Here is a 72,089-nt window from a genome sequence, read left to right as displayed (position 1 = left end):
AAAGAAAACTGAAGCTGAGGAATGCATAAACAAGATAATAATATATTGTCTTTCAGGATTTTTTGAGAATTAAAGATAATGTAAACAAGTACCAAGCACTGGATCCTGAACATATCAGCAACTCAGTAACTGGTGATCCTTACAATTATTGATCAGTGGTTAAGTGCCAGGGCTTATTACTGTCTCCTAACAATTTCGTCAGTGATGGTCCAGATACACCACAGCTGCTCACAGTTTAAAATTAATGGCTCATCTTTTTTTCTTGAGACAATTACTTCCTGTCTTCAGCACTCAGCCTTACCCTTGGTGCTATCCCTTAGTTCCCACAAGGTTCACATCTTTAATTTCTAGAGATCATTTCACAAAATGAGACACAGATCCTCTCCTCTTGGGACTTCCTGACCCCACTTTGGGGAATACATTCTTACATTTTCCCAGCATTGTAAAAGAATTTCCTTCCTGGCTTTAAAAAAACAGAATGCTGCCCATTTGTTGTCATTTTTAGAGATGATGAGTTGCAGCCTTGCCTAAGCACGGTGAAGCTAGGGCAGCTATGGAGGACTGCACGAGAACCAGCTGGCTCTACTCAGATGAACCAGGCAAGACTCCCTCAAACTTCAGTTTCACTTTCCAGACCCTCTCAACTGGCACCTGGAAATGCTCATACTCTCGAGTGTTAATGCAATGCCATAAAGTATTTACTTTTCACTGTGGAGTGTGGGGTTGGCACTGCCCAACACAAATGAGCAGTCCCTTCTAGGATGCCAGTCCCAACTGTGCTCCAACCCAGACTGCATGCTCCCCTTCCCAGCATTTATGTGATTCCCCAGGGATTTTAGTGAGAAGGGAGAGGAAGAAAGGAAAAGAGTGGGAAGAGAGGAAAAGAGAGGGGGTCCCAGATAAGTTCACACTCACTCAGAAAAGATGACCTAAATTTGAAGATCCTAGTGTTAGTGACAAATAGAGTAAGAATGGACCTTAAAGACAATTAATCTCATAATGAGTAAGTTTCTTAGCATGTGGACCAATTCAGGAAAAAGGAAAATGTTTACAGGCTTGGCAGGAATGGATCTTTGCAATTTAACAGACACATTTTATTCCACATTTCCTCATAATCTCACAACCCTTCTCTTTTCTCAGGTGGCAGGTAGAATATGAGATATGCATTGCCTCAAAGATAAGATGGCCCTAGCTGTTTGGCTCAGTGGATAGAGCATTGGCCTGCAGACTGAAGAGTCCTGGGTTCGATTCCGGTCAAGGGCACATGCCTGGGTTTCAGGCTTGATCCTTAGTAGGGGGCATGCAGGAGGCAGACGATCAATGATTCTCATCATTGATGTTTCTATCTCTCTCTCCCTCTCCCTTCCTCTCTAAAATCAATAAAAATGTATTTAAAAAATAGATAAGATGACAGCAGGCTGCAAATGATACTTCTCAGCTTATGAATTCACAAGCCTAGACCTAGGCTTAAAATTGCATCAAGCTAAGCATTTTACATGTATTTTCTTGTTTAATTTCCACAATAACCCTATTATGTGGTGTGATAATAATCTCTGAAGCATGTGAATGTTACCTTACATGGCAAAAGAAATGTTGCAGGTGTGATTAAGGGTCTGCAGATGGGAAAATTAGCCTAGGGACTAGGCTATCCATGTGGGTTCAATGTAACCACACAGGTTTTTTATGAGAGGGAGGCAGAAGAGTCAGAGAAGATGTGAGAATGGAAGCAGAGGTGAGGAAGAGGCGAGGGTAAGGTGGGGAAGGGAGGAAAAAGGTGGGGAAAGGGATGGGAAGAGGAAGAGGAGTTCAAGCAGTCACTCATATTAACCAGCATCAGTGAATGTTTGATTATTTTTGTGACCTGGACAAGGTTCATATTTTGTTCTGACATAAGTATGGAGTGGTCTTATTTTTTGCCTTGATCCATCCCAGTTGCAGAGTGCCCTTGTCTAGTGTTGCTATTTTATGAAATTGTTTATGTTCAACAGGGAACAGTAGGCCTAGCCAATGGTTCCAGGCCAGCTCTCTGATGTCGGGGCTGCTTTTATCTTTCTCATTTTTTTATGTAGTTTGTATAATCACCCATTGATGTTTCATTCTTTATTTAACTATTCTCTTTCTATTAAACATATAGGTTGTTTCCAGATTTTAAATATTACAAATAAGCCTGTAATTTTGGGCCTCAAAGTGCCTTAAACACTAAAGGAGATTTACTGGCTCCTGTAACTCACATGTCAAGGAAATGAAAAGACCAGTCATAGGCTGGAGAAAATATTTCCATATTAAATATCTGATGAAGTCCTTTTTTCTTCTTCTTTTTTTAAAATACATAAAGGACTCTCAAAACTTAGTAATAAGAAAACAGGAACATTTGAGATCTTACTCCGCAGCATATGTCATCAGTTTGGCTCAAATAAACTCTTAAAAAATGAGAAAGAAAACAACCTAATTTTTAAAAATGAAAAAAAGATTTAAACAAACTTTATAAAAGAAGATATACATTTGGCATAAAAACACATGAAAATATGCTCAGCATCATCAGTCATTAAGGAAATGCCCAGTGATACTACGATACACCTATTAGAATGGCTAAAATGAGAAAGAGTAATTATACCAAGTACCGGTGAGGATGTAGAGCAACTGGAACTCTCATAACTGCTGGTGTAAAATGTTCAACCACTTTGGAAAACAGTTTGGTAGCTTTTTAAAAGGTTAAGTATATACCTACCTTGCTACCCAGCCATTCTACTCTTAGGTATTTATCCAAGAAAAAGGGGATATATGCTCATGCAAAGACTTGGATACAAATGATCATAGCAGTTTTATTTGGAATAGCCCCAAACTAGAAACAACCCAAATGTTCATCAACGAAATGGAAAAGGAAAAAACAAACCTCCAACCTCTCCATACAATGGCATACTACTCAACAATAAAAAGGAATAAGCTCTTGATATACACACCAAGAATAGATTTTAAAAATAACTATGCTCATTGAAAGAAGCCTGACCAAGAAAAGTACATTTGTATGATTCTGTTTACATAAAATTCAGAAAACGCAACTAAACTACAGTGAAAAAAACCACCTCAGATATTGCCTGGGGTTGAGAAGGGGCAGGAGGAACCTTAGTGGTGATGACTTTAATGGGATATACATATGTCAATACTCATCCAATTATACACTTCAAATATTTATGACGTATGGTATATCATTATACCTCAATAAAGCTGTCTTAAAAAGGCGGGGGGGGGGGGGGGGGCGGGGCGTGAGGTAGACGGGGATGGGCTTCAATGAAGCCAGTGACTGTCATCAGAGATGCGATTTCTTTCCCTTTCTCCATTGTGCCTCCTGGTCTGGAAGACAGAGAGCATCCCCCTCATTGACAGGGGATTTCCAAGCAATAAACCTGAGACCTGAAATTCATCCTGATGGCATATGCTTAAGTCATGTGGCTACTTTTGAAACAATCACTATGACCAGGGGAACATAATACAGTGAAGGATGGGTGTGGGGGGCACCTCTAGAGATGAAGTCATAAATCTTTGTAACTCTGATTATTGTAAGAGTCTTAGAGGTAGAATTACTTCGAAAAGAAAAAGTTCCAAATATTTTTAAGGCTTAATGTCCTGGGGGGCAGGTGCGGGGGAGGGGGAGAAAAGCACACTTGAAAGGGTATTTGGGGAAAGTTCAAAGGAGGACTGTGATGAGAATTAAGGGCTAATGAGCCTGCTGGGTCACTAACAACAGCAGGAGGGATGGGGTGAGGGGACAGGGAACCTTTTCCATTTTCTAGATGAGAAGGGTGAATGAAGGAGCTGTTCTTGGAACCTAGTAAGAGTGAAAACTGTGAGAGAGGAGCTACTTGAGAAACCTGTGGCCTTAGGAACACAGCCCAGCAGGGAGGGACCTGGGGAAATAAAACTCCAACCTCTCTCTCCTCCTCACCTCTCCCCTGCCAGTCAACCCACCTTGCCCAGGGTCTGGAGGGCCAGGGAGTCTGGGTGATGTGGTCCAGTCAGCAGAGATCAGCCTCCCAGGGCACAGAGCGGAGTGGAGAAGGGTGGGTAGTGGATGTGGAAGGAAGAGAACATCTGGCACAATACTTCTTGCGCAATTTTCGTCCACAGAGCTACTGTTTAAAAATTTGTATTTTCCTTTCTTAAAATACTGCTGGGAGGTGATAAATGAGGGGCTGTCATGCCCTGCTAAAAAACAGCCTCCTGTCCTCACCTGCCCCACAACTGTTTGCCAAATATGTTTGATGCTGTCCAACCACAACTGCAGTTCTTTGAAAGGCAGGGCAACTGGGCATCCGGCAGCACAAATGGGGAATGGCTTTCTAAAGGAGTGTCTTGCCAGATCCAAAGGCTCAAACCACCTTAAGTCCAAAGAAAGTCCAGATGACCTCTTTCCTACGTTTCTTGTCTCTCCCAGAATTTATAAGCAGGACGGTTCTAATTGGATAAAAATGTAAAACAGCACCCCTGTAAATTGGTCATTAATATGTAAACATTTGGGAGGTGCCACTGAATGAAAAAGAAGTGATAAGCCGCATTAGGAAATAGGAAAGCAACTGAGAAAACAGTGACTTCCTTTCTATTATAAAACAGAAATTTCTGCCTTTAGTTTCCAAGGTTTGGTAATATTATAAAGTTATGTTTTTGTTTTTTAATTGGAGAACCAGGGAGCACAGTCTAAGCAGTGGCTCCTTTTGCTGATCAGACTTGTCTGGGTGAGTCTGCAAATCACTTGGGCCAATCCTATGAAATGAGGGCCCTGGAGGCAGGATTTCTCAAACCTCAATGTGCACAGGGATCATCTTTCTAAAAATGTGGATTCTGATTCAGTAGGTCTGGGATGGGGCCTGAGAACCACCTTTCTAACCAGTTCTCCTGTGGTGCTGATGCAGCTGGTTCCCGGAGCACGTATTGAATAGCCAGGCTATAAAACCAGACTGCCAACTCAGAGTCAAGCTGTACCAGATGTGTGACGTGGGATGTAGGAGAAGAGAACCAGGATCACTGGTGTCCAAGCGCAGGAGAAGATGGATGTCCCAGCTCAAGCAGAGAATGCAAATTCACCCTTCTCCCACTTTTTTGTTCTACTCATTCCTTGTTCCATGGATTGAATCATGCCCACCAAATTTGGTGAGGATGATCTTTACTCATTCTACTGATTCAAATGCTAATCTTTTCTGGAAACACCTTCACAGACATACCAGAAATAATGTTTTACCAGCTATCTGGCCATCCCTTAGCTCAGTCAAGTTGACACATAAAATTAACCATCACACTATGTTTGATAAAAGGAAAACCTACTTTACTACCTGCCTAGCAGGATTATTGGACAATTACAATAAAAACACTTCTGCGAAAAAAGCACAATCCCTGTCCGGTTCATGCTAGGCATAGTTTTCTTTCTTCTTTTTCATACTATTTGCTTCCCTGCTAAATGCCCCTGTGTACAAAAAAACCTCTTTTTGTCACTCATAAGAAGTTGTTTTTAATCATTCTCTCTTTTCTTTCCTGCTTTTGCAATTTGTTCCAAGCAGACCTCAACTAATTTTTTGCCAAAGCAATGTTTTTTAATCCTCACCTGAGGATATGTTTATTGATTTTAAAGAGAGAGGGAAGCATTGATGTGAGAAACATCAATGGGTTGCTCTTCCCTCCCACCCCCCTAACTCATGCACTCTGAGCAGGAATCAAACCCACAACCCTTTGGTGTACGGGAGGACACTTCAACCCACTGAGCCACCCAGCCAGGGCATGTGCTGAAGTAATTAGATATCACATTTGCTTCAACCTATGAAATGTCACTAAGCGTCTGCTCTTGTGACTCTCTGACACTTACTTATGGAACACCCATAAGACCCCACTCAGCACTGATAGGTGCCACCTGGAAGGGTACTGGGAGTTGACCAGTGGGGAACAGTATTTAGCAATGGATAAATACTTGCTGCTGCTTTTAAACCCAGGTGGAAAGTTCTATAACATTTCAAAGCATCCTCAGAAGATATCATGAGCCAATCACCCATAGCATCACCAAGCACTTAACACATCCTTATCATGGCTTCTTCTCCTTCCTACCTTGTATGCCTGCTCCCTGGAGTCATACTGTTTAATAAATGTTACTGGCCTAAGGAGAACCCAGACAAAGACACCATTTTATACGTCTTGGCTTAGCAAATGTTATTTTCCCATAAGTTAATGTACAGAATATTTTAAGAGTTATTATTGCATCAGTGTTGGGACTAAGCTGTTATGGCAGAGTCTGGGATCCTGGGTTCCAACAGAATACCACTGCTTTTCAGATGCCTTAAGTAGAACGGTTAGTCTCTGTTAATGTCCTTTACCAGACCGCCTAACCTCACAGTAAAAAAGAGCAACTTTAAAATGATAACTACAAAATGGCATGGAAGAGGGAAGTGGGCATATCTCAAGAACACATCTATACTCATAAAAGCTTAAGTGGCCCTCGCGCATGATGTCATCACAAGATGGCCACCACAAGATGGCTGCCATAAAGATGGCCACCACGAAGATGGCCGCATGCACAGTGGAGACAGGGCCCAGCAGCTGCTCCATGCAGTGAGGCCTGGGGGTCCTGCGGCTCCGTGTGGCATAGAGGAGGCCAGTCCTGGCAGAGGAGGTGGGGCGCGGCAGGGGAGGGCAGTTGTGGACAATTGGGCTGTCAGGGGAGGGAAGTTGGGGGTGATCGGGCCGGCAGGGGAGTGGTTAGGGGACAATCAGGCTGGCAGGCAGAAGCAGTTAGGAGCCAGCGGTCCCAGATTGTGAGAGGGTGCAGGCCAGGTTGAGGGACACCTTCCCCCCCTACCACCATGCATGAATTTCATGCACCAGGCCACTAGTCCATTTCTATAACTGCCTACTCAAGATTTACCAAAAATAAATAAATAAATAAATAAATAAATAGGAAAAGAAAATTGGAATGCTAGTTGTTAGACCAATTTTTACAATGAAGTGCTCACTTTGTTCAAGCAAAATGTAAAGTTTAAGGGAAATTATTCTTCATTTTCAATATTTATGGTGACTCTCCATGCATAAACTGCAGTGGAAATATGGTGGAAAGAATGCATTGGCCAGGGGTCTTGCTACAAGGAACTATCTTGTAAAGTTAACTTACTTTGACAAGTTCCAGATGGGCTTCATCTGCCCAGAAATATTGAGATAGTGGAGCCTAGCATAGATCACAGAGTATGATTTCTTGCTATATAGAAAGGAGTGTTTATAGAATCAACTGTTTTCTACTTATATGATCTAAAAATTAGAATATATTGGTTTTTTATCTTAATATTTTTTGTAACATTGCTGTTTATTTGGGATGTTATGCTTCATTATAGCACATGTAAGAGGTACCAGTCATCCTTATTTCTGGGCCTCTGTTTTCCCTTCTCTTTTGTTTGTGGTTGTCACCCTCTGCCATTTTCTTAGCCATGTAATGGCCAAAAGAGATGGTGGCTCTACATTTTTAAAGCATATAGCTCCCCAATTTCAGGGGTGGCTAGAGCGTAAGAGATGTTCTTTAGCTCCCTATAACATATTCTGAAATCATAGTTACCTTTTGAAGGAAGACTACAGGGCATATTTTTAGACAGTGAGGGTATCACCGTGGTATCAGAACATCCAGAGGAGCTTCCAGCTTCCTAAAGAGGTGTCATAAAATTCTACAAGTAAGTTTATGATGTAACCTTTTAAAATTTGCTCCAATTGTAAAATTATTCTATCTGTTTCATGTGGTTAGTGAGAACGTTTTAGAATGTATGAGTAGCACATAAGTAGGACTTAAACCATTAGGAAAGATTAGAATTATTGTTATTGAGGAATGTCAAGGTAATTTTACTGGCTTTACCACAACCCATTCCCCCTATACAAGCATAGGAAGGAAAGACTCACTGCATCTTTGCTTTCATTTTAAAGAGGCACTGAGTATTTGCTGACTTCTCCCTCCTTATGTCAAAATTAAACACCAAAGGCAGTCCATTTATTGTCACAAAGGCGTCGGCATATGATTTGTGCCACAGTTCCTCCATCTCTGCCTTCCGTAGTTTTCCACCTGGAGAGAGTGAAGCTCTCCTGTTAAGGGGGAAAAAAACTACCATTACAAAGCACTAGTCAAAATTCTTTACTGTTATAATTAATAAAGCTACGGTATTTGTGTCCTTTCTTTCTCCTCTTAAATAGCTGATTTGTGCATGGTAGAAATTTCTTCTGCACTCCTTAATGACATTTGTTTAATTTGGATGATCATACCACAATGCAAGCTGCTTTGGTGATCCTCCAGAAGTTGGCAAACTTTTTCCATAAAGGGCCAGATAGTAAATATTGTAGACTTTCGGGCTACACATCTCTATGGCAACTACTCAACCCTGCCATTGTACAGCAAAAGCATCCATAGACAATACATAAACAAATGAGCATAGCTGTGTTACAATAAATCTTTCTTTGTGGACACTGAAATTTGGTTTTCCTGTGTCACAAAATATTATTAAAAATATTTTTCAATAATTTAAAAATGTAAAACTTATTCTTAGCTTGCCATGTATACAAAAACAGGCAGCAAGGTAGATATGACCCACGAACTAGTTCACAGTCCCCTGATGCTTCAATATCAAATTTTTGAGAGTTAAGTTTACTATTGTGTTTAAAACTTCAGAATAAATTGTGCCTGTGTCTCCATTTTAAATTCTATTTTAGTATTTGGTGGAGGGAGGGGTGGGGATTTACAACCTAATTGTAAAATTCTTCTATAAGGCAAGATTTGGTATTTAAAACCTAAAACAGAGAAGACAACTGTTCTAAATATGAAAAACCACTAGCACTACACACAAGTTACATTGCTATATTAAAGTGTATCTTGATAAACTGTCTTTAAAACAATGGGCATTTACATTTAAAAGTTTTTTAAATAAAATTTGACTAATTATCCCTAGCTGGTTTAGCTCAGTGGATAAAGCATTGGCCTGTGGACTGAAGGGTCTCAGGTTGGATTCCGGTCAAGGGCACATGCCTGGTTGTGAGCTTGACCCCTAGTAGGGGGTGTGCAGGAGGCAGCCGATCAATGATTCTCTTTCATCATTGATGTTTCTATCTCTCCTTCTCCCTTCCTCTCTGAAATCAATAAAAATGTTTTTTTTAAAATATTTGACTATTTATAATCTTACCTTGGAATTTTAAAACATACAGGAATATTCAAAGTTTCATACAATATTGATATGTCACTTTAAAAATGCACTCTCCAGCATTTTTCTTTTCCAGAAAAAGGGCACTAAGACAAAGACCCTGAACTTAAAATTTCTAGGGATTTTTCAAAGCCTTAAATCATCTTCTTTAACGATAACAAGCAATTGAAAGTCAAATCATTATGACATCATTGTAATGGATATTTTCCCATTAATGGCTGAACTGAGCTTGTCAGCCCATTTCAGAGTGGTACCAGATGCGAGCAAGTTTGTTTCTGGAGTTGAAACTTGACCCATCACAGTGCTTGCTCCTTGACCTCCCAGTCTTAATAGTATTTTACTTTATATTGGAGCCCAGTTCATGTAAAGAATATCTCAGCTTTCGTAAGTTTGTGTTTAAATTTTTTAAATATGAATTTGGTTCTATGAGTGTCTCTAAATTTTAGTAATAATAACAGGGTTTATTCCAGAGTGCTTGAAATCTGTATGTATTTGTTTGTTTGTTTTTATCTAATCCTGTGAGATTTTTATCTCTGCTACAAAACAATAACACAAAAATCAGTATCTGCTTTCCAATAAAAGAGGATATGGTTACTTATACTTTCAAAATGAATTTCAAATTTAATGTAACCTGAGCCATTTATTTACTAGTTATGTTGAATGAAACCTTAAATATATATATAGCTGAGGTCTATTGGAAAAGCTGGATTTTCACATGCAAAAAAGTGAAGTTGGATGCTTACCTAACATCAGTTATAAAAATTAACTCAAAATGGATAAAAAACCTAAACATATGAGTTAAAACTATATACTTCTCTCTCTCTCTCTCTCAACAAACTACTACATGGCACAGGCTGCTGTATTCCCTTTTGCATAGGAAAAATTGCAAATAATACATATCTGTTAAAAGAAAAACAAAGGGCAAAGTTTCACCACATGAGACTTGGAATGATTTCTTGGATTCGACACCAAAGGCACAGACCACAAAAGAAAAAATAGACAAACTGGATTTCATGAAAAGGAAAAACTTTTATGCATCAAACGACACTCTCAACAGAGTAAAAAGATAGCTATAGAATAGAAGAAAATATTTTCAAATCATATATCTGATAAGGGATCAATATCCACAATATATAGAGAACTCCTAAAACTCAACAACAAAATCTAATTAAAAAGTGGGCAAAAGACTTGAATAGACATTTCTTGAAAGAAGACATACGAATGACCAACAAGCACTTGAAAAGATGCTCAACATTAATAATCATTTAGGAAATGCAAATCAAAACTACAATGAGATACGAACTTACTCCCATTATGATGGCTTCTGTCAAAACAAACAAAAAGAAAATAACAAGTGTTGGCAAGGGTGTGAAGAAATTAAAACACTTGTGCACTGTTGGTGGGAATGTAAAATAGTACAGTTTCTGTGGAAAACTGTATAGCGATTCCTCAAAAAAGTTAAAAATAGAATTACACTATGATCTGGCACTTCCACTTCTGAGTATCTACCCCCAAAGAGCTGAAAGCAAGTTATTGAAGATATATTTGTACATGCATGTTCATAGCAGCATTATTCAAAACAGCTAAAATGTGAAAAACAACCTAAGGGCCCATGATGGATGAATGGGTAATCAAAATGTGGTATATGGCTATGCTCTCCCTCCCACAAGCATGCCCGTACCTCCCCCACCCCTCCTTTCCCCACAGGCATGCATCTCCTAAACTCTGGGGCACCCCAGGAGTCTTGCAACCAGGGCAGCAATGGGGAGTGGCAGTTCGTCCCAGGCAAACCCCTTGAACCTGTCCCCATGGCCCCCTTTTCTCGGACTTCTTAGTGAGCTAAAGCAGTCCCACCTAGGCTCAGTTTCCCACCTAGTCCTTCTCCTGTCAACCTAGGCCATTCCTTGTTTCACTATCCCAAGCTTTAATAAACGTCCTCTAAAATAAAATTTTAAAATGTGGTACATGTATACAATGAAATACAGTAGTACCCCGTTATCTGCAGTTTCAATTTCCATGGTTTCAGTTACCCTTGTTCAATAGCAGCCTGAAAATATTGAATGGAAATTCTCAGAAATAAACAAGGATATATATTTTAAAGTGGGTGCCTTTCTAGCCCTGGCCAGGTAGCTCAGCTGGTTAGAGCATCCTCCTCATATGCCAAGGTTTCAGGTTCAATCCCCAGTCTTGGCACATACAAGAATCAACCAATGAGTGCATAAATAAGTGGAACAACAAATCAATGTTTCTTTCTCACACTTTCTCCCTTCCTCCCTCTTTCTCTAAAACCAATAAATAAAAATTAATTAAGCATCTCCACAGTGTACATGCTACCTGACCATTAGTCTCTTAGTAGCTACCTACGTTATCAGATCAACTGCTGTGGTATCACAGTGCTTGTATTTAAATAACCCTTATTTTACTTAATAATGGCCCCAAAGCACAAGAGTAGTGACACTGGCAATTCAGATATGCCAGAGAGAAGCTGTAAAGTATATGTATGTACAAAACACCACATACTATTAACGTATATAGGGTTTGGTGCTATGAAGTTTTAGGGACCCACTGGGAAACTTGGAACATATCTCCCATAAATAAGGGTGACCACTGTATTATTCAGCCTCAAAAAGGAAGGAAATTCTGACTGTCCAATATAAATGAACCTTGAAGTAATTATGTAAATGAAATAAGCCAAACACTAAAAACAAATACTGTATGATTCCACTTATATGTAGTCCCTAGAGTCAAATTCATAGGAACAGAAAAAAGAATGATGGTTGCAAGGAGGTGGGAGAAGCAGGGAAGGGGAGTTATTGTTTAATAAGGGTAGAGTTTCAGTTATGCAAGATGAAAAGAGTTCTGGAGATGGATGGTGGTGACTGCTACACGACAATATGAATATACTTAATACCACTAAAACGAACACTTAAAAATGGTTAAGTTAGTTAAGGTTATATGTATTTTACCACAATAAATTTTTTTTAATGTAGCTCAGGTCTAATATAAATCAAGACCTGGACTCAAGCATTGTCAGCAATTTATCCTTTTCTAAAGCTCATTTTCCTGGTCCATAAAATAGGTCCAATAAAGAAAAGAAGGAGATAACACATATTAAGATCTTACTATGAGCCAATGCCTATGACAGTGCCCATTAAATATATCCCCTTCTCTTCCTCTCATTATCCCAATAATTCAAATATAGATAAAATTGAATTGAGAGGGAATTCTTGGAGGCTTTCCCTTATAGCACTGTTATCGAACTTTCCTAATTTCCGTTCAGGATGCTAGGAAGGGAAGGAACTCCCCTAGTTTAGTTGCTGGGATGTATGCCCTCAATGCCAGTACTATGCTCTTTTACCTATAAATGCCCATTTCCCCCACTATTCTAATGCAAGATTAGGCTCCAATATCATCTAACTACTTCACCTACAGCAGAACCCTGAGGAAAGGGGTGGGAGTTGGAACCACTTACTCCAATTCTGTCTCAACTGTCCACCACATTCTTAAAAACAAACAGGCCCATTTTTTCAAGGAGCAAAAGGCCAAAAAGAAAGTAGTGCCACCAGCTGTCAGTCTCTAGTTATGAGTCCACACCTTGTATACAGAGTGTACCTGTTCTGTTTGTTTGTCTTCTACCCCCATTGACCCAGAGCAGCATATTCTTGTGTGGGGATGTGTCTGGAGCAAAGTGCCATGTTAGTGACCCTTCTTGGACCACGACTTTGACCACAACTTTCAGGGAAAGCCAAAAAACACAGAGTCAAGTCTCAGTCCATCACCCAGATAAGCAAGATCCTGTGTCCAAGATTCAGGCTGTCCTCTCCCCAACCCCCACCCCTAATAGGGGCCCCACTGCTTACAAACGCACCCCTCTCCATAATGGCTACATCAGAAGGGATGTATTTTTCATTGGCTAATTTGTTCCTACATCCATTCTTTAGAGTCACTGGCCTAGTTATTATTGCTTCAACTGTTTTCTTTTGCAAAGGAGACCACATTTGGCAACACTAGAAACAACATTCTTGTGGTCACATCAGCAATATGAACAGGGTTGCTACTTTTGCTTTCTTGTAAATCTTTTAGTTCATAAACAAACTGGAAGCTTGCTCTCCTTTCAACATCTCTCAAAGAGAAACACAAACAAAATAGAAATGCCTTGCAGGCAGTGCAAAGCCTCATGTAGGAGTAAACACAACAATGGAAGCTTTTCCAAAGAGACATTTCAGGTTCCCTATTTCAAGTTTTCGCTCTTGCCCTCTTTCTAAACATTTATTGAATAGCTCACCCAGCTTATAGCCTCTTCCTCCTACAGTTTATTTTCTACACTCTCCTCAAAGTGATCTTAATAAAACTCAAGTTTATTTCTCTCTCTTCCCCACTTAATGCCCTTTATTAGCTCTCTATCATGCTCATTTTAGAATAGCACACAATAAGATTCATGATGAGGTCCCTGTGTACTCTCTAGCTCAATTCCTACCAATCTTTCTCTCTTTGTGCTGAAATAATACCAAACAACTTACAGCTGCCTGAACACATTTATCTGTTTCAGTCTTCATTGTATGCCCATGAGGATGCCTCTTCCCCTCTTCACCTGGTGAAGTCCTATTAATTTTTCAAAACCCAGCTTGGACTTCAATTTCCCCAGAAAAGGTTCCCTAACTCAGAGTTAACGCCCTCTTTTGTGCACTTATTCCCATTTTACTCATTCATGTATTTGACAAATTCAATAACATTCAACAAATATTAACTGACCTACTTAATATATAGCAAGTGCTATGCTAGGAAATCTCATCATCACTGTTGTCATACTGGCTAATACTCCTAGGTTCCAGAAACTGTTCTAAATGATATACATTTATTAATTAACTAGAGGCCCGGTGCATGAAAATTCATGCACTGAAGGGGGGGGTCCCTCAGCCCGGTCTGCCCCCTCTCACGGTCTGGGAGCCCTCAGGGGTGGGAGGAGACCCGGCGATCAGGGGAAGGCGACACCCGATCACACCTCTGCTGCTGCCACTGCCAGCAGTGCAAGCCTTGGCCAGCCCTGGTTACCTGAGCCTTGGGCAGCCCTCGGTGCCTGGGCAGCCACTATCCGAGGTTTGCCTGCACCTCGGGCTGGCCCTGGGTGGCTGGGGGGCTGAGGGGACTGGGGGACTCCAGAGGCAGGCACGCAAAGCGGCCAGGTCTGCCTGGGGGTGGGCCCGGCCTTGCCGCATGCCTGCCGCCCCAGTGGGGCTGAGGGGACTGGGAACCACCATCTTGTGGCTGTGGGCACCGCCATCTTTGAGGGAGTGACAGTCAATTAGCATATTCCTTCCTTATTGGCTGTGGGCACCACCACCTTTGAGGGTAGGGCAGTCAATTAGCATATTCCTTCTTTATTGGCTGTGGGCGCTGCCATATTTGAGGGAGTGGCAGCCAATTAGCATATTCCCTCCTTATTGTCTGTGGGCACCACCATCTTTGTGATGGTGTGAGGGTTAATTAGCATATTCCCTCTTTATTAGATAGGATTGACCTGAGCAACAACTTTATAAAGTCGATACTCTTATTATCGCCCTTATATAAATGAAGCAATTGAATCCAGAAAGATTAAATTGCCCATGGTTACCCTGGCAGGCCAGCTTTAAAGAGCATGTTCAATACAGACCTCATTCATATCATAGTAGAGATAACAAGTCTACTAGTAATAAGGAAGATTGACATTAACAAGCAATTATAACAAAACTAGAGGCCCGGTGCATGAAATTCATGCTGAGGGGGGTGTCCCTCAGCCCAGCCTGCACCCTCTCCAATCTGGAACCCCTCGGGTATCAGCCTAAACTGGCAGTTGGACATCCCTCTCACAATCTGTGACTGCTGGCTCCCAACCGCTTGCCTGCCTGTCTGCCTGATTGCCCCTAACTGCTTCAGCCTGCCAGCCTGATCACTCCCTAACCACTCTCCTGCCAGCCTGATCAACACCTAACTGCTCCCCTGCTGGCTCGATTGCCCCCAACTGCCCTCCCCTGCCAGCCCAGTCGCCCCCAACTGCCCTCCCCTGCCGACCTGGTTGCCCCCAACTGCCCTCCCCTGCCAGCCCAGTCGCCCCCAACTGCCCTCCCCTGCCGACCTGGTTGCCCCCAACTGCCCTCCCCTGCCGGCCATCTTGTGGTGGCCATCTTGACACCACATGGGGGCGGCCATCTTGGAACCACATGGGGACTGCCATCTTGTGTGAGGGCATGATGGTCAATTTGCATATTACCTCTTTATTATATAGGACTAGGGGAACTGTGAAAGAACTGTGGGCCACGAGGCTGTGGTGAGCACAGGGGCGAGTCTCAGCCCATCCTCCGTGCCCCTGCCCAGCCCCTCCTGCAGCGGCCCCCCAGTCCCTTGTCTGCTGGCAGCCCCACTCCCGCTGCCCCACTCCCACCGCCTCTGTTCTGACAGCGCTGTCCTGCTCTCACCCTCTGAGGAGCAGGGGGGGGTGGTGAAAAAGCCCTCAGGGGCAATCAGGGCCAGCAGCCATCGCTCGCACCTGCTGATGGTGCCAAGTGATCGGGACCGGTGCCAGATACCGGCAGCGGGTGCAAGCGCCAGGTGGGATCGTGACGCATGGGAGCAAAGAATTTTCAGTAACAACAAGAGGCTCCCCCCAATGACAGCAATCGGAGCCCCGCCTTGATCTGGTGCCCTTGCTCACCATCTCCACCATCCCGCCACAGCCAACGCCCGCCATGTTCTGTGCTCTGCCACCTGCTGCTGACGCCCGCCATGTTCCGCACGTGTCCCCTGGTGGTCAGCGCACATCATAGCGACCAGTTGTTAGGCTGTTCGGTTGTTCCGCTGTTCGGTCTATTTTCATATTAAGGTGTTATTATGTAGATGTGATAAAAGAAGGAATATAGGATGCTATGAAAGCATGCACCTGGAGGCCTTACCTATTCAACTGGTAAGGCTTCCCTGAGAAAGATGCGCTTAAACCTGGGTTGTGAAGGATGAGCATAGAAACTGTCCATTTCAACCCTTAGACTTCCAAACTACTTGACAGAGGAGTCTGCTTCTTAGTTATGTCCATAGACAGAACCTGCCCTATTGCTAAGCACACCAAGTGTGAGAAGGTATTTATTGAATGAATAAATTGACTAAAATGTTAGGAGTCTTCTCTAAGCTCTATTCAACTCAAATTTCCACAGGCCCCAAGGTCTCCATTTGCTAGCCACCTGGTTTTCCCCAGATGAGTTGTCTATAATCACTTGGCATCTAAATATAGATTTCCTGGTGCCCAACGTCGTCTGAAGCCCACTCATAAGATTGTTCCCTACAAGAAAGGAGAACAATAGGAGGACAGGAAAACCTTGGCTGCAGCACAGACCCACAATCTCACTGGCAACAACAGGTCTGTGGCTTCTCTTGCTAACCCTTAGTTAATAACTTTCCCCAATAAAGTTTATTCTTTTACCCAGACTATGTGACTCTACCACTGTAGAATTCACTCTTGGTCACCTTGGAGGACTGCACTAAATAAGTCTTTGTTGAACAAAAATTTCTGCTTTACTTAGCAATCAGGCGTAGAAAGTTTTTTGAGGGTGCTGTGTTAAGGGGTAGAGGGGTGTGAAAAGTACTGCTGGTAATTGCTTCAGGACAAGTTAGGGTTTTTTAACAGAACTGGATACACAAGACCCCAGCACAGGTAGAGAATGGCTAATGGTCCCTCTCACTCACTAACTACTTCATTAGAAAATGCACAAGCATTGGGACCTAAAGACTAGAATTGCTATTGTGTGAATATACTCTTGTGTGAATCTTTCATATACTATTGTGTGAATCTTTCAAGAAAGTTCAACTTCCAATTCAGCTGTTCAAAAAAAAAAATGCTGCCATTTATTTATCTGAATCAATTTAATTTGCCTCTGAGCCATCGTTTTTCTGAGATGGTAGGAAATGTCATTCTCTGCATCCCTATCTCTTACCTCTGAAGATGCAGGTTCCAACCATTGCTTTATATATTCATCGCCTTTTCTCTGACATAGCTGGGAACCATAGAAGGACCTAATACCACCCTGTTCTGATATTAATGGCCTAAAACCACCGCAGAGCTGTCTCATTCCTTTGAAATAAGACTACCTTCCTATTCCTACACCAATTGGTTTCTGCTTCTGTTTCTTTTAAATCTCAGTTTCCAACTCTCTCTTTCTCCTTCTTAGTAATCCTTAATTGTTTCCTTTGGAAGTAAAGAGACAACAACCTATTGAATAAACAAACTCCCTTTCCTTAAAAAATAAAATGAATGAACTAGCCTTGGCCAGTGTTGCTCAGTGTTAGAGCATTGGCCTGCAGACTGAAGGATCACGGGTTTGATTCCTGGTCAAGGGCACGTATCTGGTTTGCAGGTTCAATCTCCGCCCTGGTCAGGGTTTGAGCAGGAGGCAACCAATCCATGTGTCTCTCTCACATTGATGTTTCTCTCTCTCTTTGTTTCATTAGTATTTTTTTCTGTCATGGTCATTGCTTTAACCCCAGCCTCTAGAAACTTGCCTCATAGTCAAAGGCTTGTCAAAGTAAGAAACATTCAAGCATGTGACTAATTTTTGTGAGTTTATTTGAGCCAAAACTGTTGACAATTGCCAGGAAGCAAAATCTCAACGGATTGAGACAATGCTCTGGAGAATGGCAGTTTTGCACCTTATTTTATACATTACAATCAAAAGAGATAACACAAGTGGGTTATGTGAAATCCATTGGTGATAGATTAGGGAGAAAGCAAAGCCGGAAAGCCTCTGAGACTGGATAAAAAGTAAAATGATACTTCTTTTACTTAGATGGGTGCAGGATAGTTAACAGTCAACAATTAACTCAGTGACAATGAGGGGATTTGTGGTATCTGCAAAGTAATGCCTGTGCTTTAAGGGATCAGGAAAAATAAAAATTACTTTGACATTCCAAGTATGTTATCACTGATGCAAAAAGACAACAGACAGGCTCAGTTAAGGTAAAAACTGACCTTTGCCAGGGAATATACTGGCCTAAGACAAGACTACCTGCCATAAACTGATTTTAATTTAAAAAGTTTTCATTTCAGACCCTCTTTTGTGGTTACTTTAGGTCTCTGAGTTTGCAAGGCTGCTATGAAGGCATTCTACAGGCTAGCATGTGGTCCTTATCCGTCCACAGGCTCAATAAATGCACTGACTGAATGCCACTGGGCTGTTTTCTGCGAATACAACCATAACCAACCAGCAGTTGCACTTTTTGTGTGTCTTTTTGTTGTTGTTGTTGTTGTTGTTGTTGTTTGTTTTTTTAACGAAGTAGGGTAGTCAACAAAAAGAAGTAAAAGCAGGGAGTCAAAATGAGTCTTGTGTGACCACAATAAATTGGGATCTATTAGCACTCCAGAATATGAGATTTTTCTGCCCCTGAATTATCTTCTTCCCTGAAAATTGCGTAGGATACTTATCTTTATGGTTCACTTTTTTTATTTTTTATTAAAGGATTATTCCCGGGTTTTATTTCTGTAACCGCCTAAAGCCAGCCACTGCCTGGGGAAGTAACCCAGCCCCTTCGCGCAAGCGCCCAGGAGCAGGATCCGCGGCGCGCAGGGCTTTGCATTGCGCATGAGCAACTAGGAGCGCCGAGAAGCACCGAGGCGGGAAGTGCTGCGCAGGCGCGTCTGGCAGAGTCGCTAGGAGGTGCGCTTTGGGAGCCGGCGACCCAGGCATCTGGGGAGCCACCGAAGTCGTATTCCCTTCAACTGTGAGTTTCCAACGGTTTGCTCCATGGCGCGGGATTGTGAAGGATTTAGAAACGAGTTTCGGGTCATGACTTCAGTCCGGTCGCCGCAGCAGTACTCCCCGCCCCGCCCTGGGATCCCGCTGGCCCGCGGCGGGAAGTCGTGCGCCTGCGCACCAAGCATCCCGTGCGGCGTCGGGTCAGAGGGAGGACGGTCCTGCCCCGCTGAGCTCGCGGTCCGCGCCCCCGGAGGGATCCATTCATTCCCTTTCCCTCGCTCCTTCAGGCGCTCGTGCCCGGGGTGGTATCAGTTCTCCACCAGCTTGCTTGGGGCCTTGGCCCAGCTTCCTGGCACGCCCTTTCTGTAGTCGAACGATTTCCTCTTGTCCTCTTCGGTCCAACCGCTCCCCCCACTAGGGCCTCCCCCACGCCCTGTGCGCCGGGGTCCTGGAGCCGGGCCAGCGGGGTCCTGGCAAGCACCCTCAGCGAGCCCACCACCCCGAGGCCCTCCCGACTAGAAACGTCCCTCGGGCCCCCTGCCGATATTTCCGGAAAGGGAAAGGGAAGCAAACGGAACCTTACAAATGGCCCCCAGTTTTCTTCCTTCGGGGATGTTCACACATGATTCGTTTTTTTACATGTTTGTCCCTTTGCCATTTTTCAGTGCTTGGTTCAGTGAGTGATTTAAACTTCTGTCTTCTCTGGTGTTCCCGTTTTCACAGCTGCTTGGCTCCCTCTGTGGACATGACCCCTTAGCTGGCATTTTTCATCCCAGTTGTTCTGTGATGGAGGCGTCTTTGGGGATTCAGGTGGACGAACCCATGGCTTTTTCTCCCCTGCGTGACCGGTTACAGGTGGATGGCTCTTTAAAAAACTACGAGCAGAGTTTTAAACTATCAGGTATGTGTGCAATTTTAAAGATGGACAGGCAACCGTTCTGTGATTTCAAATATTTGAAAACACACGCACAACTTCTTGAATCTTAAAGTGAGTTATATGTATAAATAAAAACATTTTTTACAAATCAGTAAAGTTTTCTAAGATCTAGATTTAGGACTGAATTGCATTTTAGAAGGAGATTGTAGTCCACCAGTGTCATTTTACAGATGAAGTTGCTTCTAAATATTAGTGATGGTCTAAGAACATAAAGTTTGTTGATACCCAAACTAGAAGTTCTCTTCTCCTAGGCCTGTGTTCTTATGTCTACTCACCATATTATATTAAATTTGGATTTCAAAATTGACAGGGGAGGGATTTTCAGTTAAGTATTCAAAAGCAGTATTCAGTGATAAAAATAAGTGAAATGTTTGTAGCAGAAATAAAGCACTATATCTCAGTGTACATCATGAAACGTTATTTGACCCTAAGCCAGATCTTGAAGTGAGGAGAGGGGTCTAACAATTCCTGATCTTGTACAAATGTACACCTTCATTCCTGCTCTAGCACAGTGCTTGCGACATAGTAGACATTTAGTAAATGTTTGCTAAATAGAGGAGTACCAGTTGATTGTATTTTTTTCCCTAAAAGGTAGCTAAATCTTCTTTTCCATCTTTGTCTTAAGCAATTTAGTACTTGTCCAAAAGATATTAGTTTTGATTATTCATCCATGATATATACTTATACACTACAAAGTAGACTTTAACCCCATCCTAGAAAAATGTCATCACATGCTTTTTTAAAAATATATATATTTTCTTATTGATTTCAGAGAGGAAAGGTGAGGGAGCGAGAGATAGAAACATCAATGGGGGGAAAATATTAAAAAAGAAAAAGAGAGAAACATTAATGGTGAGAGAGAATCGTTGATTGGCTGCCACCTGCATGCCCCCTACTAGGGATTGAGCCCGCAACCCGGGCATGTGCCCTTGACTGGAATCGAACCTGGTCCCCCTCACTTCACAGGCTGACACCCTATTCACTGACCCAAACCAGATAGGGCCATCGCATGCTTTAAAAAACAAAACAAAATAAGAAATTTGAAATAGGGCAATTAAAAAATATTTTATTTATTGATTGATTTTGACAGAGAAATATTGATTTGTTCGTTCGGTTGTGCATTCATTGGTTGCTTCTTTTATGTGCCCTGACTAGAGATAGAACCTGCAACCTTGGCATATTGGGAGGACACTCTAATCAGCTGAGCCACCTGCCAGGGCTGACATCACATGCTGTTAATTTCTGACCGAAACTGAGCTCCCCTGTCAAAATGTGTACCCTTCCTGATGTCCCTGTTTTTGGTGATAAAAGCCACTATTATTCCATATATTGATGTTTAAAACTTCAGAGTTGTCTTCAACTTAGGCTTTATATTTGCTTCTCATATCCAGTCACCCAACTTTATTTTACTTTTTTTTGTTGTTGTTGGTGTTAATCCTCACCCGAGGATATTTTTCCATTGATTTTTAGGGAGAGTAGAAGAGAGAGGGAAAGACAGAGAAAAAAACCGATGTGAGAGAGACACATCGATTGGTTGCCTCCTGCATGTGCCCTGGCCAGGGAGGAGCCTGCAACCGAGGTACGGGCCTTTGACCGGAATCAAACCTGGGACCCTTCGGTCTGCATTCTGAAGCTCTATCTGCTGAGCAAAACTGGCTAGGGCATATTTTACTTTTTTTTAAAGATTTTTTTTTTATTTATTTCAGAGAGGAAGGGAGAGGGATAGAGAGGGAGAAACATCAATGATGAGGGAGAATCATTTGATCAGCTACCTCCTGCATGTCCCCCACTGGGAATCGAGCCCACAACCTGGGCATGTGCCCTGACCAGGAATCGAACTGTGACCTCTTGGTTCATAGGTTGATGCTCAACCACTGAGCCGCGCTGGTTGGGCTTACCTTTTTTAAGAATGTATGACATAATATATGGTATACATTAGACAGAATGGATGTAAAAAATATGAGCAGAATTTTAAACTACCAGGTTCTAGCATTATGTTCAGGTGAAAGCTACTCTTTTAATATTCTTCTGGAAATCTGGGAAATAAAGAGTAGGGCGAATTTTATTCTAAACTTTTAAAGTTTTGTGGCTTTTATGTAACAGAACATTGAACATTATAAACAGTGCCTTTGGTAATTTATAGGACATGTTGAAATGTTTTTCATATGGTTCTTTTTTTATGACCTTGAATAAAAGCTAAGGTTATATCAAATATATAACTTCAGTAAGGAAAGTAAAGCTGATGGGTTCCACGCACTTAAATGTCTCATGACTCAATGTACACCCTATATTTGGAGCTGTATGAGATATGGCCTTCAAGGAGCTCATAGTATAATTGAAGAGGCAAAATACAGAGTGCTAAACTATAAGAAAAATAATACAATAATTGCATTACTGTATTATGTGTCCAATGACACAAGGGAAAGCTGGACCATGAAAAACGTAATTGCAACAGAATGAAAAAGAAGAGGGACAGCATCCATGAAACTGGATGAAAGTGGCATTGTAAGATTATTTTAGTAGCAGTGTATTAGATGCACTGGAGGATAGAAAAGAAGTAAAAGGCAATTTAGGTAAGAAACTTTGTCATAATCCAAGAGCATTCCTGGCAGAGGAAACAGCAAACTGGAAGACCCTCAGATGGGAGTGTGCCTAGTTTTTAGGAATAGCAAGGAGGTTATTTTGACTGGAAGTGGGAGGGTGATGCAAATGAAGTATGAGAGGAGGTAGTTCTCTGGGTTTTATGTGGAGCAAGTATAGGCCAACAAGGGTGAAAGCAGGGAGCACTGTTAAGGAGGCTGTTGTTGTATTAAAGCCAACTTGGATATATTATGAGGCGGAAAAAACAGAAGCAGAGATCTTCATTATAAAATATGGACATTTAAATAACTTTTTTAAGCTTGTGGACTTTTTAGGGTCTTCCCCCAATCCTCAAATTAAATATGTAATTATATATAACAAGGTCTCTGCCTTTACTAGTATTTTCTAGCGTGAGATGAATGTTCCCTTCTGCTGCCTGCTCTCATCCCCTTCAGAATTTGAGGATTTTGCATCCACTTTGGTTGTCAGGAAGTTTTACTATTGTTTGAAAATGTCAAATTTGTTCTGTTGTGACAGGAAATCTTAATATAAACATAGAGTTTTGTAATGGTAGGTAAGTTCATAGTGAGTAGTGTGGTATGGAAGTACATTAAGCTTACATAGTCATTCACATGGCTTGTGCATTACAGTGTTTTCTTACTACATCTACTAGAGGCCTGATGCACGAAGATTCATGCAAGAATAGGCCTTCCTTCCCCTGGCTGCCGGCACTGGCTTACCTCCAGGACCTGGGCCTTCACTCTGGCCGCCACCTTCCGCCTTCACTCCGGCTGGAGTCACCTTCTGCCTTCGCTCTGGCCCTGCTACCCTCCTGTAGCTCCCCCCCCCCCGCCCCCCGCATAGCAGGCATCCCGCCCTGGCTGCTCCACGCCTGTGCGCACGCACTGTCCAGAGGCATGGAGAAGCCAGGTCAGGGTGTCCCGGCCGCCACCATCTTTGTCGCGTCAATTTGCATATTCCCTCCTTATTGGCCGTGGGCGCCGCCATCTTTGTTGCAGAGTGACGGTCAATTTACATATCCTGTCTTTATTAGATAGGATTTTCTTCCTGGTGATTTCTATCAGTTGACCAGCAACTACTTATTGCCAGCTCATGCTTATGCAAAGGGAAATTCCAAAATGAACTAATGGGAAGCCATAGACTACAATAGCTGGAAAGTAGAGTTCATCTAATCCAAAGCCTTTGTTTTACAGGTTAAGAATTGAGCACTATGTGGTTTAATGATAGGAGTTAAATCCAGATCTTTAGATTCCAGGCTTGCTTCTCTATCAGCACTGTCCAATAGGACTTTCTGTGATAACGGAAGTGTTTCTGTTTTGTCACATGTGGCTAGTATAACTGAGGAAATTAATTTTTAATTTTATTTAAATTAATTTAAATGTGTGAATAGCCACATGAAACTACCTAGTGGATAGTAGAAACTCTGTTATTTTACTACAAAGCTTTTGGTATAATTAATCATGTACACAATAACAAAACATGCACAAAAACACTTCAATACATTTAATAATAAAAATAATACAAACAAGGTTCCTAAAATATTTCATCATATCTAAACATTGTTGAGTGTAAGATTTTATGTACTACTTAAATGCTGCCATTTATACTATGACACAACACTTTCTTATAACCTAGAATATTTTCTTTTATACTAAGAGAGTTTTTTCAGACCTAATTAGACAAATAATTTTATATCTCTGGTATGTATTTAAAAAGGAAAATAAACTTTTCAGTATATTTTGATTGATATCAGAGAGGAAGGGAGAGGGAGAGAGAGAGAGAGAGAGAGAAACATTAATGCTGAGACAATCATTGATCCGTTGCCTCCTGCATGCCCCCCCTGGGGATTGAGCCCACAACCTGGGCATATGCCCTGACCGGGAATTGAGCCATGACTTCCTGGTTCATGGGTCTGTGCTCAACCACTGAGCCACACCAGTCGGGCAGGAAAATAAACTTTTCAGATCTGTCTCTTGTGAGTCACTTTTTTTTTGACATGTAATTTTTTAAAATATATTTTATTGATTTTTTACAGAGAGGAAGGGAGAGGGATAGAGAGTTAGAAACATTGATGAGAGAGAAACATCGATCAGCTGCCTCCTGCACACCCCCCACTGGGGATGTGCCCGCAACCAAGGTACATGCCCTTGACCGGAATCGAACCTGGGACCTTTCAGTCCATAGGCCGATGCTCTATCCATTGAGCCAAACCGGTTAGGGCGTGAGTCACTTTTTGTACACAGAGTTATTGAATGCCCTATTTTCCCCCTCACCATATTCTCTATATATCACTAATGTAGAATTTCTTTTTGATGAATCCTTTTTTGTGTGTTTGTTTTTTAAAAGCCATTGTTAATGGGCCCTTAAGAGGAGCCCAATTATTTGGAGCTTGCCTACATTTGCTTTCTTCTTCTTCACCTCTGCTGCTCCTCCCTGCCTCCATTTGGCACTTAAGGGTTAAATGTGAATGCTTCTCTATGGTTTCTTGGATTTTCTTCAAGTCACTGACACCTGTTTTGTTAGTTTTGATGCTAGCTGACAATTGTAGGTTGCATCCTAATTTCAAAGTTGTTAAAATAAGTCTTAGAATCACAGAAATACACTATCAAGTTGAAAGGCACATGGTGCCTTTCCTGTGACACGGATTTGAAGCTGGTTGGAATTGACACTCATCAGGAAAGATTCTAATGGACTGTGGCAAACAAGACTTACAAAGCCTGTTCTTCCCACCTGGGCCTTGTTTTTGGTTTCTAGAGTGAAGTGGTAGCTGGTGGTGAGGTAGCTGCTTCTGTCTTTGGTTTCATTCTTTTGTAACTTCTAAACTTTTTTGTTTTGTTTTGTTTTGTTTTTACAGCTACCTCTGAATGGCCCTAATGATGGTAATCATTCATTCATTGAACAACCATGCCAGGCACTGTACTAAGAGCTGAGTGTGCTGTGGTGAATTATACAGACAGGGAACTTGTATTGGTGGAACTTATATTCTAGTGGTAGGAGGCAGACAGCAAACAAATAATAAACAGGGTAATTTTACAGTAGATAAGTATTCCAAAGACAGTAAACAGGATGGTGTGAATAATGGGAGGGGTGCTAATTTACATAGATATCCGAGGAGACTGACCATTGAGCCAGCCACATGAAGTTATAAGGGAAGAGGATTTCAAGCAGAAGGAATAACATAAGAGCAAAAGCCCTAAAGAAGTAATGTTAATAACAACTACACATAAGAATTACCACTATCATTTATTCACTATGTGCCAGGCATTGTGTTAACAGCTTCTCTTACATTATGTATGCTATTTTATTTAATCCTCACAGTATCTCAGTGGCATGGGTACTGTTAGTCTCCCCTTTTTTATAGATGGGGAAACTAAGGCTCAGAGAAAGCTGTGTGCTCAAGGAAGGTCATACCAGCTGGTAAATAGTGGGGCCAGGGTTTTAACTTAGACCTCCCATCTCCAAAACTGGTGCTCTTAATTATTGCCTCTTGTATTGAACTGTGAAGCTTCTCCAGTGCACCTATGAAGTAGATGAGAAGGTGAGGGTAATTTAAGGAAGTTTTCCTGTATCCTTAAATGGGGAAAGAATACTGAACTAACCTCTTATTTATTCTCCAGCTCTTATTGTTCTTCCTCCCCTTCAAATTACTCACTTGTCAGTTTCCCCCTTAAAAACTGTATGGCTTTCATTTGCATTCTCTGCCTTTCCCTTCTTGGGCCACATTTTTTTTCCTTTTCATTTTTTTATTGATTAAGGTATTACATATGTGTCCTTATTCCCCCATTACCCCCCACTTCCCATTCATGCCCCCACCCCCTGTTGTCTGTGTCCATTGATTAGGCTTATTGCATGCATATAAGTCCTTTGGTTGATCTCTCCCCCTTACTCCCACCATCCCCTACCTTCCCTGAGGTTTGACGTTCTGATGGATGTTTCTCTGTCTCTGGATCTATTTTTGTTCATCAGTTTATGTTGTTCGTTGTATTCCACAAATGAGTGAGATCATGTGATATTTATCTTTCTCTGCCTGGCATATTTCACTTAGCATAATGGTCTCCATCTCCATCCATGTTGTTGCAAATGGTAAGAGCTCCTTTTTTAACGCAGCGTAGTATTCCATTGTGTAGATGTACCACAGTTTTTTAATCCACTCATCTGCTGATGGGCACTTAGGCTGTTTCCAAATCTTAGCTATTGTAAATTGTGCTGCTATGAACATAGGGGTGCATATATCCTTTCTGATTCGTGTTTCTAGTTTCTTGGGATATATTCCTAGAAGTGGGATCACTGGGTCAAATGGGAGTTCCATTTTTAGTTTTTTGAGGAAACTCCATACTGTTCTCCACAGTGGCTGCACCAGTATGCATTCCCACCAGCAAGCAGTGTGCGAGGGTTCCTTTTTCTCCGCATCCTGGCCAGCACTTGTCATTTGTTGATTTGTTGATGATAGCCATTCTGACAGGTGTGAGATGGTACCGCATTGTTGTTTTGATTTGCATCTCTCTGATGATTAGTGACTTTGAGCATGTTTTCATGTGTCTCTTGGCCTTCCTTCTGTTTTCTTTCGAAAAGTGTCTATTTAGATCAGTTGCCCATTTTTTGATTGGGTTGTTTATCATCTTTTTGTTAAGCTGCATGAGTTCCCTGTAAATGTTGGAGATTAAACCCTTATCGGTGATATCATTGGCAAATATGTTCTCCCATGCAGTGGGCTTTCTTGTTGTTTTATTGATGGTCTCCTTTGCTGTGCAAAAGCTTTTTATTTTGATGTAGTCCCATTTGTTTATTTTCTCTTTAGTTTCCATTGCCCTAGGAGCAGTATCAGTGAAGAAATTGCTTCGGCACATGTCAGAGATTTTTCTGCCTGTGGATTCCTCTAGTATTTTTATAGTTTCCCGTTGTATATTTAAGTCCTTAATCCATTTTGAGTTTATTTTTGTGTATGGTGTAAGTTGGTGGTCTAGTTTCTTTTTTTTTTTTTTTGCATGTATCTGTCCAATTTTCCCAGCACCATTTATTGAAGAGACTCTCTTGACTCCATTGTATGTTCTTGCCTCCTTTGTCAAATATTAATTGAGCATAGTGATTTGGGTCGATTTCTGGGTTCTCTATTCAATTCCATTTATCTATATGTCTGTTCTTGTGCCAGTACCAGGCAGTTTTGAGAACAGTGGCTTTGTAATACAGCTTGATATCTGTTATTGAGATCCCACCTACTTTGTTCTTTTTTCTCAGGATTGCTATAGCTATTCGGGGTCTTTTTTTATTCCAGATGAATTTTTGGAAAGTTCTTTCTAGGTCTGTGAAATATGCCGTTGGTATTTTAATGGGGAGTGCATTGAATTTATAGATTGCTTTGGGTAGTATGGACATTTTGATGATGTTGATTCTACCAATCCATGAATATGGTATGTTCTTCCATCTGTTTATGTCTTCCTCTATCTCTTTTTTCAGTGTTGTGTAGTTTTCCATGTATAGGTCTTTTACCTCCTTAGTTAAGTTTATTCCTAGGTATCTTAATTTTTTTGGTGGGATGGTAAATGGGATTGTTTTTTTTTGTCTCTCTTTCTGTAAGTTCATTATTGGTGTATAGAAATGCCATAGATTTCTTGGCGTTAATTTTGTATCCTGCTACCTTGCCGAATTCATTTATTAAGTCTAATAATTTTTTGATGGAGTCTTTAGGGTTTTCTATGTACAGTATCATGTCATCTGCAAATAAGGACAGTTTTACTTCTTTTCCAATTTGGATGCCTTTTATTTCTTCTTCTTGTCTGATCGCAATGGCTAGTACTTCCAGCACTATGTTGAACAGGAGTGGTGAGAGTGGGCATCCCTTTCTTGTTCCTGTTCTTAGGGGAAATGGTTTTAGTTTTTGCCCATTGAGTATGATGTTAGCTGTGGGTTTGTCACATATGGCTTTTATTATGTTGAGGTATGATCCTTCTATTTCCACCTTGCTGAGAGTTTTTGTCAAGAAAGGGTGTTGGATTTTGTCAAATGCTTTTTCTGCATCAATTGATATGACTGTGATTTTTATCTCTCAATTTGTTTATGTGATGTATCATGTTTATTGATTTCTTGGGCCACATTTAATTTAATATATCTCCCCACCCTACTCTTCCCCCCTTAATAATTTATGTCTTTTTCCTTTTCCACATCTTTGCATACAAAGTTCCTTCTTCTTAAAACACCTTCTTCCACTTTTGCTACTTTGTAAGTAATTCAAAATATAGCTTAAGCTTCCTGAAGTATTCATTTCCTTTCCCCCCTTCTACTTAGTAATATATGCATTTTTCTGTTATTATAGTTATCATCTTGTATTGAGATTGAGCTTTTAATATCTGTCTCTTCCACTAGATTACGCTCTTAGAGAACGAACTGCACCAAATTTGTTCATTTTTAAAAATATAGCCATTGCTGAGCATTTGTTAAAACACAGTGTTTGTTAAATGAATAAGTCTAGAGACTTATGAGCAATACCTCTGTGAAATGGGCATATGATTTAACTTCCCTGAATAGGATTTCTTTATCTGAAAAGTCAGGGAAGTAAATAATTCCTGTTCTGCCAATATCACAGTGCTATTGTGAAAATCTGAAAAGATAATACATGTGAAAGTGCTTTGAAATGTCTTAAACTGTTAGATTTTGTCAAGTAATATGATAACTTAAAAAGTAGCTGATGGTTAGCCTAGATATTGGAATAAAATCTGATGACTAAAGTATGTAGTTCTCTTTTGTATCCAATAGTTTATCTCATTTTGTATTATAGCTTCTCTTATTTTAACCATGTATATTTTTGTAAAGAACTTGCATTTATTAAAAAGTAACAATTTATTTGCCATAAAGGATAGAGGATACCGTTGTTAAGGGGATAATTAAAAAAATATATTTTTTAACATTCCTCAGAGCCTTAGTAGACTTTCTCTCTGAGGCAATACTGTGAATATACAATACACAAAACTTTCCCAAGTCTGTAAGATTTTGTGTCTTTGGGGGAAGGAAGTAGTTTCCAAGGAGCTTGCATTGTATCCTTGTCATGCCATCTAGTGATCATAGAAAAAATTGTTATTTTTTAAATTTAGCTTCTTCATTGTGTTGTACTGTACGCAGAGACAGTGTATCTGTTAGTATGTAGTAATTCCAGAATAGTAGAAATTCTGTGTATGTGATTTTGGGGCTTATCAATTTTGTCTGTTAGTTCAAGAGATGTATGTGAACTACAACAGCTTGATGGAGTTGTATGTGATTTACAACAACTGGATGGGGTTTTAATTATTCTTATGGTTTTTAAGGTTTATTATACCTATATACTTGTAACTTAATTCATGTTTTAGAATTTTGAGTTTTTTAACTTAAGAAAGTGTATGCCCAGTTGGTGTGACTCAATGGTTGGATGTTGACCGTGAACCAGGAGGTCACAGCTCGATTCTTGGTCAGGGCACATGCCCAGGTTGTGGGCTCAATCCCCAGTAGTGGATGTGCAGGAGGCAGCTGATTGATGATTCTCATCATTGATGTTTCTCTCTCTCTCTCCCTCTCCCGTCCTTTCTCTGAAAATAATAAAAACAAAAAAGAAAGTGTAAAATATACTCTCATTAATCTTAACTATAAATTGTTTTTTTCCTTGATAGGTGTTAAAAAAGATATTGAGAAGCTTTATGAAGCTGTACCACAGCTCCGTAATGTGTTTAAGATAAAGGACAAAATTGGAGAAGGTAATTTGGGATATACTTATCTTTTTAAGTTTTTTTCTCCTCTTCTGTTTTCCTTGTTTAATCTTGATGTTCATTATTATTTCTTATTGAAAAACATACTCCTTTAAAAAATATTAAGACCATGTTTATATTACTATGTTATTAGTAATAATATAAAGGTAGCAGCTTTTCTTTTTTTCCCTTGAAAGAATGACAGAATAAATAAGTATTTATAGTAAAATGAACAGCCCTGTTTTAATCTTTATAAAACTTTTATGCTATTAAAAATATTGCTATATTAATATGTTATTATACCGGGTGCTGTAGGCTTAAAAATATATATATATTAATTATATATATATATATATGTATATATATATATATATATATATATATATATATATACACACACATATTATTAATTATAATTAACTAAAGTGAAAAATTTAATATTCAGATGGAGAGATTTGATACAAAAAGCCAAATCTTTATCCTCTTTCTCAATTGCAGTTAGGTAGAATTGTACATTGAAACATATATGAAAATTAGATGGCAAAATGATGAAAATAAAGTGATACAATATTTATAGGATGGTCAGTATTAACATAAATATCATTGAAAGACTGACAGTTGCCCTGGCCAATGTGGCTTAGTTGGTTGGAGCATCATCCCATGCACTGAAGGGTCTCGAGTTCAGTTTCTGGTCAGAGCATATACCCAGGTTGTGGGTTTGATCCCTAGTCGGGGCATGTATCTGGTACAGGAGGCAACGGATCAATGTTTCTCTCTCTTGCTCTCTCCCTCTCCCTTCCTCTCTCTAGAATCAATGAAAACCATATCCTCAGGTGAGGATTAAGTAAAAAATTTAAAAAAGGAAAAGCTGACAATCATTTTGATTTAATGAAGGGTGAATTTGGCAGACAGATGTGAAGGGAATGAGAGGATAAAAAGATAATGGAGTTTTTTGGTGATTATGTAGAGAAATCCCTAAATATTAAAAATCTTCCATATAATTCCTTGCTTGCTTTACACAAGGAAAAATGTCAGAAGAGAAAAGTCTGGGTCAGTGGGGGCAGAGAAATTAGAAGATGAGATGAGATGATTTGGGATGTAAGATCTTTACATCTTTTTCCTTGTCTTTTTTGAACACTGGCTTAGTGTGCAAAAATTTTGTTCTGGAAAACAACAGTGTCCTTACAGATTGATAGCTGTTTCTACTAAATAAGTTTGAGAAATGTAGTGTGTATAGTTTCCTTTTTGTGTATTGTTCATGATGAGCACATTAACAGCTCTGGAAAATATTTTAGTAAAAAAATCTATCAATTTGTTTTAACTCAGTATTTCTCAAGTTTAATTGCCACCAATTTTTTTCTCTCTTTAGTTTAATGCTAAATTTAAAAGCCCAGGTGTTTTTGTGTGTTTTTTTTCCCCCCTAACACTATTATAATTTCTACTTCTAACAGACCAGTATCCAAGTCTTAAGAAAGTAGTTTAAAATGACAATATTATAGAAAAATACTTATTAGAATGGATTATGGCATTATGCTAACACAGTCAAACAGATTTACTATAGTATCCCCTAAAAAACTGAGTACAGTTAAGAATTTATTAAAAATTGAAAATAAGTTGTGTTCACAGATGTGTCTGCTCTTTGTGTTCATTGTTATTAAAATATTAATGAGTATAATTCTAAATAGTTTTATGATCAATTTTAACATTGTTTTATTAACATTTTTAAAAACCAAATATTGAAAAATCTAACAAATTGTTTTACAGGCACTTTCAGCTCTGTTTATTTGGCCACAGCACAGTTACAAGTAGGACCTGAAGAGAAAATTGCTCTAAAACACTTAATTCCAACAAGTCATCCTATAAGAATTGCAGCTGAACTCCAGTGCCTAACAGTGGCTGGGTAGGCAGTTTAAATTTTAATTGAACTGGCTGTATAAATTTTTAAGATTTCTAAGTAGCTGTGTAATGGGGATAGTGAGATTGTCCATTAATTAAACATATTCTTCAGTCAGGTGTTTGCAATTTGCTAGTACTTTTCCTCTAACCTTGGAATGGTTAGTTAAATTTATACTAATTTTTGCAGTGGATTTCCCTGAGATAAGCTTGACTTCCAGTTCTTTTACCACATTTTTTCTCATCTTCTTGCCAAATCATAAAGCTTGGCATCCATGGTCTAGATATTTTTTATAATGTGGGGAACTTATATTTCACATCTCCCCTGCTATAGACAGCCTCATCTCATATTTTATTTTGAGCAACAGAACTACCTGGCATGTCTCTCTCATTGGTCTCTCTCTCTATGCTAGGTTATTCTTATCAACATATGGACATGATATAGTATCTCTTATCCCCCCGGTACTGCCATCTCACTTCTAGATGCTCCATCATTTCTTTGCTCCCCTTCACAGTCTGACTTCCCCAAAATTAATCTACATGTGCTATTTTCACTTCCACACCCCCATTCGCTACACATAAAGTGTGGCTGCTCTTCTCTGTGCTAAATTGAAACTCCTTTAGATGAGTCTCCCATGACTTCATTTTGCCAATTCCTGTTTCTGTTCACATGCACTCTAGGCAGAGTTTAACATACTTGATTTGAACCTGTCTTCTGACTTCTATACTGCTACATACTTCTTTTTTTCTCCGTGCTTTATTTGGCCTTTCCATTTCAATGTCCATTGCCAGCTCTTCCTCTTCTACCTGACCCCTGAATGGTGGAGTTCCTCAGTGTTTGATCCTGGGCTTTCTTTCTCTAGAATCTGCCTACTCTCTAGGATCATGTATTTCCACATGACTTTAAATACATCGTAATGATTCCCTTAAGTATATATCTAACCTCAGACCTCTTGACTGCAGATTGGTATATATCCACCTGCTTATTTGTAATTTTCTTTTCTTTTTTTATTACATTTTATTGGGGTGGCATTAGTCATCATGAACATAGAGGTTTCATGTGTGGATTTCTAAGTTATAAACTGTATATAGCACCATGTTCCCACCACCCAAAGTCACATCTTCTCCTGTCACCTCATATAAGGACTCACTTCTCTCCCCCCTTCCCTTTGGCAACCACCACACTGATGTTTGTGTTCATAAGTTTCCGTTTTATATTCCACATATGAGTGAAATATGGTTCTTAGCTTTTTCTGTCTGATTTATTTCACTTAGCATGGTGTTCTCAGGGTCCATCCATGTTGTTGCAAATGGTGCTATTTCATCCTTTCTTATGGCTGAGTAGTATTCCATTGTGTATATGTAGCACATCTTCTTTATCCAGTCCTCTGTCGCAGGGCACTTTGGTTGCAGCGAACATAGGGGTGCATATATCTGTGTGAATAAATGATTTCAAGTTTTTTGGGTATATCTCTAGGAGTGGGGTTGCTGGGTCATATGGTAGCTCTATTCTTAATTTTTTGAGGAATCACCAGATTGCTTTCTATAGAGGTTGTACCAGTTTACATTCCCACCAGCAGTGAATGAGGGTTCCCGCTTTTCCACAATCTCTCCAACACTTGTTATTGCTTGTTCTTTTGATAATGGCCACTCTAATAGGTATAAGGTAGTGTCTCATTGTAGTTTCAATTTGCATTTACCTAATTGCCAGTGAGGTTGAACATCTTTTCATATATCTTTTGGCTGTTTGTATGTCTTCTTATGAGAGGTGTATTTTCAGGTCCTCTGTCCACTTTTTTATTGGATTATTTGTTTGGTGTTGAGTTTTACGAGTTCTTTATATATTTTGGAAATTAAACTTTTGTCGGAGCTACTGTTTGCAAATATCATGTCCCATCTGGTTGGCTGTCTGTTTTGTTGTCTGTTTCTTTTGCTGTGCAGAAGCTCTTCAGTTTTATATAATCCCATTTATTTTCCACTTGGGTACCTAATAAACATCTCAAACGTCATATGTCAAAAACTAAATTTTAATCTATCTTTGCATACCAAAAAAAAATATATTGCAATAACTGGTTTTCCTCTACCAATCTCAGTGAATGGTACCACCATCTCTATCCAGTTGCTGAAGCCAAAAACTTAGTATTTATCCACAGTGTCTCCATTTTTCTTCTGAACCACATTCATCACCAAATCTTGGCCATTTTGCCTCCAAAATATATCTAAAAACTCATCCAACATCTTTCTATTTTCTCGACCACTACTACAGTCCTCCTTCCCCTTTAATCCCATGGTTGCAAAACAGCCAGAATGATCTTTAAAATATAAAAATATGTATGTATGTGATATAAATTGGATATTGTTACTTTAACCACTTAAAATCCTTCAGTGGTTTCCCAGAGTACTTTGAAAAAAAAAATCTAGCATTGTCTCATGCCAATCTTCCCACCTCCCTCACTGTGCTCCAGTTTTTTTAGTTCCTCAAATTTGTCTCAAGAGCTTTCTTACCTCATTCAGGGCCACTACCCATAGTGTCTACTCATTCACTAAGACCCCTCAGAGTGCTGACTCCTCATCTTAGCAAGAGGGGCACCACTTCAAGGAGTTCTTCCCTGAATTAAATTAGATTCTATTTCTTATTGTCACAGCTCCTTTTGATCTCTTTAAAAACTCATCATCTGTCACTATTTGTTATCTTGTTTATTATCCTCTCTAATAAAATGGCAATATGCTAATTAACCATCACTCAGCTACATAAGCCACACCCACCAGCCAATCAGGGCGAGTATGCAAATTAACCCCATCCAAGATGGCTACAGCCACAGAGAGCAAGGTTTCCCAGGTAACAGAGCAAGCCAAGCTTTCCATAGCCATTGCAGGCCTAAGCCTCCACTCAAGCTACAAAGTTTCAATTATAGAAGGTAAACAAATTCAAACAAATGGCAGCAGAATGGAGCTTGAGAGAGCAGGCCAGGGTTGCCAGCGGCAACAGGGGAAGCAAAGCTTTCCGCACACCCTGGCCAGGCTCACCCGCTTAAGGCTACAAAGTTTCAATTGTAGAAGGTGAATTAACTGCCACAGAAATGGCTGCCGCCCCAGAGGGAGCAGCAGGCTTGGCTCCGCTCCAGGCTACAAAGTTTCAATTGTAGAAGGAAAATAAATTCCAGATACCAGGGCCTCCCCTTGGGTTTCCAGGGGGCGTGGCCGGCCTGCAAACCACCACAGGCCCCTCGCTCAGGCCGCCCCATGCCCCAAGGGAACCCCACCCTGATCAGGGACACCCTTCAGGGAAAACCAGCTGGCCCCCACCCATGCACCAGGCCTCTATCCTATCTAATAAAAGAGTAATATATAGATTGATCATCACTGCAACACACAATATAGCTGCCCCCATGTGGTCAAAGATCCTGCCCCCATGTGGACACAAGATGGCCACCACAAGATGGCCAGCAGAGGAGGGCAGTTGGGAGGCACCCGGCCTGCAAGGGAGGGCAGTTGAGAGGGACCACACTTGCAAGGGAGGGCAGTTGGAGGTGATCAACCCTGCAGGAGAGGGCAGTTAGGGGTGACCAGGCTGGCAGAGGAGGGAAGTTGGGGGCAAACAGGCTGGCAGGAAAGCAGTTAAGCATCAACCAGGCTGGCAGCAGAGTGGTTAGGGGGTGATCAGGCTGGCAGGCAGAAGTGGTTAGGGGCAATCAGGAAGGCAGGCAGGCGAGCAGTTGGGAGCCAGCAGGCCTGGATTGTGAGAGGGATGTCCGACTGCCCGTTTAGGCCCAATCCCACCAGGATCGGGCCTAAACGGGCAGTCAGACATCCCTCCAGGAGTCCCAGATTGGAGAGGGTACAGGCTGGGCTGAGGGACAATCCCCCACCGTGCACGAATTTCGTGCACTGGGCTTCTAGTCTGATAATAAACTCCATGAGGGCAGAAGTGGTGTTAACTTTAATTCACCATTGCATCCGTAATGTCTGACATAGTGTTTAGCAAATAACAGTGCCCACTAAATATTTATAGAATGAATGAACAAGCTTATTTCTTTGTTTTCATCCTTCAGTTTATTATAGAAGACAAGAGGATGAAATGGCCTCTCTAAGGCATGATGATATACATTCTTTTTATTATTATTATTATTGTATGCATTCTTATTCCTTGAATAAGATAATTTCTTTTCTTTCCCTGTACTTCAAAAGTGCATGCTAAAAAAGTATCTGATCTTGCTTCCCTTCTAGCTTCCCACACTGGTTTTTCTTTTCTTTGCCAGATATTTCAGGCAAATTGTCTTTGTGTTCTAATTCCATCTATTTTCCTTCCCTAAATCCTGTTTTACCTCTTCCTCTCCATTTAATTTGCTCTCTGAAAAATTACTAGTTAATTCCTCTTTGCCAAACTAAAAGCCTTCCCTCTGTTCTTATTCTCTTTGACGTCCATGCTGATCACCCCTTCCTTCAAAGCTCCTCCCTTGGGTGATATTTCTGTCTGGACTTCCTGCCCCTTCCTCCTTATTTTGACCTCCAACTTGAGAATTTTCCAAAGTGTAGTTTTTTCTTCTCTCTAATAATTTCCACTGCTGCATATTTCACTTCTCTGCAAGAACTGTCACTGACCTTTCACTTAAGATTTAGTCCTATATCTCGATATCTTGATCAACATAATGAGGTCTTGGTTTTGAAGCTTCTTTTCCTGATTTCTTTTTTATTTTATTGGCATCTATGTTGTTTTACTCACTTAGATTCAAAGCCATGGAAATCAACTTTACCCTTTTATGAGATGCAGGGTAGCATAGTGGTTAAGAGCATACATAGATCATGAGCAGACTGCCTGGAATCAAATCCTGGCTCCATGACATACTAGTTTAATGGGGAAGCTCCTTAACCTCTCGGTGCCTCAGTTTCCTTACCTGTAGAAAAGGGGGAGGAAATAAAATGACCGTCCTCAAAGGGTTGTGAACATTAAGTGAATTTGTTAGTAGATGTGAAGTGCTTAGATCAGAGCTTGGCATATAGTGAATAAATGTTGGCTATTTTTAATTTATTTATTACTATTATCTTATCTGCTACTAATCTTGTTGATTCATTCTTATTCATCTTTTTCTTTTCATTCTGTCACTCATCCAATTAAAACTATAATTATCTCATGTTTGAATTATTATAGTAACTTCATAACTGGTATTATTTTTGTTATTTTAAAAAACTATCTTGTACACGTCAGTTAAATGTGTATATTATCCTATATGATGATAGTTTTAAGTTAGTTTTCTCGAATTATTTATGCATTGCTAAAATTGCATTAAAAAAATAGGCATGAAGTTTCAGTTTATTTGACCTTTCCTCTAAAGTTCAATGTGCATTTTTCCACTAGGGGGCAAGACAATGTCATGGGAGTTAAATACTGCTTTAGGAAAAATGATCACGTGGTTATTGCTATGCCATATCTGGAGCATGAGTCCTTTTTGGTAGGTTTTAATATTTCTTGAATTTTTATTAACTAAATGTTTAATTTAAAAAATGTTATGACCTTATTTATAACTTTATTTTAGGATATCTTGAATTCCCTTTCCTTTCAAGAAGTACGGGAATATATGTTTAATCTGTTCAAAGCTTTGAAGCGCATTCATCAGTTTGGTATTGTTCACCGTGATGTTAAGCCCAGCAATTTTTTATATAATAGGCGCCTGAAAAAGTAAGTATGGGAAGTTACCAGAAAAGATTTACACTTGAATGAATTTGTGCCATGGGATCTATCTCCTAGAACTTAGAACATACTACAACAGCCATGCACAGATTTTGCCTGTTTCAGATTTTCATTATGATCAAAGAAGGGAAATATAGTGAAGAAGGTAAATTTGTATTAGCAAAGCAATGTGCATCATTAGCTGTTCCATGGCTCGGTAGAAATGGCACTCAGCTAAAAAACTTAGCAAGGGTCTCATCCTTTTTGACCTTACACATTTCTTTTTATCTCTGGGCTTCATTTTTCTTTTCTAGTAAATGAGGGGATTGGACCACATGATAGCCATTTCCTGTTCAACACTAAGTTTTGTGTTTATGTATAATTTTATGCTGATTATATGTATACATAGAGGCATTGAAACTCAAATATTGCTCTTCATTCAATGGATCATATTAAGTGTGGTAAGAAGAATAGAACTGTAACTTTTATCTTTTAAATTTGTTTAATTAAAAATTATTTTCTGCCCTGGCCACTGTTTGCCAGCGGTTAGAGTGTCAGCCCTAGGCAAGGGCATGTAGCGGGTTGGGGCATATGCGCAGGAGGCAACCAATTGATGTGTCTCTCTCACATGAATGTTTCTCTCTCTCCTCTCTCTCTCCTCTTCCTCCCTCCTCCTCTCCCTCCCTCCCTTCCACTCTCTCTAAGCATCAATGGAAAAAATATCCTTGGGTGAGGATTAACAACAGCAACAAAATTCTTTGTTATGATGACATTTCTGGTACCGTTAGAGAAGAAAGGATTGTTTTTATACACTTCATTCCTTGTCTTTCTTGCCAGTACAAGCCATTGGAAAAAGAGGATAAAAGATTTGTGTGTGGGTGGGTGTGTGTGATACATCTTTCCTTAGTTTTCAATCCTAGTTACCTATTAAATCCTTACCTTGTCTGTAAAACTTGTTTTTCTTTTTTTTCAAGAATGTTATAAATTCTTAATTGGTCACCAAAAGAATTGCAGTTTCTATATGACTGTAGTTATGATGTTAATAAGCTTTAATTGTTACAGAGAACTAAAAACCTGCTTTTGCTTCTTAGGTATGCCTTGGTAGACTTTGGTTTGGCCCAAGGAACCCATGATACGAAAATAGAACTTCTCAAATTTGTCCAGTCTGAAGCTCAGCAGGAAAGTCGTTCAGAAAATAAAGTCCATGTAATCACCGGAAACAAGATTTCATTAAGTGGCTCCGCAGCACCTAGGGAGCTGGATCAGCAGCCCACCACAAAAACTTCTGTGAAAAGGCCCTACACACATGCGCAGATTCAGATTAAACAAGGAAAAGATGGAAAGGTTCTACCTCTTTTATTTCTTAAGTACTAACACAGTTTTAGAAATGTATTTCTTCATCCAACAGAGGGAGATAGAGTACTAGAATAATAACTTGCAATTTAAAATAATTTTTACAGTTGTTATATATCCAATTGATTAGATTTTTACTAAGATTTGTAATGACTTGTTTTCCCATTTTAAAATAAATTTATATGGTAGATTTATGGTGTCTTTGTCATTACAATTACATTATATAACAAAAATGGAAAATAATAAATTTTTCCTGCATGTTTTAAAGTTCAGATTAATTAGCCTTTTTATAAGAAAGCATTAGTTACAGGGGGAAATTCTGAAGTGTCTATCTCCATTTTAGCTGCAATGCCAAATGTAACAACCGTGCAGGTGGTTTTTGAATTTTTTTAGTTACTTATATTTGTGGACTATGATAACATTGTATGGGTGTTAAGAGTTCTGTCTAGACTATTTTCTCCTTTCACAGAAGTGTTTTGGTGCCTGAGAATGACTTGGATGCAGCTGTTTTTGTTTCATGTCACTTAACTCTTTCAAAACTATGGCAGAGTACAGCTGGCAGAAAGTGTTACAGATATAATCCTTATTTTCCTTGTTTTTGTTGGTATTGTAGGATGGCTCTGTAGGCCTTTCTGTCCAGCGCTCTGTTTTTGGAGAAAGAAATTTCAATATACACAGCTCCATTTCACATGAGAGCCCTACAGTGAAAGTAAGTAATGTAGCTTATTAGTGTAATCAGTTAGTCGTACATTGAAGAGAATTTAGGGAATGGTTAGATTAGTGTTTATTGTCAGGAACTTTTTAAAAGCAGAATTTTGCTTTGGCAGAAGGTATTACTTGCTTTGAGTATCTAGTCAGCACTTTTATTTTTTTCATTTTTTTTTCTGAACTTTTCTGGTGGAATTTTTCATTAGCTGACTGTTCTTTCTCTAAAGGAACATTTGGATCATTAAGGCCTTTTCTCTCACTGGCTAGAATGTGAGCTTGCAGCAGCTAACACATTTCTGACACAGTTGATAACATAAAGATGTTTGTAAAGTTTATAAACTGTCACCAATGTTAAAAGGTTTTAAAGTGACTTAAACTATCCTGCCACAGCTAGCTAGAGTGAGCAACAAATTAAAACTCTGATTTTAGCCAATGTAATGGTACAGTTTACAGTTCTGAAATGGAGTTAGACACTAGAACATACTTTTTATATTTTTGTAACATATCAGGAAAAGTTCAAGTAAAGTAGAAGTTAACTATTTACCAAACTAGGACTAATTAGTAAATTTTAATAAGTTTATTCAACAGAAAAATCTAAAAGACCTTACATGTTTTAATAGACAACTATTTGCTTATAATCCAATAGTACATGCAGCAGTTTTAAAAGTTATGCATTTTGCCATACTAGCATTTGAAGGCGTCGTGAAAATAGAAAGTATGACTTTTCTTTTACAGCTTATGAAGCAGTCAAAGGCTGCGGATGTAATCTACAGAAAGTTAGCAACCAGAAAGAAGGCTGTTTCTGCCAAAGTTATGAATAGTGGTGTGATGAAGAAAACTGCCAATTCTTGCCCAGTTAGCCTGACCTGTGACTGTTATGCAACAGATAAAGTTTGCAGTATTTGCCTTTCAAGGTAATGTGTTTTGACAGTGTTATAAAATCACCAGCATGCTGCTAGGCAAGATTAGAAATTGCATCGATTCTGTGAGTCAATTGATTTAGTGAGTGAAAGAGAGCAACACAGTTCTGTGAACTACATGGGCACTGATGCAGAGCAATACCTGGAAGAGCAAATGATAACTATTGCCATACATTGTTCATTTGACATCATGTGCACTTTGGAAAACACACTTGCTTTTATGTGCAAATAATTTTGGTGGGGGAATCGCCTTTCCAGAATCTTAGAATTGCACCTTTTGCTTGCTGATTTAATCTTTTGTTTTCTTTCTTTCTTCCTGCCAATGTAGAATAACCAGAATCAAATAATTAATAAATATATTAGTGAATAAGTATATTATTCCAAATAAAAGGAAATTTGCATACTTCTGAATTCATATTGAGTTCTATTTTTCTGTTATGGCTCTTATCATCTACTACCTCTTTTTATACCTGGAAGTTACCCTAAAACCTTTCTGGATAAGACCTGGGAAGTAGTAGAGATGGTGGAGAAGGATCCATAGACGTAAATTTAGAATTTTCATCACATTGGATTATCATTTGCTTTATAATGACTTTTTATGTATATATCAAGGTGGAATATATTGTGAAGTAAATTGATAAGTGTTATTTTTTGTTCTTCATAATTAAACTTTAACTAGCAAAATCTTATTTTGTCATCATAAGGCGGCAACAGGTTGCCCCTAGGGCAGGTACACCAGGATTCAGAGCGCCAGAGGTCTTAACAAAGTGCCCCAATCAAACTACAGGTATGTTGCACTAGAAATATAGAACCCAATTAAAAATTTCATCCTGGGTATCTTTTATTTTGTGATCTTATCTATTTCTGACTTTTTTTGAGCTCTTGCTTTTAATTAAATTATGTAAATAGTTCTAGCAGTGTGGCATTCCCATTTTTTAAAAAATTGATTTCAGAGAGGAAGAGAGGGAGAGAGAGAGAGAAACATCAATGATGAGAATCATTGATCAGTTACCTCCTACACGGCCCACACTGGGGATTGAGCCCACAACCTGGGCATGTGCCCTGACTGGGGATCAAAACCATGACCTCCTGGTTCATAGGCTGATGCTCAACGCTCAACCACTGAGCCACACCGGCTGATACATAATTTTTTTAATCACATTTTGCTTATTTTTTCACATGTGGTCTGCAAGTGGTCTGCCAGGAATATTGTTAACATCATCTTTGTGGGAATAAATTGTGTTTAGTAGTCTTTGGTAACTTAAGACTTGCAGAATTTTATCTATTTGCCTAATACCTCAAAAATTTTCTGTGATACACATGTGATTGTATTTGATTAAAATTATATTTTGTTATTGTGGAAACAATGTAATAGCATTAAAAAGATTTTTTGAGAAATAAGAAAGTTGTTATGGAGCTGGAACCTGGAAACATCTTTTTGAATAGATGAATCCTGGATTATGGATGTTAAAGAAATGCATTCATTCATTGTATGTATTCTGTGCTTACTAATGATACAAAAAAGAAATGAAACTATTTGCTTATATTCTAGTTAGGACACACTCTCAAATAATTACAGTAACCCAGTAAGTATGGTTGTAAAACTTTATACAAGGTATTTTAGGGATACCGAGCTATCCTACATGAAGGGATTTTGGAAGAAATTTTATGAAGAGAAAACCTCAAAGAGGGTATATTTTAATTTGGGGGGTGGGGGGAGGTTTGGCATCGAGGCATGAGCAAAGGAACTCAACAAACAGCATCATCTAGTCATACAGGAAACAAAATTTAGTGTAGCTAGAATATAAGATGGAAGGCAAGGAGTGATGAGAAATAAACCTGTGAAGAGGGACAAGGTCAGATCACAGTTGTTAAATGACTTGGACTGTATCCTTTAGGTATTAGCAAGTTATGAAGAGAAAGAGATGGTAATAATTTTTCTAGATAAATTTTCTGGCATGTGTGCAGAAAAGATAGATTTTGGAGGGTGGTGACCTACAAGTGAGAGAGGATGAAAACCTGAATGAGGGCATTAGTAATAGGAATGAAAGGAAAAGTGAAGGATTGGAAAGGCAAAGCTTGGTGGGTAAGTGGGGAAAGCATCGAAGATGTTTATCAGATTCCTAGCTTGGGGGATTTGGATGGGCACCAGTAACCAAGGTGGAGAATGAAGAAGCTGATTTACAGGGAAGGATAAGGTTGGGGGTGTTACTTGGTTTGAGATATTTTTAGGACATTCAGATAGAAATGGCTAACAGAATAAAAGTAAATCTTAAGCTCAGGGAAGTCTGGTTTGGGAATTCAGTTGAGTGTCATCATTATATAAATGGTAGTTGAAATCATGAAACGGATGGGCCAATAAGGGAAAGTGTAATGGGGAAGAGGTTGGAGCTGTGGGGAACCTCAGCACTTAGGGCTTGGAGAAAACTCACGGAGTAGGCAGAGGTACAAAGGGAACCAAGAAAGGCACGTGATACAGTGGCCAAAGGAATAGAGAACTAATTTGGGGATAATACTAAGAAGTCAACAGTTAGGAGAGAAGATGTCCCTAAAAGATAAAAAAGTTTCTGGACATGAAACTGAGCTTGTTTTAATTTTAACTGCCAGAATTCTGGAGACTAAAGTTTCTATAATGAGAGTTAGGGTTAGCACCTGGCTGAAGAAGAGCTACTACTGTTCAATACTTTTCACTAAAGTGGACCACTTTTACTACTGTGGTGTATAATTTTTGAGGAGCATCTAGATTTTTCCCCACACAGCTATTTTTGGATTTCTTTTGACCTTCTAAAATGTGCATTTACTTAGTGTTTTTTAATGGTGAAATTCCTTTTAAATTTACCAAGAATGCTGCTAAAGAAAAAAACAACATTGCATTGTGTATTAAAGATATTAGACAAAAGATTCTCAATCTGAAATTACATTAAAAGCATTTGGGGAACATTTAAAAACATTGATGCATGAGCCCTAGGGATTGGGCTTGGGCATCAGAATGTTTAAAGCTCTCAAGATGATTTAAATGTAAGTAAAGGTTGGGAATTACTGGTGTAGATGACAAAATTATCGATTTGGGAATATTTTTAAGAGTTTGTTTTCTGTTACAGCTATTGACATGTGGTCTGCAGGTGTCATATTTATTTCTTTGCTCAGTGGACGATATCCATTTTATAAAGCAAGTGATGATTTAACTGCTTTGGCTCAAATTATGACAATTCGTGGATCCAGAGAAACTATCCAGGCTGCTAAAACTTTTGGTAAGCAATTTTATATTATAGAACAAAACAAATGCCTTTGATTTTCTTCCACAAATTACTTTATAAATTATTATAAAATTCTCTTTGCATATAAACATTCTGTATTCATAAAGTTCTCTCATGTTAGAAAAATTCTCAGATGCTTAAGAACTGGTTGCATTGTATAAGAAAAAATTTCATCACTTCTCTTATATACATATACTTATTTAATCTTGTCAAGCACAAAATGCTACACTTTAAAGTTTAACTCTGTAACATTAAAAGAATAAGGAACAAAATTTAATTCCCGATAGTTGTGGTTTGACTTTATTTCATAAATATTTTAATAATATTTAAAAATTTATTTATTGTGTATTAGGACCTTCTTTAAATGATCTTAGTCTATACTAACAGGTAATCATTTAATTATAATACAGTCTAATAAGGACAACAAAAGGGACGAGAATAGAATGTATATTAGTTGTCAAATTTCTTAGGGTTATTGTAGCAGAGAAGAAAATGAACAGAACACCTTTACTGTAGTATTATTGTAAGCATATATTGGACATGGGAAATCATCTCCTTAGCTACACAGAGTGCTTAGTTCTTATAGTTCTAGACTGGGAGATACAGTGTATATCATAGGGTACCTGAGAATTATCCCAGCCTTGCTCTGGCCAAACACGAGCTCAATTGCCTACCTTGTGTTTGCTCTTCATGCACAATTATGTTAGTACTTTTCAAAATGGGTGGGTGTGATTGAGTCCGTTTATTACCACACAATATGAAACACCCCTTTGTGACAGAGTTTCAGTCAGGCTACTTCAAGAATCACTTAGCTGCCCTAGCTGATTTGGCTCAGTGGATAGAGCGTCAGCCTGTGGACTGAAGAGTCCCGGGTTTGATTCCAGTCAAGGACACATGCCCGGGTTGTGAGCTTGATCCCCAGTAGGGGATGTGTAGGAGGCAGCCTATCAACGATTCTCTCTCATCATTGATGTTTCTATCTCTCTCCCTTTCCCTTCCTCTCTGAAATCAATTAAAAAATAAAAATAAAAAATAAAAAAAATATATATATAAAGAATCACTTAGCTGTCTTGTGCCCAGCCCAAGGATCAATGGGTCTGTTTCTTGGGGGGTTTTGTTTTGTTTTGGACATTCAAATTCATTCAGCTTTATTAATGAAAATAATAAGTTCAAACATAGCCTAAATAAAGCATGACAAGCCCACTGTGTGATCATTTGTCAAAATACACATGATAAACATTCAAGAAGTATTCCTGTTCTTCTGATATAATTATCTGAGAGCTGCACTGTTTTGGTTTTCAGAATGGAGGCTAATTATTTAGTAAACATGGATGTACAGTAATTTTATTCAATCAGCGATGAGTTGTCTCTACTTTCTCAGATATATCTTTGAAGACTTTTATTTCAACCGCATCTACTAATATTCATCATATCTATCAATGGCTACTATGAAAATACACCAGAATTTTAATAAACTGCCACTTTATTTTCATTAAAGAGCAATTCATAAATTGGGTCTTAATCAGGGGTACAATCAGAATTATCTGAGGAACTGCAAGAAATACATATGGTTGTCTCACCTCATCCCTTCCTGAAAAATATGATTCAGATAAATATTCATAGGAAGGGTCCAGGCTTGTTAGTTAAAAACAACAACAACAAGTGATTTGGATCAAGACCTACTTCTGTTTAAGAAAATAATTGTCCCTTGCTTAGGCACCAGTGCCATGGTCTGATTCATCAGAAAAACTTAGTGGTGGTTATAAAGAAAGCCTCATAATAGAGGCTTATCGAAAACTGTTTCTGTAGCAAAGTCAATCCAATCCACAATTTGTACCTTTCTTGCATCTGTCAAAAGAAAAAAAATATTTTCCTCTTTCCTCTTCTATCTCCTCTTACCCCCTTTTCCCTCTGGTATCACCATACTGTTGTCTATGAGTTTTGGTTTTTTTCCTTAATCCCTTCACCTTTTTTACCCAGCCCCTCAACTCCCTCCCCTCTGACAGTTGTAAGTCTGTTCTCTATATCTATGAGTTGGTTTCTATTTTGTTTTTTAGTTTATTTTGATCATTACATTCCACATATGAGTGAAATCATATGGTACTTGTCTTTCTCTGACTGGCTTATTTCACTTAGCATACTACTCTCCAGGTTCATCCATGCTGTTGCAAAGGGTAGATTTCCCTTTTTATGACAAGTAGTATTCCGCTGAGTGAATGTACCACAGCTTTTTTATGTACTCATCTACTGATGGACACTTGGGCTGCTTTCAAATCTTGGCTCTTGTAAATAATGCTGCAATGAAATAGAAATGTATATATTCTTTTGGATTAGCGTTTCACTTTTCTTTGGATATATACCAGAAGTAGAATTGCTGTTCGATTTTTACTTTTTGAGGTGACTCCATACTGCTTTTCACAGTGGCTGCACCAATCTACATCCCCACCAACAGTGCATGAGGGTTTCCTTTTCTCCATGTTCTTACCAACTCTTATTGTTTGTTGATTTATTGATGATAGCCATTCTGACAAGTGTGATGTGATATCTCATTGTGGTTTTAATTTGCATTTCTCTGATGATTAGTGATGTTGAGCATCTTTTCATATGTCATACTGTATATCTTCTTTTTTCTGGTTAATCCTCACTTGAAGATATTTTTTCTCATTGATTTTTAGAGAAAGTAGGAGGGAAGGAGAGAGAGAGAGAAGAGAAACATCAATGTATGAGAGATACATCGATTGGTTGCCTCCTGCACATGCCCCCACCGGAGATGGAAACTGCAACCAAGGTATATGCCCTTGACCAGGAATTAACCCAAGACCTTTTGGTGCTTGGGCTGATTCTCCAATCACTTAGCCACACCAGCCAAGGTTCTCTGTATATCCTCTTCGATATACAGTGTCTGTTCAGATCCTTTGTCCATTTTTTAATTGGATTGTAAAAGAAAATTTTATCTAAGGAAAATAGGGTGACATAATACATACATACGAGGGAAGAGTGACCATGAATGGAAAGCAAGGTTGATATCTTGAAAATTGTATTCTTACATGAGTATATTTAGTCTCAACTGATTAAGAAAACTTTCATCTACTATTGAACAACTTTATGAGAAGTTTTTGAACATGGTGTTTATCAGAGAAAACCAAAGCATTTTGTTGAAGAGTTACATCTCCTCCATCTGTAATCGCAGTTATAATCAGGTCCAATAATGGAAATACAACATCTGACACGAAAACATTCCAGGGCAAGTGTCATATAGCAGGCAAGAGCTTTTAGAGGTTTATTATTGTAATGGTTATTTTACTACTAAAAAAATAGTGCTACATAGATAGCACTTGTCTCAGTTTTGTTAATATGACTTCTATGGATATGTCAGTCAAATCTTACTATAACTTGGATACAGTACTCAAAACTTAAGCACCCATGGCTGTGTTATTCTTTATGATTCAAAGAAGTGACTTGCCTAAGATTATCAGTGAGAATACTTCTAATTCTCTTGCCTTGTGTGTAACCTGCCCCACTGTCCTCAACCATTAGATCAGGCCCCATGATAGGTTGTCATTTAAGTACCTGTTGTGTCAAATAAATTCAAAAGACAAAAAAATTATTTAGTTGTTAATCTTCACCTGAGGATACTTTTCCATTGATTTTTTTTAGAGAGCGTGGGAGGGAGGGGGAGAGACAGAGAGAAACATCTATGTGAGAGAGACACATTGATTGGTTGCCTCCTGCACACGCCCGACCATGGCCAGGGATTGAGCCTGCAACTTAGATACATGCCCTTGACTGGAATTGAACCTGGGACCCTTCAGTCCGTAAGCCAACGCTCTTTCCACTGAGCCAAAATGGCTAGGGCAATAAAATATTTTACTGAATATATCAGTTTAAATTACTTTATCTGAATAATGAGTCCTCTCTTTGGATATGTATAAAAATAATTTAGGCATATTGTGTAACTTGGGGAGATGCTGTAGCGCATAGCATTATTTCATAACTTCAGAGTAGCCTGTAAATTAAAGAATAAAATTATATGACTATTCTCATCTGGCTATAATTTTCTAGAGTGAATAGGAGTGATAAAATAGAATTAAAAGTAAAAAGAGATTGGCATGTTGTATCCTCAATCAACTTAGTTTTTAATAATTAGTTTTCTTTTTCTCCTCCCTGTCTGCCATGCCAACCCTCCTTTTTCCCTGACTAGGTTAGATCAGAATATGTAAAAATAACTTTGTATTATCCAAAGCTAGATTAATTATTGCTTTAGTAATCCACATTGTTAACAAATACCCCAGAAAGGAATCTATATACTGTGCTACTCATTGTTTAGTCACATTTCTATTTAATAAGGAAATATAAAGCAAAAATAATAAATTATTTCCCATTTGCATGCTTAATTTATTTTTGCCTATCCTATATAATAAAAGCATAATATGCAAATTGACCGAACTGCAGAATGACCTGTCACTATGATGCACACTGACCACCAGGGTCAGACGCTCAATGCAGGAGCTGCCCCCTGGTGGTCAGTGTGCTCCCAAGGGGTCCCGGACTGCGAGAGGGTGCAAGCCTGGCTGAGGGGACAACCTCCCCCGCTCCCCCCCCCCCCCCCCCACACACACACACACACAAACACACAAATCTCATGCACTGGACGTCTAGTCTAATAATAACCATGTTGGGAAATTGTTTTGAAGACATTTATATTTTTAAAAACTGAGATCACAAGATCATTCATTCATTCAAAAACATTTATTGGTACTTTATGTGTGCCAGCTACTATTGTTGAGTCTCTCTTCTCGTAGAGTTTAAATTCTAGAGGGGAAGACAAAATAAATATATTCTGCCATACAGATCAGTAGTGTTGAGAAAGGTAAAAGGGGAAAGGGAGTGGGGAGGGCTCAGCTGTGTTAGATAGGTTGGTCAAGGACAGCCTCTGTAAGGATGTGATATTTGGACAGTGACGTGAGAGGCTGAATAATGCCTTTTGTCCTGTCCAGCAGGTATTGAGAATCTGGTATGTTCCAAACATTGTCTAGAACTTGGGGAATTCAGATAAATAAGATAGTCCCTATTTTCAAAGAGCTCATAGTCTAGTAGGTGAGACAGACATATTTTATCAGTTACAACACAAGATAGCAAAGTAATAGTAGAAATCTTCACAGGATGCTATAGAAGTTTAAAATGATCAACTCTCTGACAGTGTCAGGCCTCGCAGAGGTAGTTCTTAAGCTGAATGGACTATCTGGGCACATGGGGGAAGGCAGGGCATCCTGGCCAAGACAGGAACCACATAGTCAAATTCATATAGATGCTGCAGCTGATTAATGATTATAGAAGGATACGGTGAAGCTGGAGATGTTGGCAGAGTCAAGTGAGTCCTTAGCTTAGTGAGTCACTGCTTTCTATTTATGATCCCCCACTTTATGATTTCACCTTCAGCTCTGTAGTGCAAAACACAGCTTAAAATGTGCCCATGACAAGTAATTGCATGCTGTGTCATGCTCAGTGTAAATACATCCACATAGCAATGGTTGGACCTGCATGTTCCTTGAGAGAGGCTTCTGGTTTGTTCAAATAATCTAAAATATGTGTCATTTTTCTCTTCCAGGCAAATCAATATTGTGTAGCAAAGAAGTCCCAGCACAAGACTTGAGAAAACTCTGTGAGAAGCTCAGAGGCATAGATGCAAACACTCCCAGATTAACAAGTGATATACAAGGGCCTGCTTCTCGTGACCCAACTTTTTCAGAGAAGACTGACCATAAAGCTGCTCGCCTCCTACAAACACCTCACGCACAGCTCTCAGGGGACTTGTCTAAAGGGAACAGGAATGGCTGTTGGGGTTTGGATGCGCACACTACCAATCTACAAGGCTGGGACACGGTACCTGATGAAGCTTATGACCTGCTTGATAGACTTCTGGATCTAAATCCAGCTTCAAGGATAACAGCAGAAGAAGCTTTGTTGCATCCTTTTTTTAAAGATATGAATTTATGATTGCTTAGTTCTTCATTTATTATTTGCTGTTGTGGATTGTGAGGTGGGGTGAAAGAGTTCTTTTTAGAGCCGTAAGTTCTTGATTAGAGACCAGGCCAGGATGAATAATTTATTTTAAAATTTTAGTATTTCCTCTCTTGGAAGATTCTAAAATAAGGATTAAGATTCTTTAAGGTGCCTGGGATAGTTTTTTGGATGAACAGCATTATCTTTGAGTTGGATCTACCCCAGGAGAATCAGTTTTTTAGTTTCCCTAATTACTTGTCATTGACATATGCTGAAGGAGCATAGTACTTGGCAGTTCAAGGGGCAAGTCTGAAAATTAGTGGATATGTTAGGGATTAAATGGGCTTCTTCACTATGAGCTGTGTGTACTTTTGGAAAACTCAACCTGGTACTGGTGCTCTCGCCATTCTGTAGATTAAGACAGTTTCCTCCTTGAGGCATATATTATGCCTTTTATGAACACTAAAACAAATAATGAGGAAATGTTTAGGGGAGATATTACTTAAAATTGAATTTATTAAAAAAGTATTCTGTGGAAGCATTTATTGTATGAATTGCCTTTTTAAAAAAAGTTTTCTACCTTGATTTTTTTGCCTTCTCTACTCCCACCTTACACATTCTTCTTGAAGATTATATGGTGCTTTCCACAAAGTTTCTAGGTGCATTGTTAAATATTGTATATGTTTACAGTTAGAAACTTAAAATAATGCATATACTAGTTGATAAATGGAAGCTACAGGACCAAGGTGAAGACTCCTAATCCAAAATTATTTTCTTTTTTTTAAATTAAATATTGTTGAAAATATTATATATGTCCTCCTTTTTCCCCCAACAACCCCTTCTAGCTCACCCCACCTCCTGCCTCAGGCAAAATTATTTTCTTTTTCTCTCAATGTGTAGGCCCTTTTTCACCATCTTAGGTATAATTAGGTAGGTGCTAAAAGGAAGAGTGAACACAGAGACTATTATGGAGATTTTTCATCTGCCTAGATCCATCCCAATCTCTGTATTCTGTTTTGACTAAATTGGTCCTGCTCAGAGAAGGTGATTACTAATTCTTGACGGGTGGGAAGAGAGATAATGAAGTAGGCAAAGCAAAAGAGGACCAGAGGGAGATTTATGTGTTACTACATTCCAAATTGATATCTGTCAATGACAGCATATCAAACTTTCTATGGGAAATAAGTCAGGATGCAGATGTTTAGAGAAGTTTCCCATCATTAGAAGTCATAGAGTATAGAACCAGCTTATGGACATATGACATTCATTTTATTTTGAACATTGAAGTTAGTACATCTACCTACTCTATTTGGTAAGTATAGTATGTATATAAACCATTATTATTGATCCACTCTGTCTTATGCTGTAATCTTAAAAAAAAAACAAACTTGTTTTTGAATTTGTATGTTTAATAAAGTTATCCTTTTATATATTTTACTAGAGTCCTGGTGCACGAAATTCGTGCACGGAGGGGGGATGTCCCTCAGCCCAGCCTGCACCCTCTCCAATCTGGGATCCCTCTCACAATCCAGGACTGCTGGCTCCCAACTGCTCCCCTGCCTGCCTTCCTGATTGCCCCTAACTGCTTCTGCCTGCCAGCCTGATCACCCCCTAACCACTCCCCTGCCAGCCTGTTTGCCCCTAACTGCCCTCCCCTGCAGGCCTGGTCATCCCTAACTGCCCTCCCCTTCTGGCCATCTTGTGGTGGCCATCTTGTGTCCACATGGGGACAGCCATCTTGTGTGTTGGAATGATGGTCAATTTGCATATCACTCTTTTATTAGATAGGATAGAGGCCTGGTGCATGGGTGGGGGCCGGCTGGTTTGCCCTGAAGAGTGTCCCGGATCAGGGTGGGGTTCCCTTGGGGCATGGGGTGGCCTGGGAGAGGGGCCTGTGGTGGTTTGCAGGCCGGCCACACCCTTTGGTAACCCAAGCGGATGCCCTGGTATCTGGGATTTATTTATCTTCTATAATTGAAACTTTGTAGCCTTGAGTGGAGGCCTGGGCTGGCCAGGGTGTGCGGAAAGCTTGGCTTCCTACCATGCCGGGAAACGAAAGCCTCCTGCTCGCTCTGTGGCTGCAGCCATCTTGGTTTGGTTAATTTGCATACTTGCTCCTGATTGGCTGATGGGCGTGGCTTGTGGGTGTAGTGGAGTGGTGGTTAAGTTGCATATTACTCTTTTATTCGATAGGATGTCAATCTACACATTCACATTTGAAAAAATACCTTAAAAAAAAAAGTATTGGCCACTGAGAGTATTTTCTGTCTGAGATGTATGAATGCTCTCTCTTCAGCAAATAGTAGATAGTAGATTAAAGAAAAAAGTCCCTGGCTCAAGTAATACTATATGAAAGATAGAAGGAGGGTTTATTATTTTAATAGGAAAGTGCTCATTGACTTCATTTATAGGATACTTGAGGCCCAGTGCATGAATTCATGCACGGGTGGGTCCCTAGGCCTGGCCGGCAATCAGGGCCGATCAGGGCCTGGCCGATTTGGGCTGGGCCAATCGGGGCCAGCTGGCTGGGGGGAGGGATGGGGTGCAGGAGGTTGGCTGCCAGCCCCAAGGAGGGAGCTGGCCCTTGGCCCCCCTGGGAAAGGGGCTGCATTCGCCACCTACCCCCAGTTCCCTGTCCCAGCCCGGGGCCCTGAAGGTCCTGCTGGAGTTGGGAGAGGAGGTGACAGTTGCTAGGCCAGGAGTGGAAGGAACGGACGCTGGATGCCAATGCCAGCACCCCATCACCACACAGTTCCTCGCCTCCCTGCCCCCCTCTTCCCTCACTGTCACTGTGGCGGGTGGGTGGCAGGCTGATCAGGGCCTGCCAGCCAGGGGGAGGGATGGGGTGCAGGAGGTTGGCTGCCAGCCCTCGGCCCTTCTGGGAAAGGGGCCATGTTTGCCATCACCGAACCCCAGTTCCCAGTCAGGAGAGGAGGCAATGGTTGCCGGGCTGGGCGCAGAAGGAACGGCCACTGGCTGGCTATGAGAGGTTGGCTGTGGGAGTGCACTGACCACCAGGGGGCAGCTCCTTGTTGAGCATCTGCCCCCTGGTGGTCAGTGCGCATCATAGCAACTGGTCGACCGGTCATTCCAGTCATTCAGTCACTTACGCTTTTATAGATATAGATTTGTCACAAATAGTAAAGCATCTCAATAACTAAAATGAAGTCTTAGCTAAAAAAATTTCTTAATGTGATTAAAGTTAACATAGAAAATTACCAGGAAGAAAAATTAACTACCAGAAGAGCAGGGATGGAGACATTCTTTAAGAAAGTTTAATATTCAAGGTTTCAACTTTCTTATAATATATAATATATAATATATAATATCACTTTTAGAATAGAACTTGGTTCATGTGCAAGGGAGGTAAAGGGATTTAGTGCTTTAAAAGATATCCAGTATTATAAATTGGTTCTTGGGAAATTTCAGTCTCACTAGGGAATGTCGCTTCAATTTGGGGGGCTAAATAGATAAAAATTAGGAGCTTCCATATGCATATTATTCAGGGTTTTTCAGCCTCTTGAACACCATTTTATAATGACAGAGATTGCTCTAAAAGATTTTAATTAGGTAAAATAGCCATTTTTAGGGAAAGATTAAGAAGGTAAGTAGTTAATGCCATTACCTACTAATATGGAAGTTACCAGAATATCCAGCTATTTTTCATTTTCGGCTTTTTAAATTCTTACTGCTCAAACTTGAGATAAAACCAGTAAAGGTGTTTTCATTAAAAAAACAACAACAAATATTTAGCCTGTCTGCTGTGGCTCAATGATTGAACTTTGACCTATGAACTAGGAGGTCATGGTTCGATTCCAGTCAAGGCACATACCCAGGGTTGCAGGCTCGATCCCCAGTGTGGGGCGTGCAGGAGGCTGCTGGTCAATGATTCTCATCACTGATGTCTCTATCTCTCCCTCTCCCTCTCTGAAATCAATAAACATATATTTTAAAAATAAAAAACAGACATTTGGATCTATTATTACAACAAGCTACAAGTATTGGTTTTCAAAATGGGCTGCAGCTCTAGCTTTCCCCCCACTTATTAACTATTATTATTATTGGTTTCGGGTACACAGCTTAGTGGTTAGACAATCATATACTTTTTTATAGTGTTCCCCTCGATATTTTCAGTTCCCCATTTTGCATTCTTAATGAAACGTTTTCTTTTAAGGAAATGATTATAGTTGTCTTAATGACCTGAATAAAAATGTGGCTCAAGAATGGTTATTCTAAAGAATTAAACTCAGTTTATTTCAAATTCAGAACAAAAGTCATCAAGGGATGTTAATCTTTTATGTTTCTGGCATCTTCATTTTGGGAATAAAATGGTGTTACAGATGTCAGCATATTGATTGCATAAAATTCTTGAAACCCAGAAAACTCGTAGGCTCATATCTTCGTAATTTCTGCTGTTTATGTAATTTCAGCTCTTGTCACTGAAAAGTTATGTATCTTAAACTGTGGCCAAATTTGGCGGGTAATGCTGTCTGCCAGTGTCCGCAGATACATTGTTTCCGCCTGCGTTTGTGTGTGCTGTCTGTGGTCTGAGGAACACCAATCCTAGGCAGAAACTTCAGCTCTGCTCAGATTGTTTCCTATGTTCTTAGAACTGACGTTGCTGCATCGTAATTTTGTCAAATTGTGTTTGAACTGTTTTTCTTTCTTGAAAGATGGCTATTATCACCCATGTACCAGATAAGTAATCAGAAGTAGTTAATGAATGCGTGTCAAATTACAGCAAGATTTTCAACGGAGTAACCACAGAGGTCAGTGCTAAGGCAAGCATTTAGTAAATAATTACATTTTAGATATCTAAAGTGAAAAAGCATGATCTTAGGAAAGCAATTGGGCGAGAAAAAGTATAAAGATCAAGTTCAGAAAAGCGATTGCAAAATAGTTTGAACTCAGTTTGAAATGCTCATTTTTTTTCCTCAATAAAAGAAAGTGAACTAAAATAATATACTGTCCTTGATGTCTGATTTAAATGCTTTAAAATTTTAACAAAATAATATATGGAAAAGAATTCAAGAGGATAAGCAAAAACTTATTTGGCAAGTGTGTATATAGCTTTTATAAGACAAGAAAGATGACTAGAAAACAGATGTCAATGCTTTAGAATTTTAATTTAAGCTTGCACCATGGGTAAAATGTCATTTTAAATTAACACATTATTACTTCCAGGCCAGTGTGTCTCAGTGGTTGAGTGTCGATCCATGAACCAGGAGGTCATGATTCAATTCCCAGTCAGGGCACATGCCTGGGTTGCAGGCTTGATCCCCAGTAGGGGGCATGCAGGAGGCAGCCAATCAATGATTCTCATCATTGGTGTTTCTATCTCTCTCTCTCTCTCTCCCTCTCTGAAATCAATAAAAACTTTTTTTAAAGCTTTTAAAAATAAATAAATTTAACGCATTATGCTGTCCAAACCCTTAAGCAGATTCCATCTTGGACACTACTGAAACAGTTCTTTGAGGAGAGTAACAGGTTTATAGCACAAGAAAATTTAATGCTGTCTTATGAAGGCAAATTGAGAATAAATAGCTTCTAGATTTACCTCTAGTTCCAAATTTAGAGGAGGCCAATATCATTCACTCTATTTGGGAACCAGGGATGAATCAGGGATGGGCTTTGTCAGCTGGGGAGGGAGGGTAAGAAGTATAGATCAGAAAATAAAAGAGCCATTTAGAAATTTCTTTGTAATCAGAATTTTTGCATATGCTCCTTATCTACATTCGATGTGTTTATTTAATTATGTATTTGCCTGTTGTGTAAATTCCTTCTGTAACTTCTCTGAAGAATGTAGCATATGATCTAGAAATTAGTCCAACTAGGACAAGACCAAGACAGTAAATCAGAAACAGATGTAGGGTTCTGTAGCCTCACATTGTTATTTTAACTCTGTCCATAAGCAAAGGGAGCAGGAGGCTGGGCAATCCAGCCACCTCTGAATTTTTCTAGACACTCATCTTAATGTTTTTACCCAGTAGAAGTTTATTTCTTCTGGCATGTTGCTGGTCTCCCTACCCTCAAATGTTCTGATTGAAAACAAAACCAGTCCCTTCATATTTGTGTGTATGTGAGTAATCTTTAGACAAGTATTAGCAATGCTCCTTCACACGTTTCCCCAAGGCTTGTGATATGAATGCCTAGTGTTCTGAGTGTCCTTTTAATTTCTTATTTTAAAACTCCATATATAAACGATGTCCATATCAAATGTGTACTCCTCATGAAAAAGAAAACCCATTATTATTTTTTTAAAAGAATAGTTTATTGATTTTTAGAAACAGAGGAAGGGAGAGGGAGAGAATGAAACATGAATCTGCTGCCTCCTGCATGCCCCCTACCAGGGATCATGTCCAAAACCTTATATAATCTCTTTCCAGTAGACCATCTCCTTCTTACCCCTCCTCCCAATAAATATGTAATTTAAATGAAGGCAAAATTTTAATGCTAAGCTTTAGATTCAGAATAGCCCCAATGGGGTCTTTCTTTGGACTTTTAGTTTGGACTTTAGCCATTACCTACAATGCCTTTCCCTCCAATCTGTGTATCTCTGATCATTCCAACCAGTGGTCGGCAAACCGCGGCTCGCGAGCCACATGCAGCTCTTTGGCCCCTTGAGTGTGGCTCTTCCACAAAATACCACGTGCGGGCGCACATGTACAGTGCGATTGAAACTTCGTGGCCCATGCACAGAAGTCGGTTTTCGGCCTGGGTGAGTCTATTTTGAAGAAGTGGTGTTAGAACACTCAAGGGGCCAAAGAGCCGCATGTGGCTCGCGAGCCGCGGTTTGCCGATCACTGATTCCCACCAAAGTGATTATTTCCTTGATTTCCTATACCCAGATTATAAATGTCTGAAAGGTAGACACTTTCATGCCCACCCCCAACACACACACACACACATTTCTTATCACCACATTAGAGACTCAAGTACTTGGTCAAAACTTTAGTTTGCCTAGGAACCTGAAGCCAGGGGGAATTTCCAAACCTCACCAGAATAATCCTAGCCCAAGGACAGCCCCTTTTACTCTTAAACATCTACAGGATTATACTGTTTCCCCTCGGTAGTCTGTTTTAAGATTTCCCAGTTCCCCACCCCCATCCCAGCCATATCAGTTCTAATTTCTCTCCACTTCAATTTGCTCCTACTCCTTTTCCAATGCTTTGCCTCTGGAGACAGAACAGCTGGTGGAAATTTTGTAATAACCCTTCACATCCTTGATTAAGAGGCAAGTGAGCAAAAATGTCATAATTATTATAATCATGTTTGTAGTTCCTACTGTGTGCTAAGCATCATAAAAATCAAATCAACTTGTTTTAAGGATTTACAAGTATTTATAAATTACTATGGGAAAGCATTATATACACACTTGATTATGCTTTGCTACTGGGATTCAGTTTCAGACATGCAGGACCCAATTCATCTTGACTTTTTCTGAGATAGTTTTAATTCCAAAAATGTCAGTCCTTGTTGATGTCAACATTTCTGCACCCAAGTTGCATGTCTAAGCATGTCTCTCTCAACCAGAAGTAGTGTGAAATTGTTAGAAATGGGTTCCAGTTTTTCAGCTTTGAGAATGTGTCCATTGTAGTGTGGCACTTGAGACTCTCCCTGCTTTGGGAACCAGCTAATTGTATATTACTGAGTAAAGTGGAGGGTCTTCCAATGTCTTTTGAGCTGCATGGGGCCATAGTATTTTCATTGAGGTTCTCACACTTAAAAGTACAGATGTAACAACAGGAGAACTAACGCCCCTTACTTACCCCTTGTTGATTAAAAATGAACCCCGAATACAGGCAGCATAACATAAACCTCTTAAGTCGGGCTCTTCCCTGCACTGTGAGCTTTGTAAGGCTCAGCTATAAGATGGGGTTTGTATGCCTGCCTCATTGTCTGGAGAAATAAGTGAGAACATGCTCCCTAAGTATAACGTTGACACATTTTTCTTCCTTTCTTCTCCTAGTTTCCCTTCATTTACCCCCTACAAGGGAGCATTGCCCGAGAATATTCTTATTCCTTAACCTCTTTTTTTTAAAAAGCACATCAGGGCTTTTAAACCACTGAATGGAAAATTGCCATAACCTGGGATGCTGTGGTCCTGATTCTAGTAATGCTGATTTCCTATGCATTGTGAAGCTCTGTCTGTCCACCAGATGGCAGGAGTTCCTTTGGCATGTCCTGTCAGCTGTCTACATGTTTCGACTGGTGCATCGTAAAGAAGGCTACTAACACAGAAAAGATGGCACACAAAAATCCTGGCCCTGACACAATTAAAACAGTTTTACTAGGCAAAGGGGAAGCTAGTGCTCATCTACCACACCCTCATCTTTTCCAGCCACAAACGTATACATTCTGCTCCTTCTCCCCTGAGAGTGTGCATATCCTGCTTCCATTGCCTAGGACACTTCTTCATCAAGCCCAGCCTCTGTCACCTGGATTACTCCTGTCCATCCTTCAGGGCTCAGTTCAGACATCACTGCTTTTAGGAAGACATCTTTGACTGCTCATTTTTTTTAAATGAATTTTTTTATTATTATTTTTATTGATGTCAGAGAGGAAGGGAGAGGGAGAGAGAGATGGAAACATCAATGAGAGAGAATCATTGCTTGGCTGCCTCCTGCACGCCCCCTACTGGGGATCAAGCCCACAGCCTGGGCATGTGCCCTTGACTGGAATCGAACCCGGGACCTTTCAGTCCGCAGGCCAATGCTCTATCCACTGAGCCAAACCAGCTAGGGCTGACTGCTCATTTTGAGTTCAATGCACCACACCCTTCCTCCCTGATCCCCCAATCCTGCTCATCATTCGGTACCCTGCTCAAATGTTGCTTCCTCAAACAGGCCTCCTGGTTTATTTGTTATCATCTCTTCCTCTAGAATCTAGAACAGTGCTAGACACTCAAACCCCTATGGTAAGGAATGGTACTCTCAAAGCACTCTGCAGTCTCCTGTGCATATACCTCTCATCTGTGTCACCTACTAGATTGTAAACTTTGTGATAAGAAGAATCATGTCTATTTTACCCACCATTGATTCTTCAGAGTCTGGCACATAATCAGGCCTCAAATATTAGCTAAAAACGAGCACACATAGTAATATACACATACACATAGCAAGACTACAGTGAAGCAAATAATTTTGTTTCCTTTGTTGTTTTTGAGTAGCTCAGTGAAGCCAAGGAGAAATGGTAGCAGGGACTTATACTCGACTTTTTTGTTGTTGTTGTTGCTATAATATCATCTATACATTCAGAGTTAGCCAGGTGGACTTTTAATAGCAGCTGCACTAAATAAACAGGTTTTATGTTGGCCTGAATTTTTGAAGGAATTTAGAATTAACATCAAACTTTGTAGGCAATTAAACATAGTTTGCAGAGCAAGAATTTGGGAGGCCACAGAAGATTTGAAGAGACAAAGAAGATATTTGTGAGCAATCATCTGGTGACCAAACAGATAGGGTGATATAAATATATGCAACAGGAGAAGCACGTGGGTTAGGCAGTTAACTATGAGAGACGAGGCTGAGATGTAGCATTCAGAAAAGAAAAAAGATACACTTGAACATGAGAAGCACTTCCAAGGACCTGCTCTGGGTCTTGAGCAGCACATGGCACTCATCTACACGTGTCAGAGGCCTCCCCGGTGAGGGTCCCAGGATAAAGGTAGAACCCGGCTTTAGCCAGAGTCAAGAAGGGCCTAGGTCACTTCATTTTTTAAAGGTCCCAATATATTATTTTAAAAAGAATGACAAGATGACAAAGGTTTACAAACATGATAATTTTTAAATATTTCATCTAATGAATTAACATCTTATACATATAATTTATAATGCATATTATATACCAAGTTAAGCCACATGGAATTGTCAGTATTCAATCTTTTTTTTTTTTTTACCTAGAAAAACAATTATTTTATGTAATTCAGCCTAATACAACTTCAACGGGAAATAAATGTCAGAAGTCTGAATCTGAGGCCCTGCCCTTCCTTGTCATGACTATGAGGACTGACCTAAGGTACCCCTGTCCACCCTGACTCCCCTAATACTGACTCTGGCCTTAAGGTTCAGGGTGTCTCATCTGCGTGTGAGTGTGAACTCCCAACCTCCGAACAAAAGCATTCTAAGCATTCAGACCCAGGGTGGAGGCTGGATACCTGGCTTAAGGAAAGCTGCATTCTAGAGATAAAACCCACTAAGGCATTAAGGATGAGGAGATGTCTGCTATCTCTTTGTAAGTCTTCAAGTACAACTACTGGAGGCTACTCTGTGCCTAAGTTTCCAAGTCAAAGAAAATGCAGCAATGCCTGACTCACAGAGGGTCTCCAGCAAGTATGTCAAACTCGCGACCCGCGGGCCACATGTGGCCCACAATAGACATTTTTGTGGCCCAGCCAGTATAACGGTATGTAAGAAACATTTTAATAAAAATTTTGTAACTTAATTTTTACAATATCCTGTTATACGTAATTATTAATAATGAACTACAATGGTTGCTAATGACTGATTACTATAATTGTGTTGCATTTATTTCCCTTATGTGCCTTACACGCAGGCGCACCATTTCTCTCCACTAATACTGGCAGCGAATGTTTTAACAGCCGATTGCCATGTCATTAGTCTTGGACTGACTTGTCTGGTGTGCGCAAAAGGAAATAGTTCGCTTTCGGAGAACAAGAAAAATAGATTTATTTGCGTTACACTTATTAATTTGTACAGTTATGCGGTGTCTGGTAAGTTAATGTTCAAGAAAAAATATTGATTTTTATTAAAATGTTCTATTATTATATGTTAATGATTACTCATTTGTATTCAGCATGTCTCCATTGAAATAAACCTATGCTTCTATGAAAATTGGAGCTTTTTTTTTTTTTTTTTTTGGCGGCCCACATAAACTTAAGCCTTGTTTATTTGGCCCGTGTTAGCCTTTGAGTTTGACATGCTTGATCTATAGAAATAATGATTGACTGGCTCAGTTTTCACCTCAATCACTTCCTCGCTCTCTACTGCTAAGGGTGAGACTGATTCTGTTTTGGTTAGCTTTCCCACTTCAATAGTGAAACCCATGCCAAGCAACTCCAGTCTTTCCCTTTCTCCCTGTTCCCAGGCACCCTCCTCCCTCCTTATTCTCCCTGCTCCCTGCTTCCCTCCCTTCCTCTGGATCCCCTTTGCCCTGCCTCCTCCTGTAACCACCCACTGAAAACAAGCCAAAAGGGCTGGCAGAACGAACTGAACGTGAAGAAGCCCTTGCATTCCCACCTCCATATCAGATCCTAAGCTCCTCTTCCCTGACCTGGAAGGGTCACGAGATGCACCTGGAGCTCTCAATAAAGCAAGGCTGTTTTGATAACCCCAATGGGACCAAGATGTTTAAACTCTTCTCACTCTCTCACCACCACTGTGAGAGATGGAGCCAAATCTGTTGCGACACCGCGGCCTTGGGCCTGCAGCTCTTGAGTTAGGAAATGTTGCAGCAAACTCTCCTTGTACAGCTTGTTATCAGCAAAGGGCTCTGTCCTTAACCCGCTCCCTCAGAATTCTAGGGCTTTCTCCTTCTGTGCTCACAGATTTTCAGAAGCGCCTCCCTCGGGGAGCAAACATCTGAAATCTCGCAGGAGTCCTCGGCGATTCCCTTTGTCCTTCCCAGATGCTGTGCTTACAAAGGTCCATCTGAGTGGAGGCCTGGCAGGGGCACAGGAGCCCCCTGAACCTGACGCTTCCCGAAATGCACATTTACAGGGTGCAGATGTTGGAACTGGCAGCTGGGCTGCAGCAGGTGGAAATAAGAACATTGTGTTCCTCTCCACGTGGTGTCGTGTAGCTTCTCCAGCAAATGATGAAGTGACAATAAGGAGGAAAATCTGGACTTTCGTTTTCTGGTTCCCCCCGGGATATAAATTTTAGGAAATCTCTCCATACTGTAGGACCTCACAGCACTCTGTACCTCTTTCGGAGCCCCGCTTCCTTTGTCCTGCCTTGCGTCATCATGATTTATATGCCTCTCTTATCCTGAGCCAGGTCTTGCTGATTTCCACATCCCAACCGCATCTCTTTCCCCGCCCAGCGTCTAGCATAGCACTTTGCACAGACTAAGTGTTCAATGGCTAATTGTTAAAATGTTAAAGTTGCTTTGGAGCTGTTCTCACCCAACCCTTCCATTACCCAGTTTTATTTGGTGAACTTTATTTAAAATATTAGAAAGATGGTTGCAGGAGACTCAAGTAGGGGCATATGTCCAGATCTCAACAATTTCTTTTTTCTTTGGGAAACTCTCTAATACACAGGCGTGGACCTCACCAATCACATCAGTGTTCTGTTATCCTGCCCCCTCCCAAACACACCCCACCACGGCTGATTGGTCCAGGGCTTACACCTGACCGGGCGGGGCTCTCAAATTTTCACTTCCAGGTATTTACAACTTTAAGGGAATGAGCTTGAGCTGAGTCCTTGAGCTGAAGGAAGATCAAAGCCATGTCGCTGAAGTTACCCTTGTTCCCACTTCACCTGGGGGTCTGGTCCTTCAGTTCCTTCAATTAGCTGAGCTGCCCCACATTCCTTCCAAAAAAATCCTTTTTGTGCTTGAGTTGGTGAGGGTTGGTTTCTGTCGTACATGCTCAAAGGACCAGAGCCAATACAAGGAATCAAAGGGCACAAGGAAAGCCTCCTGGGCTTTGAGGCCTGGCATTGCCTTGCACCTGCTGTGTGATGTAATACAATCACAAACCACCCTGAACCTCGCACTCTCATCTTGAAACCACCCGTGATTCAAGTCAGTGCTGGTAAGAGTGCATTGAGGGACTTATAGATGGATGTGCAATGTCTCTCTTTCCATTGGAGTGTATGCTCCATGCAGACAGGGACTTACCACGTCTGTCTTGTTCACGCCTCTCTTCTGGTTCCTCACAGAGCGCCAGGAAAATGGTGGCTGCAGGGTAAATATTAAATGAACGAATGGATACATACAGTTAATCCTAATAGTTCTGCAAAGTAAGAGCGTTTCCCTTTTACAGAGTAGATTAAGGCTCAGGGGCATTTAGTGACTGGCCTGTCTGTGGTCAGGTGGTTCGAAAGTTCAGGAGTCAGATTACTGAGGGGGGGGGGGGGGGACTGAAGTTGGGCTCTTTCTACTCCCGCTGCATCTGTGAAAACTGCCCGAGTAAGGGTGCCACCTCCGTGTTCTCTGCCTATTCTTTGAAACAGACATGGACTACAGCTAATTTAATCAAAACAGAATTTACTGGCATGATATCAGGGCTTACAAAATTGAGGAGTTGAGAAAGTGTGGCAGAAGAGATGATATGTGGGGCAGAGATGAGATTCAAATAGCAGGTGTAAATTGTGGAGGAAAAGGGGGCCACATCCTAAACCTGACAAGTTCAGGGGAGGCCTGCACAGAGGCCTTACAAACTCAGACACCTAAAGCAACCACATAGGATGGGCTGAAATTAAAACCTTCTAGCTGAAAGTAGGCCATGGCAGGTAGTCACGTCCTAGGCCAGTGATGGGCAACCTTTTGAGCTTGGTGTCAAACTTCGCCAAAAAACTGAGCATAACTCGGGTAGTGTGTCACTTTGAGGAAAAAACTAACTCCAAGACTCTAGTCACAAATGTTTCATCCTCAGGAGCAGCAAATGTTTCATCCTTGGCATGCAGCCGCGTACCATCAGAAATGGCTACACGTGTCAGTGCTGACACGCGTGTCATAGGTTCACCATCACTGTCCTAGACCAATATCTTCCCTGACAAAGGTCAACCTTTACCTTAACTTAGCCCGTCTATTGTCCTTTTGCATCTAAAATAATAAAAAATGTCAGGGTATTTCCTTTTTTCCCCCTGAACACTTCAGGGCACAACCAGAGCAGAAACCACAAATCCCCTCATTGTTATTTTAGGTGCTCATTGTTGACTATTAATGATCCTAAACCTACCTATGTACAAGAAGTGTGTGTCTATTCATTTTACTTTTTATCCAATCCCAGATTTCCCAGCTTTGCTTTCTCCTACCTCCTTAATCCATCACCAATGGATTTCATGTGATGCCCTTATGCCTCCTCCTTTGATTGTAATATATAGTAAAATAAGGTGCAAAACTGCCATTCTCAGGAGCATTTTCTCAATCCGTTAAGATTTTGCTTCCCAGCAATTGTCATCAGTTTGGCTCAAATAAACTCATAAAAATTCTTACAGGTTTGGACATTTCTTATGTTGACATTATAGAAATGCCCTATTGGTTTGGACATTTCTTATATCCACAGATGGAAGTGTTCTAAAACTGGATTATTAAGATAATTGCGGTGATTGTACAACTGTATAAAGTTACTTAAATGATCAAACTGTACACATACGATGGGTGAATTTGGTAGTATGTCAATTATACGTCAACAAAGCTGCTAAAACAAAGGACAGGGAGACTTCTAGAAAGGTCTTTAGGGAGGGAGAGAGAGAGAGAGAGAGAGAGAGAGAGAGAGAGAGAGAGAGAAAGAGAGAGAGAGAGAGAGAGAGAGAGAGAGAGAGAGAGAGAAAGAGAGAGAGAGAGAGAGAGAGAGAGAGAGAGAGAGAGAGAAAGAGAGAGAGAGAGAGAGAGAGAGAGAGAGAGAGAGAGAGAGAGAGAGAGAGGAGAATATGTATAGTGATCACAGAAAGGGAAAACACCTATGGGAGGCAGTTATGAATTTAAGTGCAGTGGAAAAACGAGGGCTCTGGAATCAGACTGCTGTGTCTGACTCTTGGTTCTAGCACTTACTATCTGTATGAATTTGAGACAAATTACTTAACTGCTTTGAGCCACTGTGAAGTTGGGCTAATAGTAAATACAGGCAGTTGTGAACATTGTCGATGATATGCATCAAGTGCTTAGCCCAGAGCCTGACAACATAGTGGGTACTTGCTACAGGAAAACTCTGGGCGAATTACTTCTACAGAAAATTCGGGGCTTGTTGTAAATATAGAACTGCGGGCTCTCCGGGTGTATTGTTCCAGACTGCAAGCCTCTCATTGACCTGATTTGGCATTTTTATTAATGAAGGCATCTGGGACCATGGACCGAAAGCCTTGGTTTTCAAAACTGGTTCTACCACAATCACACCGTTATGACTAACCCCGGGGTTCCTTAAACCTCTCTGGGTTCCTGATATATGCCCCACCCCCCAAGTGGGGTTGTTGGGATGCTTCAGAAGTGAGAGCGCATGCCAACATCAAATGTGTCCTGTGTAGGTAATAATGGCACAAAGCACAGGCAGGAGATGGGGCCCAGCGTAAGAGGAGTGTAATCTGGCCAAGGTCACTAAGCCTATGGGCTGGGATATGTAAACATCAGCCTAGCAGGAGGCCATGGAAAATTTCACAAACCAAAATTGGCATCTGGAGCTGAACTGGAAAGCTGTGAACACAGGATGTTGCTGAAAATGGTGCCGGGTAGGCCTGCTACCTGAGGTTTTGGCAGGCTTTACCCCCTGCCCGATGATTGCAGAAGGATGTTGGATCGTCAGGAAATGGGGATTTGAAATGATCCCACAGGAAGGTGTGAATAACAACAGAAGCAACAAACAAAGCCAGCCAGGCCAGGTCTAAGTGGGGAGTGGGGGGGGGGGGGGGGGACGGGGGTGGGTGGGTGGCGGTTGGATTGGAAGACAAGTGAGTTCTCACTTTCCGAAACACTGCAGTAACTCCCAAGTAGGAGACCAGCTGGCATTCAAAGATGGCTTTGTGAGAGATTCCTCCACCCTCTCCTCCCCTCCTCCGTTAATACCTCCTGCAGGAGCGGAGGGAAGAGTAGTGGTTTAATGGGACAACTCACTTCTGCCTCAGGATGCTGGCAGTCCTCCACCAAACAATGTGCAGTGGACACTTGCTGTATTTATGGATGCCCAGCACATGTTCCTACTTTTTTCTGGTAAGATCACTTGGATTCTTGGGGGGAGGGGGTTTCCTCTCCCAGTTATGTACAGTCTTGGTGGGGCTGTCAATATATGTACACTGCCCTCCTCTGGCCTATTAAACTCGCCCTCCTGGACTCTGAGTTGAGTTGAATGGATAAGAATGAGGAAAATAATATTGGAAATGATCTGACTCCATGGCCCTCACTCAACCTTTATTTTGTAAACATATATAACATCCAAACCTGTAAGAATTTTTATGAGTTTACTTGAGCTAAACTGATGACAATTGCTGGGAAGCAAAATCTTAATGGATTGAGAAAATGCTCCTGAGAATGGCAGTTTTGCACCTTATTTTACTATATATTACAATCAAAGGAGGAGGCATAAGGGCATCACATGAAATCCATTGGTGATGGATTAGGGAGGTAGGAGAAAGCAAAGCTGGGAAATCTGAGATTGGATAAAAAGTAAAATGAATAGACACACACTTCTTGTACATAGGTAGGTTTAGGATCATTAACAGTCAACAATGAGCACCTAACAATAACAATGAGGGGATTTGTGGTTTCTGCTCTGGTTGTGCCCTGAGGGGGTCAGAAAAAAAGGAAATACCCTGACATTCCCAAGGTATGTTATCTTAGATACAAAAAGGCAGTAGACAGGCTCAGTTAAGATAAGGAACTGACCTTTGTCTGGGAAGATATTGGTCTAGGACGTGACTACCAGCCATGGCCTGCTTTCAGCTAGAAGGTTTTAATTTCAGCCCATCCTATGTGGTTGCTTTAGGTGTCTGAGTTTGTAAGGCCTCTGTGCAGGCCTCCCCGGAGTTTGTCAGGTTTAGTATGGGGGCCCATTTTTCCTCCACAATCAGTTTTGAGCAAAACTGACAATTGCCAGGAAGCAAAATCTCAATGAATTGAGAAAATGCTCCAGAGAAGGAGATGTAAGGAGGGTTACATGAAATCCATTGGTGATAGATTAAGGGGGCGGGAGAAAGCAAAGTGAGGAAATCTCTGGGATTGGATAAAAAGGCAAAATAGAGAAGCACATCCTTTTACATTGGTGGGAATGGGATAGTTAATAATTAACACACAGAGAGGGTATTTGGGGAAGAAGGTAAGAATGAGGGATTCTGTTGTATGCAGTTGTACCCTGAGGGGTCTGGAAAGGATTACTCTGACATTTCAAAAGTATGTTACCTTAAATGCTAAAAGACAATAGATAGGTCCTGGCCAGGTAGCTCAGTTGGTTAAAGCATCATCCCAATGTACCAAGGTTGTGGGTCCCCGGTCAGGGCACGTATAAGAGTCAACCAATGAGTGCATAAACAAGTGGAACAACAAATCGACGGGTGTGTTTTCTTTTTTTTCTCCCTCAAATCAATTTTTTAAAAAAGACAATAGACAGACTTGCTTAGGTAAAGATTGACTTTATCAAGAAAGCTATAGGCCTAGAACGTGACTACCCTCCAGGACCTGCTTTTAGTTAGGAATTTTTATGTGCCGACCATCCTATGTGGTTACTTTCAGCACGAGTTTGTATAAGGCCACCATGCAGGTCTCCCCTGGGCTTGTCAGGTTAGCATGTGGCCCCCTTTTCACCCACACTTGTCAATACTTGATATTGTGGGTCTATTATTATAGTAGTCCATTGTAGTTTTAATTTGCATTTCCTTATGTCTAATGATGTTAGCATCTTTTCATATGCTTATTGATCATGTATATATACTTTAGTGAAATGCTAATAAGCATTTGCTCATTAAAAACAATTTGTTTATATTCTTATGAGTTGTAAGAGTTCTTTACATATTCTGGATACAAGTCCTTTAGCAGAAATATAATTTGCAAATAATTTCTCCCAGTCTATGGTTTGCCTTTTCATTTTTTCAATGGTATCTTCTGAAAGCAAAAGTTTTTAATTTTGATGAAGTCCAATTTATCAATATTTTTATTTTAATGGTCATGTTTTTATGTCATACCTAAGAAATCTTTGCCTAATCCATGTTCACAAAGCTTTTCTTCTATGTTTTCCTTTAGAAGTTTTATAGTTTTAAATTTAAATATTTGATTTATTTTGAGTCAATACCAGTAATGTGAGGGAAGGATATAAGTTCTTCTTCTTCTTCTTCTTTTTGCATATGGATATCCAATTGTTCCACCATCATTTATTAAAAAACTAGTGAATTGTCTTTGTACCTTTGTCAAAATCATTTGACCATAAATGTAAGGGTTTATTTCTGGAGTTTATTCTGTCCCATTGACCTATATGCATATCCTTAGGTCAGTAACACACTGTCTTGATAATAAAAACTCCAATTTGTTTTCTTTTTCAAAATCATTTTGATTTTTCTAGGCCCTTTGCATTTTTATATAAATTTAGATTTAAACAAAACAAAAGCCTGTTGAGATTTTGATTTGGTTACATTAAAACGATAGATCAATTTGGGGACAATTTCAATTTTAACAACATTGAATCTTCAAATCCATGAATATGGAATATCTCCATTTGATTAGATCTTCTTTACTCTATCTCAGCAATGTTTTGAAGTTTTCAGTATTTAGGTCTTATACTTCTGTTAAAATTATTCCCAAGTATTTTATTATTTTATGCTGTCATGAATGGAATTGTTTCCTTAATTTCAATTTTGATTGTTTGTTAATAGTGTGTATCCTGCAATAATTCTACTAAACTTGCTTATTGGGCCTAGTAGACTTTTGTAAATTGTTGGGGAGCACACAAGACTTGGTTGGGAAGGTGTAAGGAGGACGTTCAGAGAAAAGGGAAATGTGTGGAAGGCTGCCTGTCGGGTTTATCAGAATTCCTACTTGGAGTGTGGAAGGCAGCACCCCTATTTATTCCTTGACCTTTCCAAACAAGTCTGTGCCTGTGCAGACCCCCCAGGTGTTTACTGGAATCCTTATGCTTAATCCCTGGATGCCCTTGCCCAGAGGACAATGTAAACACATGTGTCCTCCCAAGATTACTCACCCTACTGATAGTATCTAAAGATAAAAATTCTAATGAAAGCCTAACGAGGCAGGCAATCTAGGCGGCCTGGCTTCTTCAGCTGGGCAAGTCCCTTAGCCCTCACCCCCACAGTGAAACTCTGTCGGAGTAATCTTTTCATCCAGCATTCAGGGGCTGCTGGCCAGCCCCAGCAAGGTGGCGCCCTGTGTGAGGAACCCGGCAGTAAATCTTAGGCTTTGCTACATACAAGATCATGCTATCTACAAATAAGGACAATCTTACTTCTTTCTCTACAATCTGTATGTCTTTAATGTCTTTCCCTTGCCCAGTTGTACTGGCCTGGACCGCCTGTATAATGTTGAATAGAAGTGGTGCGAACAAACATTCTTGCCTTTTTCTGCCCTGTTCTTTTGACAGATCCTGGATGCTCTCTTTTCAGAGGGAGCCCTGATGCCTCTTCCAAAAAAGGAGAAGGTATTGCGGATATGCAGGATCCCACAGTACAGAAACGTGCCAGCAGTGGTCTGGGACTCTCTTGTCATCTCTCTTCTCCCCAACCCATGATCCCTGTCTTACAGCCCAATTTTCTGCCTTCACAGCAGTCCCGTGCTCAAAGCCTGTCTGCTTCTTTGGGGATCCCTTCAGTATCTCCTCCTGCCTTCTTGACTTCATGCCTAAGAGACTCAAAGCTCATAAGAAACCTATGTTTCTCTCCTAAAGTTCCCTCTGGAAGGGCCTGATCCTCTCAGCACCAGAGTTTAAGAATCTCAGAGGAGTAGCACATGCGTCTTTGCCCCCTTCCATGGGGATTTGTGCGGGGGAACTGAAAATCAACTAAAATGCTTGGAACTCTGATGAAAGTCCTCTCTAAACCCCAAAAGGAGCTGAGTGCGAGTCTTAAGAGAAGACCCTGGCAGCTGAGACTCTGCTAGGCCCTGTGGGGTCCTGCGTGAGCTCCTCTCTAGACTCCAGCTGCCTGTGCTCTCTCTCTCCCATGCTTTTCCCATACTGCCTCCTCCCAGCTGGAATGTCTTCCCACTTTACTCTGCCTGTTCATAGCCTGCCCATCCATTAGCACCCAACTCCAGTTCTCCCTCTTCCACAAAACTTCCTGATCACACTGGCCCCTAGAGACCTCTCCACAGCTGTATTCAACTGCCACCCAATTTAGCACATGATCACAGCTGGTATTTACTATGTAATCAGTATGGATTTTCCCAGTCTACTTGGATGTAAGAGACGTTATATTATTCCCATTCTAATATGGGCCACTAATAGGGATATTGCCATATCTTTGAGGTTCATGTAGTGGCTGTAGGGGCAAGTCTTCAGTACACCTCAATTCTGCGAAGTTATTCACAATCTATGCCCCAAAGCCCAGTAGTTAGGTAGTGGGAGCCAAATTCAGCCGCCATGCTGAGCTCAGGGCAGTCACCCAGAGAAGCCTCATTGACCAAGTGACAGATGGGGTTCCCTCATGCTACCTCCTGACTTGTCTTTGCACCTTCCCTCCAAACAGAGCAGCCTTCCAACCCTCCTAGACATTCCATAGGACCCTGCAGTGGCCACCGCGGATTGGCTAACTTAACCTCACGTGATTATGGAAGTGGATGGGCTGGCTCAGTCCTTTTTAGCCCGCTGGATAGTGCTGCCAAAGCTGGAGACCCTGAGGCCTGCAGGGGCAGCCAGGCCGCCCCCCCCCCCCCCCACAAGCCCCCAGCAGCCCCTGTCTCCCTAAGGCTGCACTGGGGAACTCCATCCCTGCCTCCCTGGGGCACTGGGGAACTCCATCCTTGACCCTGGAGTCTGCAATTGTTTCACGGTTCATGCTCTTTCTGCCTGCAGAGTGCATGCCCGTCTCACTGCCTTGCCAGCTTTTCCATAGCACGCAGAGGGCCGTGAATTACAAAAGTTGCTTTTCTCCAGTCAATTCAAGCCAGTCTGGCATGAGTCCCTCATTCTCCTTTGTCAACGAGGCAAAGACTCAGTTGTTCACCCAGCTTTGTCTTGAAGGGAGGCAGCTCTTTCCCTGCCCCTCCCCTCACCCTCAGAAGCCCCAATTGTGCCTTTCACTTGACCCTGCTCTGAAGCGTGTGGAAAATCTCCGGAATAGTTGGGAATAGGACGGGGAGGGGCGAAGAGGGTTGGAACAGTTTGCAGTTGACAGCTCTCTCGTTGGGTGTTATTTTACTGTTGGGCAAGAATGATCACAATAACACCAGTCGGAGGTCTCTGAAAGCCCAGGCAGGAAGTGTGGAGGCCCGTCCAGGTGCTAGGAGGCAGGATGTGGTCTGGTCGCTGTCCCAGGTCTCACCTCACCGTTGGAGCTGTTAGAGGAGAGTGCCTGTGGGTCCTTGACAAATACCTCAATTTCTTTCCAATTTTGAAAATCTGATGGCTTTTAAGGGCAGTCCTTCCTAGAGCTTGTTCCTCCCCACCCCCCCGCCCCCACCCCCAGGACCTTTACCTTTCAGTCCCTAATCTCAGCCACCTCCTCCACCACTTCCACTAATCCCCCCGGATTATCTCCTGCAAAGCCAGTGTGAGACTCACTTCTACCTGAAGTCTCCCTCTTTTAACCCCAGGCAGTTCATTCCCTGTGTTTTCTTTTCAGCAGCCCAGGGTTCTGTGTGATTTCTTTTGCATGTGTTTAGTTGGGGCTTTGAAAGGATCTAAAATTCTACCCCTTAATTTTAAATTTCCTAAAGCCAGGGGTTGCTTCTTTCCACCTCTTTTCCCCGCCTCCCCGACTGCCCCCTTCAGTTCTTGGCCCATAGTATACAGGCAGACCTCGTTTTATTGGTGCTTTGCTTTATTGTGCTTCACAGATGTTGCTTTTTTTTGTTTACAAATAGAAGGCAAGACTCTCCACCAGCAAAAAGATTATGATTTCCTTTAATGTTCTGGAACTGCTCCAAGGTATGCCTGTGTTGACCAACTCCCACCAAACCTCATGGGTGCCTCACAACTAAACAAACCCTTGGATGTCCGAAGGAAAAACTCAAGAGTAGCTCCTTGGACCTGGAAGAGCTGCTACCCTCCCCAATACCCCCTATCTCAAAACCCCAGGTCCCCCGATGCCTCCTCTGTGTAGACCAAGATGTGTGTTCAGTGAGGTTAACAGGTTGATTTTCTGTGTGCATTTTCTTAGCCCAAAGAAAAGGGTTGGTGGAAAAGGCAAGTGGAAATTTCTGAAGGGGAACTATTTCAGAGCAGGACTTTCTGAGCCCTTGAGCACACCAGACAGGTGACTGAGCCTGTAATTTAAACAAGCTACCAAGGT

At 40.5% G+C, this 72,089-nt stretch overlaps 1 protein-coding gene across 3 annotated transcripts; it reads left to right on the top strand.

Moving 5' to 3' along the window:
- The first annotated feature begins 18,819 nt into the window (after positions 1–18,819).
- Positions 18,820–51,394, top strand: CDC7 (cell division cycle 7). 3 transcript variants are annotated; one of them, XM_079776857.1, is made up of 12 exons: positions 18,820–18,938; positions 19,637–19,814; positions 30,086–30,169; positions 31,925–32,060; positions 37,410–37,503; positions 37,588–37,730; positions 38,813–39,065; positions 39,688–39,783; positions 40,518–40,696; positions 41,407–41,489; positions 43,804–43,953; positions 49,568–51,394. In XM_079776857.1, the coding sequence occupies exons 2-12, from the start codon at positions 19,700–19,702 to the stop codon at positions 49,954–49,956; spliced, it is 1,722 nt and encodes a 573-aa protein (XP_079632983.1). In that variant the 5' UTR covers positions 18,820–18,938; positions 19,637–19,699; the 3' UTR covers positions 49,957–51,394. The 3 variants fall into 3 exon arrangements, with proteins under 3 accessions (XP_079632983.1, XP_079632982.1, XP_079632981.1); XM_079776855.1 differs by lacking the exon at positions 18,820–18,938 and adding an exon at positions 18,957–19,150; XM_079776856.1 differs by lacking the exons at positions 18,820–18,938; positions 39,688–39,783 and adding an exon at positions 18,955–19,150.
- The last annotated feature ends 20,695 nt before the right edge of the window (positions 51,395–72,089 follow it).

Source organism: Cnephaeus nilssonii (assembly GCF_951640355.1).
Source record: "Cnephaeus nilssonii genome assembly, chromosome: 7".
Classification (NCBI taxonomy): domain Eukaryota; kingdom Metazoa; phylum Chordata; class Mammalia; order Chiroptera; family Vespertilionidae; genus Cnephaeus; species Cnephaeus nilssonii.
The sequence above is the reverse complement of the archived record's forward strand: the minus strand, read 5'-3'. Positions and strand labels throughout refer to the sequence as shown.

Coding starts and splice junctions, on each gene's coding strand:
- CDC7 (XM_079776855.1), top strand. CDS start 18,962: ATGGCGCGGGATTGTGAAGGATTTAGAAACGAGTTTCGGGTCATGACT. Junction 19,815..30,085: donor GCAGAGTTTTAAACTATCAG/GTATGTGTGCAA, acceptor TTTCCTTGATAG/GTGTTAAAAAAGATATTGAG. Junction 43,954..49,567: donor CCAGGCTGCTAAAACTTTTG/GTAAGCAATTTT, acceptor TTTCTCTTCCAG/GCAAATCAATATTGTGTAGC.